General features: G+C 36.0%; 3 protein-coding genes and 1 long non-coding RNA gene across 6 annotated transcripts; 1 reads left to right on the top strand and 3 right to left on the bottom strand.

Annotated features, from left to right (window-relative positions):
* Positions 1–34,597: 34,597 nt before the first annotated feature.
* On the bottom strand, positions 34,598–39,621 carry LOC145087153 (MADS-box protein SVP-like). 3 transcript variants are annotated; one of them, XM_079025061.1, is made up of 8 exons: positions 38,841–39,621; positions 37,764–37,845; positions 37,308–37,372; positions 37,003–37,102; positions 35,751–35,792; positions 35,491–35,532; positions 35,133–35,253; positions 34,598–34,913 (listed from the first exon to the last, which is right to left on the bottom strand). In XM_079025061.1, exons 1-8 carry the CDS (start codon positions 39,023–39,025, stop codon positions 34,882–34,884), a joined length of 669 nt encoding a protein of 222 aa, XP_078881187.1. In that variant the 5' UTR covers positions 39,026–39,621; the 3' UTR covers positions 34,598–34,881. The 3 variants fall into 3 exon arrangements, with proteins under 3 accessions (XP_078881187.1, XP_078881185.1, XP_078881186.1); XM_079025059.1 differs by having other exon boundaries at positions 35,114–35,253; positions 38,841–39,619; XM_079025060.1 differs by having other exon boundaries at positions 35,114–35,253; positions 37,764–37,842; positions 38,841–39,618.
* A 14,865-nt stretch (positions 39,622–54,486) lies between these two features.
* On the top strand, positions 54,487–58,160 carry LOC145087152 (guanosine nucleotide diphosphate dissociation inhibitor At5g09550-like). Its single transcript, XM_079025058.1, has 13 exons — positions 54,487–55,023; positions 55,608–55,670; positions 55,776–55,859; positions 55,941–56,048; positions 56,134–56,306; positions 56,398–56,512; positions 56,661–56,741; positions 56,829–56,891; positions 57,097–57,195; positions 57,273–57,397; positions 57,478–57,688; positions 57,779–57,853; positions 57,930–58,160. The coding sequence occupies exons 1-13, from the start codon at positions 54,937–54,939 to the stop codon at positions 57,981–57,983; spliced, it is 1,338 nt and encodes a 445-aa protein (XP_078881184.1). The 5' UTR covers positions 54,487–54,936; the 3' UTR covers positions 57,984–58,160.
* A 1,269-nt stretch (positions 58,161–59,429) lies between these two features.
* LOC145090535 (uncharacterized) lies at positions 59,430–60,446 on the bottom strand. The gene is made up of 2 exons (XR_013701633.1): positions 59,963–60,446; positions 59,430–59,854 (listed from the first exon to the last, which is right to left on the bottom strand). It is a non-coding gene; the product is annotated as an uncharacterized LOC145090535 (long non-coding RNA).
* A 2,036-nt stretch (positions 60,447–62,482) lies between these two features.
* PAS2 (Protein-tyrosine phosphatase-like, PTPLA) lies at positions 62,483–65,127 on the bottom strand. Its single transcript, XM_079025057.1, has 9 exons — positions 64,934–65,127; positions 64,726–64,837; positions 64,055–64,073; positions 63,848–63,936; positions 63,660–63,713; positions 63,496–63,566; positions 63,303–63,384; positions 62,807–62,903; positions 62,483–62,660 (listed from the first exon to the last, which is right to left on the bottom strand). Exons 1-9 carry the CDS (start codon positions 65,002–65,004, stop codon positions 62,590–62,592), a joined length of 666 nt encoding a protein of 221 aa, XP_078881183.1. The 5' UTR covers positions 65,005–65,127; the 3' UTR covers positions 62,483–62,589.
* Between the last annotated feature and the right edge of the window lie 6,962 nt (positions 65,128–72,089).

Below are 72,089 nucleotides of genomic sequence, written 5' to 3'. Positions count from 1 at the left end.
ACTTTGTGTATTCGATCTCCAAGTCCTTCACTTGACACTTTATCAATGTATTAGTCTAATTTCCAAATATGAAATTTCTCATTCATCGTGCAACCAAGTTGCATGATTCCAAATTTCTGCCCAATTGAAACTTGGGCGATGAGAAACTCTCCCTATTTGGTAAATTCTCGACTTTTCCATAAACACCATAAATAAGAATCATATCCATTTGTTTTAGAAATATGCAAACACTAATTTTCATAACGATTTCATTGCAAGGAAATAAATAAATAAATAAGTAAGTCAAACGAAAATTTATTTTATAAAAGCAGCGGAAAACATTTGTCCTTACAATGCAAAATCCATTGAAAACTATGTATTTCAAAAGAAAATTTTCTAACTACTCTATCATAACTATCTAAGCTCAAAATCTAATCTTCAAGTCCATGCGATCAAGATCCATTCCTTGTGATTAGATTCATCTTGCTCTTTCACCAAGCTTCCTTTCTTTTCACCGATCCTGTAAAACATTCAAATGCAATCTTATTACATTATGTATTAAGAATTAATGAATAGGAACTTAATGGAGTTAGATAGTGGATTTTACCTGAAGCGCAACCATACTCTTTGACTCTCCCAGCTTCTGGACTCTTCAGGCTCTTCGGGCAGACTTGTATCCAACGCCCTCTCTTTTGGCAGAAAACGCAGGTCGGTTCTCCTAGAACGTCCTTGGAAGCATGGTTGGTTGACTTTTCCAACAAATACGCTCCATTGCTTCGCCAAATCATTTCTGATTCAGCAGCAATGAGCATGTAAGTTAGGTCAATGAGGTTGTCGTCATGATTCATCATATAATACTTTCTTTTGAACTCATTATATGATTCAGGAAGTGACTGCAAAACCCAATTCACAGCCAACTCATCTGGGAATGACACACCCAACATTATCAACCTATCAATGTGTAATTTCATTCCTAGAACGTGGGCACACACGGGTTTACCATCTTCATGTTTCATTTCCAATAGAGCTTTAGTGATATTGAACCTTTCAATTCTTCGATATTGTGGGCTAGGGAGAACAATAGGAGGAGGAGGAGGAAGTGAAGCATGATTTCTCGTTCCTCGATTAAATCGTGGAATATCATCTTCACGTGGAATGCTTGTTCCACGAGATTTGGGAAGACCATAGTTGTCGAACTTTGACATCTACAAAACGGGAGAAAAACAAATTCAAGTTAGTTGATAGATTGAGTCCTTAGTAAATCACCCAAATGAGATACTAAGGCTAGGACCCAACACAATATTCTACAACTCGGGAGAGGGAAGCCGTAACCCTAATTGCAGAATATTTGAAGGTAAGTGAATGACGATTCACTAATTTCCACCACGAAAAACGAAAAAGAAATTTAAGTTTTAAATCTATGAAAACTCCTAGATCCTTTGAGATTCATTGAACTTTCAATGGCATGTTTAAATCTCGATATGCCCCTCTTGTTTGTGACTGGGATGCCGAGGATCACAAAGTGGTTGTGAATAACCATGCAAACTTGCATGGTGCCCTCACATGTTACGGTCGCCTATTCGATGTGCCGGTAAACCACACACGCTCCACCAAACTATGACAAACATTGAGTCACCCTTTGCTACCTTTGCTTAGACCCATTTAGTGTGCCGGTTAACCACACACGCTCCACTAACGTCTTCGCAAGGGCACAAAGTGTAATTTCATGGAATTGCATCAATTCACTTTTGCCTAAGTAACTAAGATTGGGAATTATATGAAAACATTTAGTTACTTTTATACTTCATTATACTTATAATGGAAGGTTTCGTCCTATCCTACCCGTTCGGCTAACGACCCTCCACTGGTCAAGAGTGCGGTGGGTAAGAGTGGATACCCATTCAATCGCCATTTTATAGGCAATTTCCTTAAACACCCCTTATAGACCAGCTTCGTGAATGAGGCCTACTAACGGTAAGACTGACTTTTACTCATACATATATATAATGTTAGACTTTTAATGTTATATATAGTATAGGGTGTATTTTACACTTTTAAAATATTAGGTGGTTCAATTTAACAATTATACTTTTAATTCACTTAAATTGTAAACCTAAACTTTTATGGATTTATTAAACCTCCTTTAATCATACACCTTAATTAATTAATAAAACCATAAGGGTGTGATTTGAACCCTTTTTCAAAACAATACTAGGGTTTTAGAATTTAACATTCCTAATTAAACTTTTAATCAACTTTTAAATTCCAAAACTTGAGGGCAAGTTTTGAAACATTTCAACACATTAGGTTTTAGAATTTAAATATACATCAAAATTAAACCATTTAATCAAAATCTAAATTCCAAAACTTGAGGGCAAGTTTTGAAACCTTTTTCAAAACATTAGGGTTTCAACTATTTAAATTTCAAAACAACAAACTTTTGGGGTTCAAATTTAAACTATAAAACTTAAAGGGAAAAATACATGAAACTTTTCATAACAACAAGGATCAAATAACAAATAATTCAAATTAACATTTAATCACATAATTATCCATATTTGATTTATTTAATGATTTCTTGCAAAACAATTTATCAATTTACTCAAAATAATTAATCAATTATCTTATAAGGAAACAATTATCTTATTAATTGATAAATATCTTCAATTAGATCAAAATTATAGTCAAATATATCATATAATCGGATTAATAATGATCTAACATGATAAGGTAACTATCCATAAGCAAAAACAGCAAGAAATCCCAAAGTACCCTCCTTCTGACGAGTTGACTCGTCGAGTCACCTTGGACTCGGCGAGTTCAGCCATGGACTCGGCGAGTCCAGCCTCCAGAATGCAAAAAATCAATTTTTTCAGTTACAACAAGCATCAATACAATAGAAACCAATCAAAGCTCTGATACCACTGATGGGTTTTGGTCAGAAGACATCCTATGTGCTCATACAAACCCTAATGCTCAGATCTAGGTTTCTCTATTGTACATACTTTGAATCCAAGACTATAAACCCTAATTCTAGCATATGGAAATCAATATTAACATATAATTAGGTTTGAGAACATACCTTGATTGTTATATAGCAATAACAATCCAATTCCTCCTTGAATTGACCTTGGAAAGCTGAGAGTCACAAGTGTCACTCCTCTAATAGCTTACAAACACCATAAGCAAGTGGAGAAGGTATAAAGAGAGAGGAGAGGTGTTAGAATTCGTCCCTAGGACTTCTTGGGAAGGGTTGGACGAATTCCTATGCCTTAGGGGGTTTATATAGGTGTAAAGATTAGGGTTTTAGTCCTTATCCTTATCTAGTTGCTTATCCACCAAGCAACCATAAGATAAGTCCTAGAAATCCTTATCCTAGTCAAATTCTAAGGGATTTACACCTCAAATTCGTTCACCATATATATAAGATAATCCTTACCTTATTTTGTAACTATCACATAATTACAATTCAGCCCCTCTAGTTTAATTAATTACACTTGATCACAAAATTAATTCTTAATTAATTATTGACCAATATTAATTAAACAAATATGATTTATGCTTTAATATATTATTCTTATAACATATTAATAAATCATAATAACCTCTCTCTCTATTTATTTCTCCAATCAAGTTGCTTTGGTGAAGGCAACCCAAAAGGACCATGCACCATCGGGTCAAGTACATACCAAAATAGTTATGGACTTAGACACTAATCCAACAATCTCTTCTCAATATGCTCCGGTGTATGGTACCCTAACCATAACATCACTCCCCAATCCGCTCCGATGTATGGTACCCGAACCATAACATCACTCCTCAATCCGCTCCGATGTATGGTACTCGGACCATAACATCACTCCTCAATCCGCTCCGATGTATGGTACCCGGACCATAACATCACTCCTCAATCCGCTCCGATGTAGGGTACTCGAACCATAACATCACTCCTCAATCCGCTCCGATGTAGGGTACTCGAACCATAACATCACTCCTCAATCCGCTCCGATGTAGAGTACTCGAACCATAACATCACTCCTCAATCCGCTCCTTAGAACCTTTAGAATACTCCCTTTATCAAGTATGGGTCCTCTGCTTTCAGTAGTACGGGCCCATACTACCTGCCACATCTACCCATACTTTCCACACGGACCATCCCAAAGCTCCTAAGTAGCTGCTCTACCTGCTCTTTCACCAATCCCATCGCGCGTGCTCGCTCCCCAGCGAAATTCTCTACTCTGCCAGCGCACTCATCTGGCTAGGGTTACTCCCTAGGCTCTTCCGTTGTCCTCCCACTTCTTTGCTATCAACTGCTGAAGAGCTCCTAATGATGCCAGCCATCTACCTCCTGAATATCGTCATATTCACTTGGTAGCTGACTCTCATCATCGAGAGTTCCACAAAGCACAAAGCAAGCAGCATTCGAGCATCGAAGAATACATATGACTCACTCTGGGTGATAACTCCGCTTGCTCTGTTCATCCTCGGAAGTACCACTGAACTCTGCAACTCTTCCCCTCGCGGGCTCTAACTATTCTTTCTCCAAATACCACAGTACTCATCTAGGTATCTCCCCTAGATTACTCCTCTACTCAAATCCCCTAAAGGATTCCAATCAAATATTCTCACTCACCACATACTCAAAAGCACATCGCATATCACAGCAATTCCTTGGCTAAGGCATCACAAATCAGGCCACTCTAGTCCTAATATATGGAATACCTAGCCTGTCTCTAGCATGCAATAATATCTCATAAAGTGCATCATAAATATCTCATAACACAAAAGTAAGGGTATTTTGGGAAATCACCGTTCGGGCTCTGGCTGATTGTACACACTGCTCTTTCTTGCTTTCTCTTTGACTCTTATTCACTTTTAGAAAATTATTTCTTTAAAAACTTTTCTTACTTCCTCAGTTTGAGTCCAGATTTACCCGAAGGCGCATCCGAATCCCTCAAACCAAGGCTCTGATACCAACTTGTAACACCGAAAATTTCAAAACAATTTTTCATTTAAAATAATCATTTTATTCTTAGAAACACTTGTTTAGAATCTCATTCATAATCGGATTACAAAACATAACTCCATTTTCACTTGCATAGAAAACCAGGATCCTCCAAAACATAACTTTTTCTCTAGTGTGTACAATCAAGCCGGTGCCGTCCCGTGATACCGAAAGAAACCTGCAAAACATCACACAAACACTGTAAGCACGAAGCTTAGTGAGTTCCCCAAAATACCACACACATAACACATATAAGCCACTCGAGGCTATAACTCTATGGGTTCGTGCACCCAAACTCTGTGAACCCTCAGGTTCTAACTCTGGGAACCTTCCGGTTCTAACTCTAGGAACCCTTCGGTTCCAACTCTGCAAACATGCACAACATAAATCACATAGAAATAATGCAGTACAACACATAACATACATAACATACAAATACTCTGTCACATAACTCTGGTTACCTACTCAAGGTAAAGTATAGTGAGAAGCAGTGTTGCAAAACTCGGCCTACTCGGCCGAGTACTCGGCCGATTACTCGGAATCAGCCCTCCACCGAGGCGAGTAATGTCAACTCGGCCAAAAAACTCGGATTTAGTCAAAATCGGCCAAAAATCGGTCAAACTCGGTCAAAAATCGGACAAAATCGGTCAAACTCGGGCCTACTCGGTCAAACTCGGCCAACTCGGTCAAAATCGGTCAAACTCGGTCAAAGGGTCAAAATTGTCATAAAATAAGAAAAAAATCAAGAATTTCAAGATTAATATGTATAATGCACTTAATGATTTATTATTTAACACAAACATGTGATTATTACTACATATATATCTTAAATTTTCAGTAATTATCCACGTAGTGAGACAATTATGTGTATTTCAGTTTTTATGTATTCACATGTATCTAATTTTGGTTATATATTTCAATCAAATTATGATTTTGACATATATAATTTTCTAAAAAATATTTCTACATGAATTACCGAATCCGAGTACTCCCCGAGTACTCCCGAGTACTCGCTACTCCCTAGTCGGCCGAGCAGGTACCGAGTAGCGAGTTCTACAACCTTGGTGAGAAGACTCACCTGGCAAGCAGAAAGCAGATATCTCCACACTTGAATCTCGAACTCGCCACCGCCTAACACGTAAGGCAAAAACTCTCATGACTATAACTCTCGAGACTAGAATCAATCCTCTCAATGCACCTTCTTAAGGGTAAAAGACTATTCTACCCCTCTCTTGGCCCAAAGGCCACATCGCTGACCAGACCCTAAAAGTCAACGGTTAATTCTTGGTCAAAGTCAACCCCTGACTAACCCTACTCGCCGAGTCAACCCTATGACTCGCCGAGTTCCCATAATCAGTACTTCACTCAATCCGCGACCTAACTCGCCGAGTCACCCCGAGACTCGCCGAGTCCAACAACTCTGAGTCCACTCGCACACAACTCATCGAGTTATCCCTTGACTCATCGATTCTCGACTCATCCAGGGAATACTGGGACTCTTCGACAAGACTCGCCGAGTCCAAGAACAGACTCGCCGAGTCCAAGACTATCATCAACCTACTCACCGAGTTGTTCATACAACTCGCCGAGTTCCAGGCCATCTTCATCCAACTCGCCGAGTTGTTCTTCCAACTCGCCGAGTCCCAGCTCATCTTTAAGCAACTCGTCGAGTACACTCATGTGACTCGCCGAGTACCACCGGTCTGAATCCATTCAGAAGCATTCCAGGCCATGCAATTGCTCCAAAACATAGATCTAGCCTCCTACCACTCATCCATCACGTAAAGTGGCAAACTTTACGTGAATCCAAAGAGATCTATGCATTTTCACTCTAGGGTTTGGATTTGGGACAAAATAGCTCCATCAATCACTCACAAACAGGGACTTTCATGCTCTCTGATCCTTCTCCCTTCCAGATCTGAGGTAGCAACCTCAGATCTAACCTCTAGACTCCAATACATCCAAGGATATGGTCTCTAACACCCCCAAAATGATGCATTAAAGAAATAGCAGCTCAAAAACGAGATATTACCTCCAAGAGGACGCCCCAACTGCAATGAAACTCAATTCCAAGCAAAGCCCCTTGCTCCAAACCTCTTCTTTTCTAGGATCTCTTCAACAATCACCTCTCCAAGCTCCAATTTGCTCAACCATGGTGTTTCTCCTCGAAATTAGGGTTTCTGGGACTCAAGGGGTGATAGAGAGGCTAAGAAGGAGACATAATGATCTTTAAATAGGGCTCAACCCCGAGAATTAGGGTTTTCTCCACTCAGCGCCTACTCGCCGAGTCCATCTCATTGACTCGCCGAGTCGGCTACTTAACACGCGACCCAGTCGCGACTCTACTCGCCGAGTCCACACATGGACTCGCCGAGTTGCTCTTTCCCCATTTACTCTTTTAGCCCTTTACTCTACTCTTGATATTTCGGGATGTTACACTCGTGCCATGTCATCCCATATCCAGACGGATTGACTGTCAGAATGCGCACAACGCACTACGCGCGAACGTGTGTGACGGTAAAAATCCAACTTTGAAATTTCGTAATTCTCGCTTACGAACTCTATTTTCTACGAATCTTATATATATATATATATATATATATATATATATATATATATATATATATATATATATATATATATATCTGTGTAGGTCTCGTCATTCTCTACAACTTTCCTTTTGGTCGTTTTAGCTAGTTTTGAATTTCGTTTTTCGACTAGTTTTTATTACCGTTATGATTTTATAAAAACCATAATTTTCTTATACGGCTTCCGTTTTAGGTGTCCTTTGTCTCATAATTCCTACTTTAAGTAGTACTACGATTGCCTAGTTTGTGACTTTTTCCAAAAGTCAACTATTATTGTTGTAGTTTTCATCGTTGTAGCTTTGTAAGTACGATAGATATTTATTTACTATACAAGTCATATCTCACCCATATCGAGTCGGATTCTTGTGAAATTTGTATTTTTGGAATCGCAGCGGCTTAAAGAGTCTAAATATGTTAACCTGCTCTTAAAGTGATACAACTTTTTTGTACACTCATTTTTTAGCCTAAAGGTTGACGTAATTAAGGACGAAAAATTCGAGTATATTAAAATATATCGGATGGTTACTAGGTTGCCCTTATTACATTTTCACGCTTTGTCGTTAAATACTAACGGTGGTTAGTGATGTATTCTCTGGGTTGTCACAAGTTGTTTGGTTTATCTCACTGTTACTCACCTGAAATTAGTGTTTGTTATTATCCGATTAATGGTGTTCCTTTTTCTTGGAGATTCTGTTATCTCATGGAAGACTAGGAAACATGATGTTGGTTCTCATTCTTTCACCGAGGCCTAATATCACACAATGGCCGTGATTACTTGTGAGATTGTTTGATTCTATACTTATATTGATTATGTGTGGACATAAGTGTTGATGTTTCCAAGCCACTCCCTTACATTGTGACAACATAAAATGTGATGCATATTGCTCATAAAATGTGATGCATATTGCTCGTAATTTGTGTTCCATGAGTGGAAGAAACATATTAAGATTGACTGTCATCTCACTCAGCATTATCTTCAACTTAGAATCATATAGCTTATCTATCTTCCTTCACTTATAGAGATTCTATGTTGATGATATTTTTATTAAGGTCCAGTCTACTTCATGTTTTTGTTTCTAATTTGACAGTTCCAATGTTTACTATTAACAGTTTAAGAATGTTAGCATATTACATATATTTATGTTGGGCCTTTATTTAGTCTTTAGTTATAGACTTTTTATTTAGTAATTAAGTTTGCCTTAATTATTTTCTAAAAATAGGCTCCCCTTCTTTCATTGTAATCCTATCTTTTCATTAATAATAAAATTCTAGCCGTCTTTGGCTCTTAATCTTCAAAAAACATAAGTTTGGCTAAAACAATTGAAAAATGCATATTTTGGAGTCCCATATTCCTACACATATACATATTGAAGTCTTTCCATTCTTCCTGATGACTCTTGACAAAAGAAAGAAGATAAAACTTCACATATCTACATGGTATCTTTGTTCTATAAAACATAGCTTAAACAACTTTAAGGCTATGAATAAGCCTTGACATGAATCTTAAGGGAAGGATTGTTGAGGAGAAATGCGACTTTCTAATGTATTAGCTATATAAGATTAAGACATCGAAAAAGGTTTGGCTACAGATAATCTCATTGCCAACCATAATACCTTGTTAGTGACTCTTTTGAAAATCGAAAATAACGGAAGATTGGACCCTACACAAAATGCAGAAGTCAAATGGTTAACCGAAAGAGATGAAAACTCAAAATTCTTCCATGGATATATCAATTATCAAAGAATCAAACTTTCCATAAAAGGCATTTCAAGTAACAGGGTTTCATTTACAAATCCTTCATAAATCAAAGATGAGTTTTATCATTATTTTTCCAATAGCTTCAAAGAGGACTTGAATATTCGGTTAAGCTATGATAGCGATAGTTTAAGAATTCAGCTAAGATACTGAGTAGGACAAAAACAATTTTAAAAATATCCTTTGTCTCCTTATAAATGTTTTCATCTCGCGTGAGGGCTACAAATTAATCCTGCAAAAAGCAAGATTTTTGGTGATGTAGTTCCTTTACGAAAAGTTCAAGTGGTTGCAGTCTTTACCCAAAACAAAGCAAAGAAGTTATCGTGATCCTATTTAGGTCTTCTAGTTGGACATAACACAGCTAGAGTCAACGCTTGGAATCCGATTGTTATAAAGGTTATATCAAAATTCTCAAAATGGAAGGTCAATTCTCATTGTCAACCGAACGAAAAAGTACCCTTATAAAATCTATACTTGGTACACTTATTTTTCCATGTTTAAATCCCCTAAAAAGTCCATGAAACCTTGAAAGCTTAAGGAGGGATTTCTTTTGGGGTCAGTATAATGAAAAAAAAACACCTCAACTGGATTAAATGGAATCTAGCTCTTGCAAGAAAAAACAAAGAAGATGATTGGGGTTAGGTAGTCTCTTTGGTGTGAATCATGCTCTTCCTACGAAATGGAGATGGAAATTCCTTTGTGATCGGGATACAAAGTGTGTCCTTTTTGTTTAAGTGATTCATGGTAGCATCAACAGTCTTCTTATGTCGTATAATATGTCGGAACTTTGTTAAATGGAAAACACTCTCTTTGGGACTTGTCCCACATTGGAAGAAAGAGGAAACTTATACTCCCTTAAAAAGCCTTCTACTAGTTGTTTACTAATTAGATCAAAGGCTTGGACTAGAGGGATTGGGCTAGTCAAATTGGTCTTGAAAGCTTAGATTAATATATATATTTAATGGTCAAAGATTGGCCTTGGGCCTTGGGGTCTCATTGACTAGTTACAATATTATATATATATATATATATATATATATATATATATATTAATTCCGATTTTGACTTTTATTATATATTAAAAATCTGTTAAATTCGTTTTAACTGTTTTGACAGTTAATTTCGGTTGGCAGTTTTTGAGGGAAAAACCAGTCAATCTATTATAAATAGATCACCAAAGACCAAATTCCGGGTTCAGAAAAACCACACACATATTTCCTAATATAATTTCGTACTCCACATACAATGAAGGGAACATAGAGAATTTCGTCAGAATCAAGAGAAGTTCTTGGTCGATTGTTGTATCATCTTGACAGATCCCTACCAGGGAAATTTCTGTCTTAGGACACTGCAAAGCAGGCCTCAATCTGTACAATTTCGTAGTAAATTTCCTGTGTAATCATCATACAAGTATGTTTTCTGTAAATTGATGCTTATATATTTCAATTTCGTTTGTTTTATTTCAGTTAGTTTGTTGATTGTATACTTCTTTCATAACAATCTAAGACAAAAATCAAAGAGTGAAGAATGGATCAAAATTCCATCATCAAAACACATGTGGAAAAGCCTGAGAAATTCAAAGGCTCAGATTTCTGGAGATGGCAACAGAAGATGTTGTTCTTGTTGGATTAATGTCTAAGTCCATAACTATATTTGGTATGTACTTGACCCGACCCGGCATGGTCCATTTGGGTTGCACTTCACCGGCACAATTTATATGGATCATCTTTAGAGAATAGTATATTTATGATTAATATTAATATATTATAAGTTCTAATATATTAATATGGAATCATATTATTTAATTAGTATTGATCAAGAATTAATTTAGAATTAATTAAGTGATCAAAATGAACTAATTAAATATGGACTCTTATATATATGGAATGGGCCAAGTTCATTTAGGTTGGGCTAAGCTTTCATGGATAGTCCATGGAGTGTTTAACCCATGGATCATACGAAATGAAAGGTCATGGATTTAACCCTAGTCTCGATACTATATAAAGATGTCATTGGTTGGTGAAACCGGCACTAGTGTGGTACACTAAGAAGGGCTAGCCGATTTCACTAGTGAGAACCAAGTATCCATATTCTCTAAAGTATTCCAAGGTGTTTTTGGTGATTTGTGATTCCACTTGAGGCTTCCACACTATTTGGGCTAAGCTCTTAAAGCTTGAAGACATCAAGCTACATCAAAAAGGTATGTCATCTAACTAGTACTTGTAGTATAAGAACTTCATAATATGCTAGTTAAGATTAAAGCCCTGGAAAGTTCTTATTTGCATGTATAATAGAGAAAACATAGATCCAAGGTTTATAGGGTTGCATGTACACCATAGGAGTGTTAGAATGCTCAAAACCCAACAGTGGTATTAGAGCCTAGGCTTGTTTTCTTGTTATACTTGCAATAGAAGCTGAAAAATCGAGTTTTGATGCTGTCTGCCCAGCAGACTCGCCGAGTCCATGATTGGAATCTATAACGACCCATCCCCGGTATGATGATTCCATAGTATTTAATTAGAAGTTTGCAAGAGGGACTCGGCGAGTTCATAGCCTGACTCGCCGAGTAAGGACGGGATTTCGAGCACGTGTTAGTCGGCGACTCGGCGAGTCCATATTCGGGACTCGGCGAGTCTGCCTGCCTGGGAGAAACCCTAAATCCCAAGGTTGCTCACTATTTAATCCACCTTATAGCCCCCAATCTCGCCTCCTTCACCCTCAGAAAGCTGTGAGAAAACCCTAATCCATCCTTGAGTGATCTAAGTGTTCTTGTGTTAAATTTTGAAGGCTTGAAGAAGGAGAAGAAGAAAGGAGCAAGGAGAAGAGGTGTAGAGCAAAGATCCAAGGGCAAATCAGAGTTCTTTGAGGTATTCTTCGGATTCCCTCCTGTTTTATGCTTTTAACCTCCATTAGAACTCTTCTAGATCTAGTTTGATGCTTCTCTCAAGCCTTATGATTGTATGGATGCCCTATTATGTCGAGATATCCTTAGATCTGTTCATTTAGGAGTTGTAGAGCCCAGATCTATTGCCTTTTTGAAGTTATCTTGCATGAAAACCCTAGATCTAGCATTTATTATGCTTTTTGAGCCATTTTAGCTTCATGGATGCATATGGGCACGTAAAGATAGAATCTTTACGTGCTAATCGAGTTAAGGGAGTCCAGATCTATTAGTTTTATACACTGGATTCAAGCAGAATCGAGTTTTGAGTTGCTGCATGCAAGCGACTCGGCGAGTCGGAAGAACGACTCGGCGAGTCGAGTCGCGAGTCCCCGTTTTTCCCCTTTTGAGTGATGACGAGTGGAAGCCTATGAGTAGTATAGTGGACTCAGTGAGTCGGAGAGTAGACTTAGTAATGGAGGGACTCGGCGAGTTGTTCATACAACTCGGCGAGTCCAAGACAATCTTCTTAAGCTCAAGAACAACTCGTCGAGTTGTTCATATGACTCGGCGAGTCGGATGAAGATTGTCTGAGTTCTGGGATAGAGAGAGTACTCGTCGAGTCGATGCCATACTCGACGAGTAGCCACAAGTGGGGTTGTGAAATGAGATTAGAGACTCGGCGAGTTGGTGGCCCAACTCGGCGAGTCAGGTCAACTGTGGGTTGACTTTGACCGGGAGAGTTGACTTTGACCAAGGGTAAAAGAGTCATTTTACCCCAGTGCAGTGTTTAGTATTTGATTGAGTGTGTTTATGGCCTTGTAGCCGGGGAGATACCGGAGCAGCAGCAATTAACTTCCAGAGCCATTCACACAGCAGCCAGTTCACGAGGTGAGTTTCCTTCCAGTAGTAATGGGTCTAAGGCCACAATGCCGGCCCGTTTAGCTAGCAGTCAGCTTCAGACCACGATCCGATGTAGTAGTTAGTATGTTTGATGCCTTCGTGGTTCAGACAGGATATGTGTTATGCCAGTTGATATGGTTATGCTATGTTCAGTCAGCTTCGGACTTCGGTCCGATGTAAGGGACAGAGGTCCAGTCAGCTTCGGACTCGGTCCGATGTAGGGGACGTAGGTCCCAGTCAGCTTCGGACCTCGGTCCGATGTCTCAATCAGCTTCGGACTTCGGTCCGATGTCCTAGTCAGCTTCGGACTCGGTTCGATGTAGGGGACGAAGATCCCAGTCAGCTTCGGACTTCGGTCCGATGTTCCAGTCAGCTTCGGACTCCGGTCCGATGTAGGGGGCAAGGCCCCGGTTAGCCGGACTTCGGTCCGATGCAGTGGGCAAGGCCCAGTATGTGCTTTATATGTTTGTGTGGTATGTGGTAGTTTAGGGGAGCTCACTAAGCTTCGTGCTTACAGTTTCATTTTTGGTTTCAGGTACTTCCGCAAGCAGAGGGAAGGGCTCGGGATGATGGCATCGCACACACCACAGCCACAGTTTTTATCCTGGGAGTTGATCAGTTATCTTATATATGTTTTGATACAGTCATGACACCGTTTTCTCATTTGTATTTTAGTATGGTTTTGAGATTTGCAACGCATGGTTTTATTATGATATACTCCGTTTTATGATTATGGTTATATTAAAAATGAAATTTTCGGGCCGTATTTTTGGGTCGTTTCAAGTTGGTATCAGAGCCCTGGTTTGAGGGATTCGGATACACCTCCGGGTGCATCTGAACTCAAACTAAGGGAAAGATAAAAAGATTTTCAAAAAGAAAAATGTTTTCGAATGAGATTTTGAAAAGCACTTAGAAAGAAAAGAATTTTTTTAAACAAGATAAGGGTGTGGTGCATGCGATCAGCCGAGCTCAAGTAAGTACTCCCAAATTACCAATACAAGTTTTATTATTATGATTAATTGTTTCAGCTTCAGTAGAACAGCATGCTAGTATAGGACTAAGGATCTAGGAGGATGCCTTATGTGCCTGCTTTATGTGTTACAGCTTTATGAGAATTGCATGCTAGTATTGGGTAAACATCAGTAGGATAGCCTGTTTAGGTTATGCCTGGTAGCGCGAGCTTAGCATTGTATTCTAGAGTAGCTTCTCGTTATGAGAATAGTTTTGCCTGAGTATGTTTCCCTTATCCGAATGCTGCTTGCTTTGTGCTTTGTGGGACTCTGAGTGGTGGGAGTTAGCCATTAGGTGAATACGCCACATCACATGTGATCAGGGTTGAATAATCTCAGAGTGCTGGATTTGGCCCTATTGCGCAGATCTTGTCTGAGTCCAACCGTTGTAGGGACGAGTCTTTTACTCGAAGGATTATCTGAGCCTCATTATATGTGATGGTATTCAGGTGGTGGCTAATCAGCATTACAAGGAGGCCTTCGGCAACTGAGGACTGGTGTGAGTGGAGTCAGCGATTTCCCTAGGGCAAGCCTAGGATGAGAGTAGCAGAGATCAGTAGTAGTAGAAGTGACTTGGTGGAGTCAAGGCGGTTCTTGAGGAAAGTACAGATAGATGTGGAAGGTAGTATGGGCCCGTACTACTGAAAGCAGAGGATCCGTACTCGAATCAAGGAAGGCCGAGACAAGACCAGGAAGCTAGTAGTAGTATCAATGATCCCTTGAGATAATTCAGTTTTCTGATATTGCTATGATGTGTTTCAGTATGGTGGTTTTACGTCCGAGGATAGCAGCCGGCAGTGGAGGTGCCGGGGAGGGATCAGGATCAGGCTTGGGAAACAAGCACATGGATGAGCAGACCAGAGAGTTTCTTTCTTCAGAGATTACTCGTATCATTTTAGAGCAGACTCCTGTGATCTTCGGTTCGATCAAGGAGGGGATCCTAGAGCTGATGGATGAGAGATTGGGCACCTTCCGTGCCGAGGTGGCGGCCATGATGGGGTCGCGCACACTTACTTTCAGGGAGTTCAGGGCATGTGGAGCTCCAGACTATCATGGGGAACGGGACCCTATAGCGAGTACTAGATGGTTGGCGGATGTGGCCAATGCATTCCGCAATAGCAGGTGTCCCGAGGGGGACAAGGTCAGATTGGCATCCTGTCTTCTGAAGGACAGGGCACGTGATTGGTGGGAGGAGGTCGGACATACTATGGGAGATGATGCAGCATTGGATGCCATGACCTGGGCTGATTTCTCTACCAGGTTCAGGGCTGAGTTTGCACCAGTTATTGAGGTGCAACAGTTAGCCAGAGAGTTTCAGGACCTCACCCAGACTACAGAGACCGTGGCGGAGATCACCGCCAAGTTCACGGAGAGGGCTCTTCTTGTTCCTCAGTATGCAGCCGATGAGGAGATGAAGAACGCCCGTTATCATGAGATGTTGCGGAGCGATATCCGCCAGTTTGTGAGCCGGTCCAGCTATAAAACGCTGGACGACATGATTGCTAGGGCTCGAGAGAGGGAGATTGATCTCGAGATGGAGAAGAAGAGGAAATCGGAGGCGGTTTCAGGTTCAGGCAGTTCGGGCAAAAAGCCCAAGGTTTCTGAACACAGGTCCAGGTCCCAGCCGAGCCACAGTCGATGTGGCAGGTGTGGGAAGATGCACGATGGGGTGTGCAAGGCAGGGAGTTCCGGCTGCTTCAAGTGCGGTCGGACTGGGCATTTGAGCAGGGATTGTACGGCCCCTGCTACTGTTGTTGCAGCATCAGATCTGATTTGCTTTCAGTGCAATCAGAGGGGACACAAAAAGTCCCAGTGTCCGAGTTTAGCTGCAGTAGGGAAGGTGGTTGCACCTGCCCCTGCTACTTTGAGGATTACAGATGGCCGGCAGGGCCGAGCTGAGGCGCCAGTGGCGAAGAGTAGAGCGTTTCAGATGACAGCAGAGGAGGCGCGAGCGACTCCTGATGTGGTGACGGGTATGTATCTTCCCTTCATCTCTTTATTTTATTGATTGATTATTGCTTATGATTGTATGTTTTATATAGGTTCGTTCTCTGTGAACGGCATTTATGCTATGGTATTATTCGATTCGGGGGCTACCCGATCATTCGTATCGCTTGCGCTTAGCAAGAGATTTAGCAGAGCTCCAGGGGAGCTGGATTGTCCATTAGAGGTTGAGATAGCAGATGACAGGACCGTGAGGGTCGGCAGAGTGCATAGAGGGTGTTCCCTTAAGTTGTTTGATGAGCAGTTCTCAGTGGACCTAGTTCCTATTCCCCTGCGAGGGAATAAGGTTATTGTGGGCATGGATTGGCTAAGCCCCAATGGGGCGGTGATTGATTGTGAGCTTCAGCTAGTGAGGGTCCGCACTCCCAGTGGGGGAGAGTTAGTGATTCAGGGCGAGAGGCCCCAGCGCGGACCGACCTTTTGTTCCGCCGCAAGGGCGAGGCGCTACTTTCAGCAGGGTTGCGCTGGTTATGTAGCTTATGTCTTGGATGCCCGGGAGAAGGGCAAGACGACAGTTGATGATGTTCCGATAGTGCGAGACTTCTCGGATGTATTTCCCGAGGATTTACCGGGGATACCTCCTGAGAGGCAGGTTGAGTTTGGGATCGACCTGATTCCTGGTGCGGCTCCGATAGCCAAGGCACCGTATCGTCTAGCTCCCCCTGAGATGCAGGAGTTGTCTACGCAGCTACAGGAGCTGCTAGACAAGGGTTTCATCCGGCCGAGCAGTTCGCCTTGGGGAGCGCTTATCCTGTTTGTGAGGAAGAAGGATGGGTCGCATCGTATGTGTATAGATTATCGGGAGTTGAATAAGGTGACGGTGAAGAATCGTTACCCACTTCCGAGGATAGATGATTTGTTTGACCAGCTTCAGGGAGCGTCTTGGTTCTCCAAGATCGATCTACGCTCCGGGTATCATCAGATGCGGGTTAGGGATGAGGATGTGCAGAAGACTGCTTTCAGGACCAGGTATGGTCATTATGAGTTTGTGGTGATGCCATTTGGGCTCACCAATGCCCCATCCGCGTTCATGGATCTCATGAACCGCGTGTGCAGGCTGATGCTGGATCGGTCAGTGATAGTATTCATAGATGATATCTTGGTATATTCCAAGACGCAGGAGCAGCACGAGGAGCACCTGAGGGAGGTGCTGGAAGTTTTGAGGAGGGAGAGACTTTTCACAAAGTTCTCCAAGTGTGAGTTCTGGTTGCGCGAGGTGCAGTTCCTTGGTCACCTCGTCAACCAGAAGGGTATTCTGGTGGATCCGGCCAAGATAGAGGCCGTGATGCAGTGGGAGGTCCCGAAGTCTCCATCTGAGATTCAGAGCTTCCTAGGGTTGGCAGGGTATTACCGGAGATTCATTCAGAATTTCTCCAAGATAGCAGTGCCGCTCACCCGACTGACCAAGAAGTCGGTGGTATTTCGTTGGGGGCCTGAGCAGCAGGCAGCGTTCGAGACCCTCAGACAGAGGTTGTGCGAGGCTCCGATCCTTACCTTGCCAGAGGGAGTAGAGGACTTCGTAGTCTACTGTGATGCCTCAATCACAGGTATGGGAGCAGTGTTGATGCAGCGAGGTCATGTGATAGCTTACGCCTCGAGACAGTTGAAGCCTCACGAAGCTAACTATCCTACCCATGATTTAGAGCTGGGGGCGGTTGTGTTTGACCTCAAAATTTGGAGGCATTATCTTTATGGGGTCCGTTGTACTATCTACACGGATCACAAGAGTTTGAGGTACCTTATGGATCAGCCGAGTCTGAACATGAGGCAGAGGAGGTGGTTAGATGTGCTGAAGGATTATGATTGTGAGATCCTTTACCATCCAGGGAAGGCCAACGTGGTGGCTGATGCCCTAAGCCGCAAAGTGTCGGCAACCCCTATCAGAGATTTGTGTTTGAGGATGACAGTGATTACTCCGTTATTGGAATGGATCAGGGAGGCTCAGGTCTAGGGCCTCAAGAAGGAGAGGCAGAAGTGTGAGAGGATAGTGGGCCGATCATCTTCGTTTGATTATGACAGTCGGGGATTGCTGACACTTCATGGGAGAGTGTGGGTACCATACTGGGGAGGAGTACGACAGGTGTTGATGGATGAGGCTCATAAGTCTCGATTTTCTATCCACCCAGGGGCGACGAAGATGTATAGAGATCTTCGACCCGATTATTGGTGGCCCTGCATGAAGCGGGATGTCGCTTGGTATGTTGAGAGGTGCCTGACCTGCAGGAAGGTCAAGGCGGAGCACCAGAGGCCTCACGGCAAGATGCAGCCGTTAGACATTCCCGTGTGGAAATGGGAGGACATCACCATGGATTTTGTCACCAAGCTTCCCAGGACCGCACGAGGAGTGGATTCGATATGGGTAGTAGTGGATCGGTTGACAAAGAGTGCTCATTTTATCCCGATCTAGGAGAGTATATCGGCAGAAAAGTTAGCCGATATCTATGTGCGCGACATCGTGGCACGTCATGGAGTGCCAGTATCGGTGGTGTCAGACCAAGATGTCCGTTTTACATCCAGATTCTAGAAGCGGTTTCACGACGAGATGGGTACTCGTCTTCATTTCAGCACCGCTTTCCACCCTCAGACGGACGGGCAAAGTGAGAGGACAATTCAGACTCTCGAGGACATGCTCAGGGCATGTGTTCTAGACTTCGGTGGCAGTTGGGATACGTACCTTCCGTTAGCGGAATTTTCGTATAACAACAGTTATCATGCGAGCATTGATCGACCTCCCTTTGAGATGCTTTATGGGAGGAAGTGCAGGACCCCGATTTGTTGGGGCGAGGTAGGTCAGCAAGTCATTGGAAGCACAGAGGTGGTTCTCAAGACGACCGAGTTGATCCAACAGGTCCGTAGTAGACTGCAGACTGCGCAGAGTCGGCAGAAGAGTTACGCCGATAGGAGGCGTTCGGACTTGGAGTTCCGGGTGGGTGATATGGTCCTTCTAAAGGTCTCACCTTGGAAGGGTGTTATCAGGTTCCGGAAGAGGGGCAAGTTGGGTCCCAGGTTTATTGGTCCTTTCAGGGTTTTGGCCCGGGTGGGTTGGGTTGCTTATCGGTTGGATCTTCCTGAGGAGCTTAGTCAGATCCACAACACTTTCCATGTATCTCAGTTGAGGAAGTGTTTGGTGGATGAGTCAGCAGTCGTTCCCCTAGAGGATATTCAGGTTGATAGCAGCCTGAATTATATTGAGAGACCGGTCGCGATTCTGGACCGAAAGACAAAGACCTTGAGGAACAAGGAAATTCAGTTAGTGAAAGTGCAGTGGCAGCACCGGAAGGGGTCTGAGTGGACGTGGGAGGCTGAGGAGGAGATGAGAGAGCACTATTCGGAGATATTTGCAGATTCATCCGTAGCAGACTTCGAGGACGAAGTCTGAGCCAAGTGGGGGAGAATTGTAACGACCCGTCCCCGGTATGATGATTCCATAGTATTTAATTAGAAGTTTGCAAGAGGGACTCGGCGAGTTCATAGCCTGACTCGCCGAGTAAGGACGGGATTTCGAGCACGTGTTAGTCGGCGACTCGGCGAGTCCATATTCGGGACTCGACGAGTCTGCCTGCCTGGGAGAAACCCTAAATCCCCGGGTTGCTCACTATTTAATCCACCTTATAGCCCCCAATCTCGCCTCCTTCACCCTCAGAAAGCTGTGAGAAAACCCTAATCCATCCTTGAGTGATCTAAGTATTCTTGTGTTAAATTTTGAAGGCTTGAAGAAGGAGAAGAAGAAAGGAGCAAGGAGAAGAGGTGTAGAGCAAAGATCCAAGGGCAAATCAGAGTTCTTTGAGGTATTCTTCGGATTCCCTCCTGTTTTATGCTTCTAACCTCCATTAGAACTCTTCTAGATCTAGTTTGATGCTTCTCTCAAGCCTTATGATTGTATGGATGCCCTATTATGTCGAGATATCCTTAGATCTGTTCATTTAGGAGTTGTAGAGCCCATATCTATTGCCTTTTTGAAGTTATCTTGCATGAAAACCCTAGATCTAGCCTTTATTATGCTTTTTGAGCCATTTTAGCTTCATGGATGCATATGGGCACGTAAAGATAGAATCTTTACGTGCTAATAGAGTTAAGGGAGTCCAGATCTATTAGTTTTATACACTGGATTCAAGCAGAATCGAGTTTTGAGTTGCTGCATGCAAGCGACTCGGCGAGTCGAGTCGCGAGTCCCCGTTTTTCCCCTTTTGAGTGATGACGAGTGGAAGCCTATGAGTAGTATAGTGGACTCAGTGAGTCGGAGAGTAGACTCAGTAATGGAGGGACTCGGCGAGTTGTTCATACAACTCGGCGAGTCCAAGACAATCTTCTTAAGCTCAAGAACAACTCGTCGAGTTGTTCATATGACTCGGCGAGTCGGATGAAGATTGTCTGAGTTCTGGGATAGAGAGAGTACTCGTCGAGTCGATGCCATACTCGACGAGTAGCCACGAGTGGGGTTGTGAAATGAGATTAGAGACTCGGCGAGTTGGTGGCCCAACTCGGCGAGTCAGGTCAACTGTGGGTTGACTTTGACCGGGAGAGTTGACTTTGACCAAGGGTAAAAGAGTCATTTTACCCCAGTGCAGTGTTTAGTATTTGATTGAGTGTGTTTATGGCCTTGTAGCCGGGGAGATACCGGAGCAGCAGCAGTTAACTTCCAGAGCCATTCACACAGCAGCCAGTTCACGAGGTGAGTTTCCTTCCAGTAGTAACGGGTCTAAGGCCACAATGCCGGCCCGTTTAGCTAGCAGTCAGCTTCAGACCACGATCCGATGTAGTAGTTAGTATGTTTGATGCCTTCGTGGTTCAGACAGGATATGTGTTATGCCAGTTGATATGGTTATGCTATGTTCAGTCAGCTTCGGACTTCGGTCCGATGTAAGGGACAGAGGTCCAGTCAGCTTCGGACTCGGTCCGATGTAGGGGACGTAGGTCCCAGTCAGCTTCGGACCTCGGTCCGATGTCTCAATCAGCTTCGGACTTCGGTCCGATGTCCTAGTCAGCTTCGGACTCGGTTCGATGTAGGGGACGAAGATCCCAGTCAGCTTCGGACTTCGGTCCGATGTTCCAGTCAGCTTCGGACTCCGGTCCGATGTAGGGGGCAAGGCCCCGGTTAGCCGGACTTCGGTCCGATGCAGTGGGCAAGGCCCAGTATGTGCTTTATATGTTTGTGTGGTATGTGGTAGTTTAGGGGAGCTCACTAAGCTTCGTGCTTACAGTTTCAGTTTTGGTTTCAGGTACTTCCGCAAGCAGAGGGAAGGGCTCGGGATGATGGCATCGCACACACCACAGCCACAGTTTTTATCCTGGGAGTTGATCAGTTATCTTATATATGTTTTGATACAGTCATGACACCGTTTTCTCATTTGTATTTTAGTATGGTTTTGAGATTTGCAACGCATGGTTTTATTATGATATACTCCGTTTTATGATTATGGTTATATTAAAAATGAAATTTTCGGGCCGTATTTTTGGGTCGTTTCAGAATCGCCGAGTCCAAGACAAAATGCATCCAACTCGCCGAGTTGGTTCGTGCACTCGACGAGTTGGAACCCCAGACAACATAAAATAGACTTTTTTGGCTGGAATTGGACTAGGAACATTACCGTAAGATGTTTTTGGACTTATAAACTTGTTTTTGATGTGGTGATGTTCATGCTAATCCAATTTCAAAGATAATTGTCAATAGATTCATGTTTTGTATTAGTTTAAGGTTTAGACTAATTACATGAAAAAGTTTGATTTGAATTATCTTGTTCTTATGAGTTGCTTAGATTAATAGAAAAGTTGAGTGAGATAGTTGTTTTCAATCCAAATTAATCTAAGAGTTGATTCTAAAATGTGTTTTTGTAACTTGTCCTCAAGTTATATGAAAAGTCACATTTAAGTTTCATAAAATTCATAAAAGTTGGCAAAGGTTACAAAATGAAGAGTCTAATTCTAATTAAATGGTTTTATGACTCCATAACTTGTCCTCAAGTTATGGAGAACCAAGAGTCTCTTCATTAAATAATAAATAAATAAAAGTGTAACCTTAATTAATTCCATAAGTTATAAAATAAAGAAAAGTTAATTCTTTAATAATTTAAAGTCTTCCATAACTTGTCCTCAAGTTATGGAACTTGAAGAGTTTTTGGATTAAAACTACTTTAAACACATAAGTTATGGAATTAATTAGTTTTGAATAGTTTCAAAACTTACCCTCAAGTTTTGGAATTTGAAAAGTTTTCTCTTATGAATACTTTAATTCCAAGTTAGCCCTTAGAATTTTAAAAGTTAAAATTCAACCCTTATACTTTATAATATTATAAGTTAATAATATATATATATATATATATATATATATATATATATATATATATATATATATATATGTATAAGAGTAAAGTCATTCTTACCGCTAGTACGCCTCATTCACAAAGCCGGTCTATAAGGTGGGTATAAGGTTGTTGCCTATAAAATGGCAACTTAATGGGTGTCCACTCTCACCCACCGTTTGCTTGACTGGTGGAGGGTCGTTAGCCGAACGAGTTTGACAGGACTAGAATTATCCCTTCATTAAAAGTATTAATGATAAATACTAAGTAACTAAACCTTTTATTAATACCCAATCTTAGTTACTTAGGAAAATGTGAATAAGGTGCTAATCCATGAATATACACTTTGCACTTTGTTTAAGTCGGTTAGTGGAGCGTGTGTGGTTAACCGGCACACTAACTCGTATTTAACAAGGTAGGCAAAGGGTAACTTAATGTTTATCATAGTATCGATGGAGCCTGTGTGGTTAACCGGCACATCGATTGAGGGGTAAACACTTAAGGGTACCCAGTAATTTGCATGGTTACTTCACACCTTGTTTTGTGATCCTCGGCATCCCAGTCACAAAACCTGAAGGGCACAATCAAGATTGAAACATGCCATTGAACAGTTCAATGAATCTCAAAGATCTAGGAGTTTCAAATCCAATTAAAACCTAATAATACATTTCGTTTATCTTGGTGGAAATTGGTGAATCGTCATTCACCTACCTTCAAATATTTTATAGCTTGGATTACGGCATCCCTCTTCTAAGTTATAAAATAGTTTGTTGGGTCCTAGCCTTAATATTTCATATTGGGTGTTATATTAAGGACTTTAGATCAACTATCTTGAATATCTACCAAAAGATGTCTAGTTTAGACATTTATGATCTTCCCAAATCTCTTGAAACAAGCTTTCCTAAATGAAGATGATGTCCCATGGAAATCATACTTCTTTCATCTCCTCCAATTATTCTCCCTAACCCACAAGTTCTTGAAAAGTTTAAGGTCACTCAAGCCCTATTGGCAAGTAAAGGTCTATGTGTGGTCACATCTTGGAGATGTAGTCACATATTGACAAGCCGGGAGAGTTGGGTGTCAAAGTTTTAAGAAAGTTGGTGGTTCAATCACTTTCTAAGTCACATAGTGAGTTCCTTTGGGACACCTATGAAACAGACTATGACAAGACCCTTAATGATCTTATCTATTTGCTATGATCAACTTCCTAAAAACTTGATGGACATTGACAATAGTGACACAGGAAATCCAGAAAAGCATTCTCTTCCCAATGGAAAGGGATCGGCCATATTCAACTCGGTTGACCAAATGGTAAAGAGAAAAGCTAAGTCTGTGATAGTCCCGTGTACCATTACCAAAGGGTTCATATGTTTATATTGCCAAAGAAAGGGGCATTAGTTGCGAAGCTACCAAATTTACCTAAGGATGTTAAAGTCAATAAGTTTGACTCTACTTCAGGTAAAGTCCACTATCTAATTCTGCTAAGTTTCTATTATGAGATTCTTGAAACATGATGTGACTGGGTCACATGGTGATGTTTTAAGAATCAAAGAAAAGTGAAGAAACTTAAAGAAAGAATATGCTGAATCTGATCGCGTAGATGGATTTCTATCGCATAGTTTGAAGATCGGATTCTTGAGCTACTTCTTAGGAGTTATGAGATATTGCTTAGGAATAGATAACAACAAGTTTTCATATGGATTGTAAGGACAAGTTCTTCCGCAAAGTTTTAAAATAAAAGAAAATTTTTGATTTTATTTATTTTAAAATATCCTTACAATGGCATTTGAGGAAAAATTGTTGCTTATATGATTCCATTAATAGCAAGAGTGGAAATATGAAATTGATTCTTTCATTTGTGGTAATGTCTAAATTTACCAAATAAGGAAAGATTCTCATCACCCAAGTTTCAATTGGACCGGAACTTGGAATCATGCAAGTTGTATAGCATGATGAATGAGAACTTTCAAGTATTGGAAAATTAAGACTAATTACTTATTCACATGAATGTGTGAGTCAAGTGAACGACTAAGGGATCGAGTACACATTCTTGTGTACTGGTCAAGTCCACCACAAAAGATTGATAAGACTATTCGTCATAGTTTACTAAAGCTCAGTAAATATGGTTATACTTACAAGCTTAAGTGTAACTCTAAGACATTGGAAAAGGTTCCAATGTAAGGCAGAGCGAATAAGAAGAATCAACTTAGGCCGAAAGATAAAAGTTTCTCAAATCTGAAAAGATGGGAGAGTACTTTAGTATCAGTTTTGTGATCATCTTAATGATTAAGAAACCATAGCACAATTATTTCTCTAAGGGAATCTTAGTGCATTCTTATGACTAAGAAGAGGAATCTTGAATTGTTGAAATGGTTAAATCAAGAAGATGAGTCATACTTCGTTCCAATATAAGTCTTAGATTCATACTCCAAGATTGTAATTTGAGTGACATGTCTTAAAGAAGGTTTAAAACACTTGTCAAATGTAAGAGTAAAAGTTTTCTACTCTTGTACATTTGAAATTGATAAGTTGTGATGTTTTGGATAAAACAAAGACCAACTTAGGCCAATTTTGTGAAAGTGTTTGTCTTGATTAGAACCCACACTATCTCTTGAATATCTGACAAGAAAGTCTTATATGTCAAGAGGACAATGAGAGTCTTAAAGGTCTTGAAAGTCTCAAGAACTAATCAAGAATAAAACCTGAAGTTCTTCACTTGCACACGACTTGAGGTTTATAATCTATCGTGTTGACATATTCTGTGCCCATTCCAGTTAAAGTTGGTTTTGCATATGAGTTCTTAGAGTTCTCAATTGGTTGCACAACAACTTGGAAGCAATGGCTGGCCCTTGAGCTACCAGGTGGCAAGAAATTAAGATTGAGTTCAGTCCATATGAGATTGGATTTGTCATTATCGTTGTCTTGTGACTATGGTTTTGACAATTCACATGGATAAGAACACATACACCATTAAATCTAAGTGTCATAAGGTTTCTCTCCGATTCATGAAAATGATGGTGAGGAAACACTTCCACTAAGTAGATTTTAGCTAGATAGCAATTGTGATATTTGCATTCTCAAAGTCGTTAGTGGAGCGTGTGTGGTTTACCGGCACACTAACCTGGACTTGTGAGAAGTGACAAAAAGGTCTAACCATTATGATTACGGCATCCCTCTTCATAATTGTTTAGACACAAAAGTGTGCTATCTAAGGCAAGGTGTATGATTTTGATAAAGTTTTATCAAAGCAATCTAGTATCATAAATTTGAACTTTGGTAAGAAAGTCAATAAAGTATTGATTTCTAGAAGTCGAGCTTTCTGAGTATATGTCAAAGCTAGTGGGAGCATAAGTGTTATGCTAATAATCATCATGTTAGTGGGAGCATGATAATTATGATGAGTATTGCAAGTTAGCAATGTTAATTATAGAAAACAAAAGTTTCAATTAGGAAAGAGTTGTTTTGATATAATTAAGGGAGAGGAAATTATACTTCATCTCAAATCTATAAGCTTAGATCGTGAGGTTTTAATCTTTTAGTCAAGGATATATATGAATTTCATGTTGGAATGGATCAACATAAGGAAATTCTGTATATGAGTCCATTATTTGCGTTCTAAAATTCGATTATGATTACGGCATCCCTTTTCATAATCTGAATTATGAGAATTTGGCAAATAGAAATGGAAATGTTATAGCAAAAGACTGGTTTAGTCTTTATGTGAGACATCATGAGTCGTGTCCCATATGCTTCGGATATAGGATCGATTACATGTGCTATATTCATCCTTTCTAAAATTTTCCAAATGTATGGGGCATTAAGAAGGGAAAAGGTTTAGAACTGGATATGACTAAAAGGATTAAGCAATTGTCGAGGACAATCTAAGGTTTACCAAAGATTGGTTGCTCAAGGACAGTTGGAAGTATAGTGATAATTCTGGAAGGACCATATTGACATAATCTGTAAGGAGGCAACTCTTGTTCAGAAGTGATAGTCAAAATGGAATCTGGAAATGTTTCAAAGTTAGAAATTATTTAATCTGTGTAAGATTAGGAAACTTAATGCAAGAATGATGTTTCTAAGGAGTTGGTCTCCTTTGGAATGCTCTGTAATGGTTGTTGTCAAGTCTTTCTGACTTCGTGCATAATCATTACAAGAGGATCAATGCATATAAGTTTAGAATCTAACAGATTTCAGTAAATCGCATGAATTTGGAATTCTTGCATTTGCAGTAAGGATTTGGTTATGTGAAAAGAGAATCATTGAAGTTATGTTCAATTGATCTAGTTCACAAAGTAAAGATCATAGACAAACATAGTATGCATACTTGGTGTGTGGCATGACTAGTGTTTAGAAAACATAGTGTACATGCGTGGAGCATGGGATAACTATTGTTTTAAATTCAAGAATAAAGTTGATAGCTGAAACAGTATACAATGAATAATGTGTAATCATATGATGATAAATAAAAGGTGTTTTATTTATATTCATAAGTTCTGAGACCATATTGGATTCAATTATTATTGTGTTTCACTTTGCATGTTTTGACTTCCCGAATAAACTAGGTTATTCTTCCGGAATGACTAAGTTATTCAAACCATCCACAGTCGGTCATATGTTGGAAGTAGATATGAATTAAGACTATCATGGGTTGGCTTGTAGAGGTCTAAGGTGTTGGACAAAGGGCTACAACACCCATGAGTGCTCATAAGTTCTGAGTATTGGATTCAACCCGCGCTCATTGGAATCACTTCATGGATTTTATCATGAGTGATCATGAGACGATAATATCTTATATTCTTCAAACCTAGAGATATGAGTTGTTACTATGAGTTGGTTGTACATTGATTGTACGAAAACGCACTCGGTAACTCGGTGTTATAAAACGTGCCTTTGTGTATGATTCAACAAGTAGTAGAATAAGCCATATGAGTCGAAGTTTATCCATTCCTTTTACCTTCGGGATAAAAGCGATATATGTGGGCCCCTCGATGATTTAGCGATGACACATGTGAGTGTTTGGCCAAGCCAGGACTGATTTGATTTGTTCAATCAGTCAGTCATCATGAATCGGAAATCGGGAAACAACAAATGGACAGAGAGAATGATTATAACCCATGTCTCAGTCCATATGATATCTAGAATGGAGGAATATATGATCCCTTATCTAATGGACAAGTTCGTTGACAAGATCAGAGTTCGACAGCGGCTTTAAGAGTTACGATTGCCAGTTAGGTTTTGAAGTCATACTCAATAATAGTTTTAGACTTATCCAAGTGGGAGACTGTTGGATTAATGTCTAAGTCCATAACTATATTTGGTATGTACTTGACCCGACCCGGCATGGTCCATTTGGGTTGCACTTCACCGGCACAATTTATATGGATAATCTTTGGAGAATAGTATATTTATGATTAATATTAATATATTATAAGTTCTAATATATTAATATGGAATCATATTATTTAATTAGTATTGATCAAAAATTAATTTAGAATTAATTAAGTGATCAAAATGAACTAATTAAATATGGACTCTTATATATATGGAATGGGCCAAGTTCATTTAGGTTGGGCTAAGCTTTCATGGATAGTCCATGGAGTGTTTAACCCATGGATCATACGAAATGAAAGGTCATGGATTTAACCCTAATCTCGATACTATATAAAGATGTCATTGGTTGGTGAAACCGGCACTAGTGTGGTACACTAAGAAGGGCTAGCCGATTTCACTAGTGAGAACCAAGTATCCATATTCTCTAAAGTCTTCCAAGGTGTTTTTGGTGATTTGTGATTCCACTTGAGGCTTCCACACTATTGGGGCTAAGCTCTTAAAGCTTGAAGACATCAAGCTACATCAAAAAGGTATGTCATCTAACTAGTACTTGTAGTATAAGAACTTCATAATATGCTAGTTAGGATTAAAGCCTTGGAAAGTTCTTATTTGCATGTATAATAGAGAAAACATAGATCCAAGGTTTATAGGGTTGCATGTACACCATAGGAGTGTTAGAATGCTCAAAACCCAACAGTTCTATATAACAACTCTTCAAGTTTCCAATGTTCTCACTGATGATTCTCCCTCTCCTCCTACTGGTGTAACCATTGAAGAAGGAACAACACCACCCACTGCAGCCCAATTGGCAGAACATCAAAGGGTTGTGGAAACTTGGAACACAAATGAATATAATTGTAGAAATTATATTCTAAATGCCCTGGATGATTCCCTCTATGATATCTATTATACCATCACTACTGCAAGAGAGATATGGGAATCACTGGAAAATAAATACAAAACAGAAGTGGCATGTTCCAAGAAATTCGTGATTGGAAAGTTCATGAATTTCAAGATGGTGGATACCAAATCTGTCCTCAAACAAATGGAGGAAATTCAAGTCATTGCACATGATCATGAAGTTGAAGGTATGGGTATAAACTCTAACTTTCTTGTTGGTTCAATCATTGAAAAACTTCCTCCTTCTAGAAGAATTTCAAACTATATCTTAAACACTTAACTGATGACATGAGTTTTGAGCAACTTGTGTTGAGAATTCGCGTGGAAGAAGATAACAGATTGAATGAGAAGGCAGATGCAAATTCCTTGGAACCAAGTGCAAACTTTGTTGGAGAAGAAAGTACTTCAAGGACAAAGCACAACAACAAGAAAGGGAAGCAAGGCTCCAAAAACTCCTCAAAAGATGGCAAAAACCATGGCCCAAACAAGAAGAATTATGGTCCATGCTATGTTTGTGGCAAAACTGGACACAAGGCCAAAGATTGCAGATTCAGGAGGGTCAAGGAGGAAATAATGGAGGAAACAATTGAGGAAACAATAGAGGGAACAATGGAAACAATGGTGGCAATTCTGGTGGAGGAAATTCTGGTCAAGCCAACATGGTTGAATCACCAAATCAATTTGTTGCTGTGATTCAAACCAACATGGTTAGCAATTGTGTGGATTGATGGATTGATATTGGATCCACAAGGCACATTTGCAACTCCCGAACCATGTTTTCTACATACCAGAAAGTCTCGAATTCTGAACCAATGTTTATGGGGAATGACTCTACTGCAAAAGTTGAAGGAAAGGGAAAAGTGAAACTACAACTGACTTCTGAAAAAGAACTTGTTTTATGTGATGTCCTGCATGTTCCCGAAATTACTAAGAATTTGATTTCTGGTCCTATTCTTAGTAACAAGGGATTCAAACTTGTATTTGAGTCTGATAAGTTTGTTCTCACCAAAGGTGGGATGTATGTTGGAAAGGGATACCTTAGTGAGGGTCTCTTCAAAGTCAGTGTCTTACCTTTGTACTATGGTGTTGAAACACCAAACAATGATGTAACCAATGTTAATGCTAATGCAATAATGGGCACTACTAGCCCCTCTTCTATGTATATGCATGATCCTTCATTTTTGTGGCATTCTCGTTTGGGACATGTCAATTTTCGCTCTATTCAAAGAATGGCAAAACTTGGCATGTTACCAAAATGTTCATTAGATAAAAACATAAAATGTGAGGTTTGTGTAGAATCAAAATTTTCACAACATCCTCATAAATCGGTTGAAAAATCTAATGAAATACTTAGCTTAATCCACTCTGATTTATGTGATTTTAGAGCAACACCTACGAGAGGAGGAAAGAATTATTATATATCTTTTATTGATGATTGCAGCAAGTATTGTTATATTTATTTGTTAAATAGCAAGGATGAAGCCTTGAATTCTTTTAAGAATTACAAGGCTGAAGTTGAAAATCAACTTGATAAAAAGATCAAAATTCTAAGGTCTGATCGAGGAGGAGAATATGAATCCAAAGACTATGCTGAATTTTGTTCTTTAAATGGTATTATACATCAAACAACTGCTCCATATACTCCTCAACAAAATGGAGTGGCAGAAAGAAAGAATAGAACATTGAAAAACATGATTAATTCAATGTTAATTACTTCTGGAGCACCACATAATCTGTGAGGAGAAGCATGTCTTGCAGCAAATACAATACTTAACAGAATTCCTCATAAAAAGAGTGACAAATCACCCTATTATCTGTGGAAAGGGAGGTTACCCTCTTATAAAAGGATGAAAGTGTGGGGTTGCCTTGCTAAGGTACAAGTACCTCTTCCTAAGAGGACTAAAGTTGGACCAAAAACCATAGATTGCATCTATATATCTTGGCCCTGCCATGAATAGTGCAACATATAGGTTTCTTGTGTATAAATCACATGTTGATGAGATCCATAACCAAACCATCATGGAATCAGCAGAGGCTGAATTCTTTGAAAATGTTTTTCCTTTTAAGGATAAAGGGAAAAAGGTTACCTGCTCTAGGAAAAGACCTATAGATGATGGACTGAATGATACCATTCCAGACAAAATTTTACAATCAAATGAAGAGAAGTCTTCAAAGGTTCAGGAAGAGAACTTAGAACCTAGAAGAAGCAAACGGGGCAAAATAGCCAAAGATTTTGGACCTGATTACATGACCTATGTAGTGAATAAAGAACCACAAACATATAAGGAAGCTATGGACTCCTCTGAAGCTCCTTATTGGAAAGAGGCAATCAAAAGTGAGATTGACTCCATTGTGCAAAATAACACTTGGAAATTGGTAGATTTGCCACCTGGGCAAAAACCAATTGGGCACAAATGGATATTCAAGAAGAAGTTTAGACCTGATGGTACCATTGAGAAGTACAAAGCTCGTTTAGTAGCTAAAGGGTATCGTCAAAAGGGGGGGTCAAGACTTCTTTGACACCTATTCACCCGTTACAAGAATTACATCAATTCGCACATTAGTAGCAATTGCAACCATTCACAATTTGGAAATACACCAAATGGATGTGAAAACTACCTTCTTGTATGGTGAACTAGATGAAGAGAGATATATATGAATCAACCTGAAGGGTTTGTGGTTAAAGGTCAAGAAAACAAAGTCTGTAAGTTAGTTAGATCACTTTATGGACTAAAACAGGCTCCAAAGCAATGGCATGAGAAGGTTGACAACACATTACTCTCTAATGGATTTAGAATAAATGAATGTGATAAATGTGTTTATGTCAAACAATACAAGAATGCTTATGTCATCATACGCTTGTATGTGGATGATATGCTTATAATGGGTATACTAATTTGGATGTGATCAATCAAACCAAGAAAATGCTACACTCCTCCTTTTCCATGAAGGACTTGGGAGTAGTAGATGTGATCCTTGGTGTAAGAGTTCAAAGAAGACCAGATGGTTACACTCTTACTCAGTCCCATTATATTGAAAGTGTACTCAAGAAGTTTGGACACTATGATGACAAGCCGGTTGTCACTCCATTTGATGCTTCTAGTCATCTAAAGAAGAATAAAGGTGATAGTGTAGCTCAGTTAGAATATACTCAAGTTCTAGGTAGCTTAATGTATATTATGAATTGTACAAGACCGGACTTGGCATATAGTGTAAGTAGATTGAGCCGCTACTCCCACAATCCTGGGAAAGATCATTGGTATGCATTAGTGAGAGTGCTTAGATATTTAAAGCATACAATGAATTATGGATTGCATTACACGAGATATCCTCCTGTTCTTGAAGGGTATTGTGATGCAAATTGGATTTCCAATACTTCTGAGGCAAAATCCACAAGTGGGTATGTGTTCACTCTTGGTGGAGCTGCTATCTCATGGAAATCATCAAAGCAAATTGTGAATACTCGTTCTACAATGGAAGCAGAGTTTGTTGCTTTAGACAAAGCTGTTGAAGAAGCTGAATGGCTTAAAAGCTTCCTAAAAGGTATTCCTTTGTGGCCTCAACCTGTTACTGCCATTGCCATACATTGTGATAGTATGGTTGCTCTTACTAGAGCACAAAGACATATATACAATGGCAAGTCGAGACACATTAGACGCAGACATATTACAATAAGAGACTTGCTGAAGAATGGAATCATTTCCATTAGCTACATAAAGTCAAAGGAAAATATAGCTGATCCCTTGACAAAAGGCCTTAGTAGAGAGCAAGTTCTCTTCACATCGAGGGGAATGGGCTTAAAGCCAACACAATGAGTCACCACCTGGCGAAAACCTAACCTAGCAACATTGGAGATCCCATGGTCTAGGTTCAATAGGATAACTAGTTGGGGAAGACTCAAAGAAGCACCAACACAAAGGTATGCTCGCTCTTATGATATTAATTTTGTGTTTTTCCGTTGGTGATATAGGGATGAATTCTTTATTCTTAATAATGTTGATAGCTTTTATAGTGGAATAGTACAGATTGTTCCAGATTAGCATTACCTATGTGAGATGGATGTGAGGTCGCATCTTTGGGAGCTTATATGGCTAAGCTCTCTAAAAGTCTCATGAAGAAAGGATTATTCACGACCGAAATGAACGCACCGGTAAGAAATGATCTATGCTTAGATATGATATGTGTGATACTTCTTGTTTTTGATTCTACTATAAAAAGTGGTTAGTTCAAGACTCTAGTTCACTACCCACAAAGTAGATCCAAGTAGTACTCACTATGAAAGGTTCAAGTTTCCAACACCTCTTCAGATGCATGTCATATCTTATTTCCCTTATTTGAATATCAAAGTTCACTTATTTTCTATTCAAATGTGGGGTATTCTTGGAGTTTGAATAGAAAATGTGGTGTATTGTTGGAACTTTGTTAAATGGAAAACACTCTCTTTGGGATTTGTCCCACATTGGAAGAAAGAGGAAACTTATACTCTCTTAAAAAGCCTTCTACTAGTTGTTTACTAATTAGATCAAAGGCTTGGAGTAGAGGGATTGGGTTGGATTTGGTGATTGGGCTAGTCAAATTGGTCTCGAAAGCTTAGATTAATATATATATATATATATATAATGATCAAAGATTGGCCTTGGGCCTTGGGGCTCTTGGGGTCTCATTGACTAGTTACAATATTATATATATATATATATATATATATATATATATATATATATATATATATTAATTCCGATTTTGACTTTTATTATATATTAAAAATCTGTTAAATTCGTTTTAACTGTTTTGACAGTTAATTTCGGTTAGCAGTTTTGGAGGGAAAAACCAGTCAATCTATATCTATAAATAGATCACCAAAGACCAAATTTCGGGTTCAGAAAAACCACATATAGATTCCTCATATAATTTCGTATTCCACATACAATGAAGGGAACATAGAGAATTTCGTCAGAATCAAGAGAAGTTCTTGGTTGATTGTTGTATCCTCTTGACAGATCCCAACCAGAGAAATTTCTGTCTTAGGACACTGCAAAGCAGGCCTCAATCTGTACAATTTCGTAGTAAATTTCTTGTGTAATCATCATACAAGTATGTTTTCTGTAAATTGATTCATATATATATATATATATATATATATATATATATATATATATATATATATATATATATATATATATATATTTCAATTTCGTTTGTTTTATTTCAATTAGTTTGTTGATTGTATACTTCTATCATAACATAATAATCAGGTTATCTCCCCTTGGAAAAGCATCGTTTCTTCTTATCAAGACCTTACTCTTTGTGGTATCAACTTCGATTATTTCATTGCAAGGAAGGTAAGAAAGGATAGCGATAAAAAAATTCAGGCCAGTAAATGGATCCAAACACATCAATCTCAAGGATGGTTTCCTAAGACTTTTGTGTTAGAATCAATTAAAAGTTGCAATATTAGCGATCGTGTAATTTATGCTGATGCAAGTTATTCTTGTATGTGGCGTAGGAATGTGAGAATGGGGCCAAAAACTACTTAGTTACGACAACTGCTACACTTTTCGGAGTTCTTGGTTACTAGTAAAAATAACATCTTTAGATGGAGAGTGAACCTAAATGGATTGTCAAGTATGGAAGAATTAGATAAAATGGGGATTGAAATCCCCTGAATTATGTGTCCAATATGTAACATTGCCCAAAAAACTCAACTGTTTACCTCTTGCCTTACAATCTTGGGTCAGATTTTGTGTTGCTTAGAGAATATCTCCATCGAAATTTGGGTCTAAGAAGGCGCTGGTATCTCTTACAGTTTGGCGATTCATAAATTCAATCACTTTTCAGGCGATGAATTCTCTCCCTCCAGCTCCTTATCAGAGTGGTAGCTTTTATGAATTGAATTGTTGTTCAAAAAATATTCAAGGTCGTCTAATTCACAAACTGTATATTTTGGAGAAAAGAAAAACTAAAAATGCAAATATCTAACATATCAATCATACAAAATACACATTACGGACTCTCACAACAGTGTTAGTGAACCATCCATAATATGGCTATATATGGTTATAGTTGAATTTTATACATTTGCAACCACATTTTCTAGTTTTGTAGTAAGGATTAATGGAGATGGTGAGTGTGTTCATCCAAGAAGCATAACCCAAAGCTTATGTGAGAGGCAAAGAGACCATTGTTATAAATGCCATTTACATATAGTTTATATAACTAGAAATCCTATGAGCTTTCGTCAGCCAGAGTAAGGCAACCTGCATCACAACACAGATGATTATTTATTTTTTGGAAAACCCAACACACACCCCTTAATCCTACTCCTACTTCTACACCTTTCCAATAAACCTGATAGCATTTGGCTAAAGGTCCTTTTAGTAGATTGAGTTTTGTAAATAATAAGTACATAAAAAAAAAAAGTATGATTTAACAAATTTTATGGAAATATTATACTAACCCCAACTTGAGGGAAGTACCAGAGCTCTCATAATCTTGTGGAGGACCAGTAGAGTTGCTGATATTAGTCGATTCTGATGAGTCACCATCATCACCAGAATAACCACCAGTTAGCTTCCAAGCATTAGATATCTTCAAAAGCTTCGTTTCCACCATTCAAATGTAAGTTAGAAAAAAAAAATATGTGCACCACGAAGCAATAAATTCAAAGAAAACCAACCAACTTTAGCAACCATACAAAAAAGATCAAACTTAGTATGTTAAGAATGTGATTAATCACTTCGTTTTTGAAAGGGGCATGGGTTGCTAAATTAAAGTTTGATGGTGTTCTTTGATATGTTTACTCAAAAAGAAATGTTTGGAGAGCTTGATTCATACTTCTTGTCTTAGTTTGTTGTTCTCCTCCATGAGTTTCACTTCCTGCATGCAAGTTTTAATGACTTTAAGCAGGATTTTATATTACTACAAAAACTATCTTTGTAATGCCAAAAGGCATCACTAGATGTCCTTTCGTTATGTACACTTTTTTGTCACTAAATGGTAATGACTTGTTTGATATGAACAAGCTTAGATCGTTTATTGTTAAGCAACGTGAAATTGTAATCATAAAGTTTGAGTTTTGAGTTCTGAGTTCTGACCTTCTCTTGAAGATGATTAATCTCATTCATAATCACCTCGCCCTGGAACAATAAAACTAGAAATAAGCGTACACCCAAAGGCTCATTCCTATGTAAGTTGCAATGGTAAATCTTTTGTAAATTTCTTGGGTTAATCTAGTTAAAGAAAAAATTATCTACCTTTCTTTAGATAAAAGATGTCTTTTTCATACATTAGAAACTAGGTGTGAGACCCGTATGTTATACGGGTTCGATAAAACAAAAAATTAAATATGAAAGTTTAAACAAAAATTTATTTAAATTTAAAATTTTAGATTTGAAATTTAAAATTAAAAATTTGAATTTAAAAGGAAACATATTAAATATTATATGAGTAGTAATATTATAATTTATTGGTTATTTTCAATTAAGGTAATTATTAATTGAGGTGCAAATATAATGTGTTAATTAAGAAAAAATAAAAAATAAGAAAATGACAAATGGAAAAAACATTTAATCAAAAATACCAAAAAATGACATGTGTCCAAGTTAATGAGAGAGTGACATGTGGCAAAATTATTTTCATTTATTAAGTAGGATTTATGAGACTAATGTGGTGTTTTTTTTTTTTCTGGAAAGGATTTTTTTCACCACTCGCGAGCAAACATATGTGAAAAGATTGTGTTTCAGAAGACAAAAAACATAAAAACATATGTTGGTCTGTTTTTTCCGGAAGATGTAAAAAATAACTTCTAAAGTTGAAAGACGTTTCTAACCTTTAGCTTTTACAGTCCGTCCTCTTTTTCAATTTGTTTCTTTTTTCTTGTTTTATTTTCAATTTTTTTGTTTGTTTTTTTTTCCGATTTGTTTTGTTTTGGATTGTTTCTTGTTCTTTGTTGATTTTATTTCCAATTTGAGCATGGTTCTTATTAATTTTTGGAACATGATGGTTTTTGAAGATGATAATGGTAGTGGTGGTAATGACTTCGGTATAGTTGATGGCAGGTGATGATTTAATTTTATTTTATTTAGATAATAAAGAATAAATTTTAGCCTGCAGACTTTAAAAAAACAAACAGACATGGTAAAATAATGCAGACATTTTACCTCTTAAAAAACAAACACCTATTTGATCAAATACATTGCTTGCTAGATTATCGGTCAAATGTAATATATTGTTTAAAAGACAATGAGAAAATAGATATAATTGTAACTTGGAAAATTTTTAAAAGCCCAAAAATGTTGCAATTTTATGATATAAAGGAGAGCAATAACTAAAACAAAGCAAATGCACCTTTTTGGCTACAACACGGCTCAATCCAACTTCAAGCGATTTCTCAAGCTGGTGCAGCTCTTCAATACTTAAACCCTGAAGCTCCTCCCCTCTCAACTGCCTGTTTCACACAAAAAGAATCACCCGAGATCCAGAAGTTACATGCATGCATGCATATGCATAAATACATATATATACACATTCTACATATGTACATACAAAAATATATGCTCTTATACATACACATTGCGTACACACATGTATATACATATAGCTATATGCCTATATCAACATACGCGTATGCATGTATGTCTATTGTAATGTACCTTAACTGAAGGGTTCTCTCGGCAACTTCTTTGCTTAAGTTGGCATAGTTGGTGTCTTCAACCAGCTGCAAAGAAAGATATTAAAATCCAAGCCACAATTATGATAATTAATGTGAAGCAAAATCAAGTTATAGATTCTAGAATTAGGACTTGCTAAACATGATAAAATGAGAAGCGATGTGAATTAATTATAGCAAAATGAAGTTGGGTGACACAAGCTAGAGATCTTAGTATAGCAAGACTCCTCATCTTAGGGTTTTTGAAGGAAAGTCTATGTATATATATACCCTTTCACTTATATTTTTGAAAGGGTCCTTAATTTCCATGGTTCAACTCGGCTAAACCCTGGTCACAACCTTCCTCCAAAGACTTGAAAAGAAACACACGAATGGTGATATAACTGTTGAGGACAGAGAGAAATTAAATATAATGGAGTAAAAGACTAGGCTTAATTACCTGCAACTCAAGGGATGGTTGGTTTAACTTCTCAAGATTTTTTGAGTGCAAGCTACGCCTTTCGATTACTTCATCCATGCTGCTAGAGAGACGAGAAAGACAAAATGTATTAAATAAAAAACAAGGTATCAAAGACATCGTCTGGATGTAGTTAACCTAGCTATGGTGGTTTCATTTAATTTCAATAGTAAAGCTTCTGTTTGTTAATATTGTATACCCTAGAGATGTTTTGTTAGGTCCAGTATGCAAGTGTTTCTGTTGCTGGAGTAGTTATATATGAAGATTGAAATTCTAGTCTTGTGGGTGTTTCTAATTTCTATGGTTATAAGTTGCAGTATTCTTTAGCGTCTTATTTGCATCCTCTTTTAATTTCCATGAAAACTACATCATCGCTATTTTCATTGTATTTAAGTTTTCTAGATTAAAATTACTTACTTACCTATGGTTTGAAACCACAAGATTCTTCTAGTGTTAATTTCTTTATCCAAGGATGCTCAAGTACTTGACAAATAGCACACACTTTCTTAAACCATGTGTAAAGTACATATTGTTATTTTTAAGAACTTTGTACTCGTGTGGTTAATATATTAAAATAAATATATGCAAAAAATTTGATGATCCAAACAAGACCCATAAACGCTTGAGTGAAACACTAATAAACTACCTACAAAATTCCCTTATATACACAAAGAACTACATTAAATAAGAATTCTTAGGGTACACATATGTCATAACAAAATAATACGTTTTAGAAACTTGATATTACTGCAACCTAACAAAAAAGGTGAGTATACGCAACATGTGATGACCATGTGACTGGAGTTTATTTCTTCTGTGTCTTTGCCTAAACTCTAACTATATTAGACCTCTAATTAGAATTCCAATAAAGAAATACTAAAAACACATATACAAATCAAACAATCAAATATAGAACACTAATTGCAGGAACTCGTGACAAACCCTACGATCCAAAATTAAAGAAGCGAATATGAGAAGAATCATGAAACATTCACATACATATATCCATAAAACCACACTCTGACACACGTAAAAATACACACACATAACCCTAGGTACCTTGAGCTTGAATATTGAAAGAGCTTATCATTAGAGGAGAAGAGGATGACAGCAACATCAGCATCACAAAGTACAGAAAGCTCTTCAGCTTTCTTGAATAACCCTCTTCTCCTCTTGGAGAAAGTCACCCTTCTTGCTGTAGCATTGTCAATTTTTTTGATCTGTACTTTTTCCCTAGCCATCATTATATATATATATATATATACTTCCAGTCCAGGAAATACTACTTTTGGGAATATTTCATCCAAATCCCAGTGGAAGTTGTCAAAAAAACAGGAATAACCCAGGGTTCAAATCAAGGGTTTTCTATGAATGGAAACAATTAATTTTGTGAGATGCAAAAGAAGAAAAGAACCAAAAAGACAGCATTTTTCTTTGCCAAAATTGGGTGTACAGATCAGATGTCAAACTGGCTAGTAACCCTAGAGAGAATCAATACCAGACACGAACACCCGTTTACCCGATTCCCTCTTTTATCCAGATCCAGATGCTGGTAGTGATGATCGGTAATTAAAGTGCTTGATGTTTTTCAAGAAACTTAAGAAATTAGAAAGCAAATGAAAACTCCATGAAGAACATATAGAGCTTTTTCATATCGAGCATGAGATTTGAAGGAGATTTAATTGATGTCATTGATGAAGGGTGAATTGGGGGAAGTGGTCTGGTTCTTGGGGGCTTGAGGAGAGGACTGTTGTGTAAAAGGAAACCGACGAGACAGAAAGAGTGTCGTTTCTACGATTTTCCGTTGTGTAATTTTTTTATGATTGAATAATTAAGAAGCGCAAGGGTTGAGAAGAAAGTCATATATTATTTGTTTTTTCTTATTTGATATTGTTTTATTATGTTTTTAAAGGGATGTTTGGGATTTTTTTTAACCAATCAAATATTATTTTTATAACTTTTCTTTTTCAAGTCGGAAACAATTTTATCAAAAGAATTTCAATGTTGCCATTTTCTGAAACCTTTTGATTATTATTTTAATTGACTCGTTTATCCTTTCGAATGAATTTTTTTTATCATTTGTATTTTTTCAAATATTTTGTCACATGTCATTATATAAGATTTTATAATTATTTAAATTTCGCATGTCATTATATGATATCTTTATTTTTCTTATTAATCAATAATCAATTTCACTAATTAATGAGTCTATTATTATATATCTACGGTATTCATTCTATTTAAATGTTTATTAATTTATAAATATATTTGAATTTAAATGGATGCTTTAATGACACAATTAATGTCGTATATTTGATGATATATTTGAATTCAAAACATATCTTTAATTTTTTGGACTTTTAGTTTGAATTCTAACAAATTTATTATTTATTCAAATTTTGTAAAGAAATATGTGTGTATAATACATTTCTATTTTTATCTTAATAAATGAAAAAAGAAAAAACAGAATCTTCAAAGAAGTATTTAAAAATTTTGATTCATAACAACTATTTACAATATGTCAATATTTTGTTTATTATTATAATTCAATAACTACTTATTCATCATTTCGTTTGTATTTATTTCGAAAGTTAATTTTAAAAATATTTAATGTTTAAACCTTAATTTTCAATATCATTATTTAAAATATGGCAATAGGTTTTATCGGTATAGATTAAATTACTTATTTATTCATTATATCGTTAGCATTTATGTAAAAGTATTTTTTTAAATATTTAATATTTATACATGGATATTAAATTTTTATGTTTAATAAACTCGTATAGTACACGGGTCTCACACCTAGTATAACCAAGAAAATAATCAACATATTCTTATTATGTACTTGCCAATCATTCACCGAACTCCTACATTTATCGTTTATTGTATGTGGTTCATTGTTTTAATTGCATACTACAAAATGCAATATCGAAATTTAAAGAATCAAATATGAAATTCAAAGGCCCAAGCTAAAACATAAGATTGTACCTATTTACCAGTGAAAAGATATAGTTCCTGAAGATGGGCATGAATTAATCCTTGAAAAGATTGTTATTTTTGTATTAGTTTTTTTGTTTAATGTATAGGGGTAGTGGTAAATTAGTTCCATGTTAGCAAATGTATTTATTATATCTTGTGTTGTATTGTTTTATATAACCGGATCATTGGTCCTTATCTTGATGTAATTTTGTATATATACATCTTATGAATAGAAGATCATTTTTATGGAAAAATACAAACAATTGCATGGTATAAGAGCTTATCCATCTCCCTATTATATTGCATCGACTAAAACCCTAGTTGATGGCTTCCTTCCCGCCGGCCACTCTCTCGTTTCTCTTTCTTCATTACTCATATGATCTTCCATTCTTTTTTCGATCTCTCTGGAAACAATATCTCAGATAAAATCTCTCCCATTATCAACATCAAACACGCAGTACCTTTAGTTCTTGATTTAGATTAGATGAACTATGATACTTGGCGAGAACTTTTCGAAATCCCTTGTATAGGATATATATATAGTAGATGATCACCTTCGTCCACCAATAAAACCCGTTACACTACCGGTGACAAGGAGAAGAACAAGGTAACAATAAAATCGATTGTTTTCAAAGATGCTTGGATTCGCAAGGACTCAATTGTAAGACGTTTGATGTATGGAACACTCTCCGTTCCCCTTCTCAACATGATATTTAAGAAACAAGCTTCTGCTTTCGATGTTTAGGAAAGTCTAGAGACAGTGTTTCATGATAACAAAACGTCCAACATCATTCAAATTGATAGAGAGCTTCTCAGTATCACGATTAGTAACTCATCTATCTCCGAATACTGCAACAAAATTAAGTCTCTTACTGACCGACTTAAACACATGGATGCTAAAGTCCCAGAAATTAATCTAGTTGCATATATGATTAATGGGTTGTCTTCAAATATCGTCATGCTGCCACTAATATACGACATCGAGATCATCCCCTACCATTTTGGGATGTTCGATCCATCTTGATTCTTGAAGAACTTGAAATGCTCCAAGAAGAGCGAAGGGAGGCGTCCCTCACTCCCATAGATCACCCTTTGTCACAATCTGCTCGCACAGTTGAGTCTTCAAATAACACCTCCAACCTCGTGGTGGTCGTATGTAACGCCCGCAGATCCGGGCTAGTCAATTTAGAGGCAATAGGGGTCGAAAACGACTTTTCGACAAAAAGATTATTTAGAATAAATAATATTAACCAAGTTGTAGAAGATGTCACAGGGTATCCGTACATATAAAGAACGCCGAAATCCGAGTTATAACGAAGAAGTTATGACCCGTCGAAGTTTCGCGTCGGAACCGGCACGGCGCCGAGAAGCGTAAATAGTAAATTTATGATAGAGCGAGATTTAGATTTAGCGCTCTAAACGAAAGTCGTAGAATATGTTAAACTAAGAACTTCGATAAAAAGAACGCCCAAATCTGACTTCGTATGAAGAAGTTACGATTTTTCGAAGTTTCGGATTAGCAGTGTACAGTCCGAAATTCGAATATTAGATCGAGCGATTTTTAGCCGACACAACCTAAACGAGAATTGAAGATCTCATTATTAGTAGCGTAACAATAAAAAGACAGACGAAAATGGACATCGGATGAAGAAGTTATGAGATTATAACGGACCAATCTTGTCCCGGCCTGTTAAAAATATAACTTTAAAAACAAATTCAAAATTAGCCGAAGGAGTCTAAACGAAAGTTGTAGAGTGCGTCTCCACCTACGCATGGATATAAAGAACGTCAAAAACGGAGTTCGTATGAACGAGTTACAAATTATAATAGCATATTTACGTATTAAAATAAAGTATAAATCATATATACGTACACATATATATACATATGTATATATCATTAGAAAGGTATCGACGATGCGGTCATTATAAGACTAATGTTGAGTTCTTTCGACATTAGTTTAGTACAAATATCTTTAAATCTATTTAAAATAGTATTATAAAGGGGTGTTTAGTTGTTTATATAACTATAAGGTCATTAAGTAATTATGGGGGGTAGTTTTTGTAAATTCAATTACTATAAATAAGAGGCTTGGGCTCTCATATTTCTTGCACCATTCTCTTGATTCAAGAGTCTTTCTCTCCTTATCCCCCGAGCATTTCGGTCCCTCGTGATTCGACTTCTCTTTCTGTAGTTTTAGTATAGTAAGGTGAGCGCTGAAGCGCTGCACGAATCTTTCTTAGAAAGATTCAGCGACAAAGTTCTGCCCCTACAGAGTCCGACTCCTAGCTAAAATCCCCTTGTAAGTAAGTTGTGCTTAGCCTATTTTAAATATAGTTTATATTTAAAATTAGTATTGTTATTATTAATTTATAATAAATATTTGAGCTATTATTATGACTTATATAAGTGTCGTTATAATATCTTTTTAACTACTCGCGGTACGGGGAATCTGGTTTAAAGGACCGCATAGGGTTGTTGGATTTCAGAAGTGCTATATGCCAAAATGGTCCTGCCCTCCGGTGTTTTATGTCTGGCCCTTGTCTGTACATAGTGGTTGGAAAGTATTGTTTAAACGCTTATATAATAATAATAATAAGACTAATAATTAGTCACGGTAAATATTATACTAAAATCTAGTGGTAATAATACTAGGTTTCGTCGAAGGAAATTATTTTAAAGTAAACGAAGCGCTGTCCGAGTACCGAGTCACCACCTTCTCAAGTGAGTGCATAGTTACTTTCATCTTACACATAGATATGAAGTATTTTATATAAACTACGTGCTATGTGTGCATATTATCTGAATACTTGTTGTCTATGCTGGTTGAACGTTTTATACATGTTTTAAAGGACTTAAACTGTATACGTATCTTATATATACGAAAATGTTGGGTATGAGATGGGTAGATGAATGATGAGAGATAAAAGATGACGTGAGTATACATTGGCAGCTATAGACTTAGTGCCTATGGGACAAACACCGGTAGCTATGGACTTAGTACCTTTTAGACGTTGGTAGCTATGGATTTAGTACCTGTTGGGAATTGGTAGCTATGGACTTAGTACCTATTAGTTAGACGCTGGTAGCTAAGGATTTAGTACCTGTAGGAATTGGTAGCTATGGACTTAGTACCTGTTGAACATTGGTAGCTATGGACTTAGTACCTATTAGATAAAGACTGGTAGCTATGGATTTAGTACCCAATGAATAGACTATAGCAGCTATGGAATTAGTGCTTTATGAACGAACATTGGCAGCTATGGATTTAGTGCCAGTCCCATAACCCTGGAAGTAAGGGACTTCGGAATAAACGAATGCAGGATAGATGACTCTTAGGTTAAATCCTTAAAGAGTAAAGAAGATAATGGGGATGGGTAATTGGGTTGATTGTTTGATTGAACATAATAATTATATTATTGTGGGTTGAAAACCCTATGTACTCACCAGGTTTCCCAACCTGACCCACTCAGTTTATGTATATCACAGGTGACGAAGTGAAGTGACATTACACTGAGAGATTTAAAAGAGATGTAGATCATTAGTGTAAATCATTGTAAGTTTTGTTTATGCTTATGTTTCGGTATTAACGATGACATCCCAAACATTTTAAAATGAAATAAATACGTTTCTTCGAAAATGTTTTAATAACGTATTTACCATGTTTTTCTGGGAACAAATTCCGCAACCTTTTTATAAAATGAAGTACTCTGATTTTTATAAAGCATAAACAAAATCAGTCTTTTCTGGCCGTGATTTTGGGGATGTCACATCGTAATTCTCGAGGTGGTCGTGGTGGTGGTCGTAACAACTATTATGGTGGAAACAATTACCATGGTGGTACTAATTACAACGGTGGTGGCAATTTTTCCATTCAACAAAAACAATGACATCAATGTGGTGGAGGAGGAGCATGGGCATATGGGTGGTTTCTAGTTCATCAGCCTAATAGTGGAGCTCATCAAGCGGGTATATTGCCTAGTCCATCTGCATCACCACTTCAACCCAACAACAATGGGCCCAAACACCAACCTCCGACCCATCATCATCAATTTTTACCACTCCTCAGCCAAATAGCCCATTTATGAATCAATAGGCCTTTCACACTTCATATCCGACCCAACAACAGATCTAAGAGCCTACCACTCTTCCCCAGATGTTCAACACAATGTCTCTAAACAACCTGCGTAAAGTTAATTGGTATATGGATACTAGAGCCACATCGCATCCTCACTCAAATGCAGGTATTATGAAGTCGGTTTCGGATAAAAATAGTAATTTTTCTTCATACGTTTTAGTTGGGGACAGATCACCTTTGCCTATTACTAAAATGGGACACACCACTCTTCCAAATCCATATCGCACTCACATTCTTAAAAATGTCTTAATTACCCCTTCTATTATTAAAAATCTTATTTATGTTCGTCGTTTTGTTCGTGAAAATACTTGTGCTATTGAATTTGACTCGTTTGGATTTTCTGTGAAGGATTACCGCACCAAACAAATTCTCATGCGATGTGATTGAACCGATGATCTATATCTTATCAAATCTCCAACACGTTAAGTTCTCATCTCCATTGCCCTATCTCTTTAGCATCAACGTCTTGGGCACCTAGGGCATCATATTTTTAAGCATTTAGTCAATAATGGTTTTATTTCATGTTCGTCCAATAAAGACTTTAGTCTATGTCATGCGTGTCAAAAAGGCAAACATATAAGGTTGCCTTTTAGTGCTTCAAATTTTGTTTCTTCTTTTCCTTTTGAACTTGTGCATTCTGATGTTTGGACATCTCCTATTGAGTGTACAAGTGGTATTAAATATTATTTTCTATTTCTTGATGGTTTTTTTCATTATGTTTGGGTATATTCGTTACATGCCAAACCTAAGGTATTTGATAAATTCATGCTTTTTCATGCTTTTGTTAAAAATCAATTTCAACGGATATAAAATCTCTTCAATGTGACTACGCGGGGTGAATAGAATAACAAAAAGTTTCAACAATTGTTTGATCGTAATGGAATCCTTATATGTTTTTTTACCCGTACACATCTCAACAGAATGGAAAATCCAAATGTATGATTTGCATTCTCAATAATGACATTTGTGCTCTTTCTTTTCATGCCCGTCTTTGTGATATCCCCAAATTCACGGTCATTTTAAAAATTTTATTTAGAAAAGACTGATTTATTTATGATTTATTTGAAAATTAGAGTATCCATTTAAAAGAAATATGTTGCGGAATTTGTTCCCAAAAAACATGATAAATATATTATCAAAGCATTTCCAAAGAAATGTATTTTGTTTATATTAAAACTTTGGGATGTCAATGTCAATACAGAAACATAAGCATAAACAGACCTTACATTCATTTACACTAATTATTTACATCTCCATTAATCTCTCGGTGTAATGTGTCTTCGTATCAATACCTATGATACAAATAAACTCAGTGGAATAGGTTGGGAAACCTGATGAGTACATAGGGTTTTCAACCCACAATAATATAGTTAATTTGTTTTTTCACATACTTCATGCCAAACAATTAACCCGATTACCCATCCCCATTATCTTTATTTATTCTTCCCTATAGATTCATCCTGAGGGTCATCTCCTACATCGTATTTACCTCTCATCTTTTTACATCATATTTCCTTATGTCTTTGTTCCTAAGGATCATCGCCTACATTGCATAGACAGTAATGATTCGGGGATTACTCCCCCAATACGTGTCCAATAAGGGTTATAGTATCATCACATGAATACGTAGTTACTACATCGCCTAAACTCGTAATTCATCACCTACAAGTTATGAGCCTGTCGGTATTTCCACATGACTTGTTTAGATTAGTCAGTGGTCGCCATCTATACTCTGGTAGATGACTATATCGCAACATCACAACATCGTAGGTTAAGGTTATGACATCACCTACTCATATCTTATCTTGCATCACCTATTCATCATCGCATATTTATCATCACCTATCTCTCATCGCCCGTCGCTACCCAATACATATTTATAAGTATAAAAATACATATACAATTTAAATCAAGTAAAATGTGTATATTTTGTTCATCCAACATAGATATCAAGAACACAAATAATATGCACACATAGCACGTAATTAACTTATATTAAATACTTCATATCTATGTGTAAGATGAAAGTAACTATGCACTCACCTGTTAAAGTGATGATTCGAAATTCGGACAACACTTCGCTTCTAACAATCGTTTTTTTTTTCGACGAAACCTAGCATTATTATTGCTAAGTTTTAGTCTAATATTTATTGCGACTAATTAACTCGAGGTCTACAGGTGATATTGTTTTACAAGTGTTAAACAATACTTTTCAACTACCGGATTCCTCGTACAAACAGGGGACATACATGAAACACCGGAGGCCATGACCATTTTGGCATATAAGTTGTTTTGAAATCCAACAACCCTATGCGGGCCTTCAAACCAGATTTCCCGTACCGCGAGCAGTTAAAAGGTATTATAATAACTCTTTATATTTTATAATACTTAACACATATATCTTTTATAGGTTCATAATAACGATAATGAACCTAAACATAAGTTATACTTAAAGTAGGGTAAACATAACTCACTTACAATGGAGTTTAGCGAAGAACCGGGCTCTACGCGGGCATAACTTTTGAGCTGAAAGCTCTTCTTCTCGAAGCCTTCTGGCGTTTTGGGACTCGCTACTAACTCCTAAGAAGGGCTAGAGAAAAGCCTTGAGGCTTTGAGAGTGTTTGGGAGAAGAGAAGTGGAAAGGTATGAAGAAATGGGATGATTTGCGCCTCTATTTACAGGCTGGAAATGGCTCAACACTTTATGCTTATGAGACCTACACAACGTGTTGGTGTGCCAATTGTCACCATCTAATTGCAAGGTGTGGGGAAGAAGCAGTGGTCAGGATTGTGCCACGTGTCACTCGTTGATCACTCCAAAAACTAATTATCTAAAATTCGTAACTTTCGCATACAAGCTCCGTTTTTGACGTTCTTTATATCCACACGTAGGTATCAACGGGATTTAGAACTTTCGTTTAGACTCTGTCGGTTAATTCTGACTTTATTTTTAGTGTTATATTTTAACAGGCCTAGACAGGTAAAGTCCATTAAAAACTCATAACTTTGTCGTCCGACGTCTGTTTTCGACTGACTTTATATCGTTGAGCTCCTATTAATGATATCTCTAATTCTCATTTAGGTTGTGTCGGCCAAAAATCGATTTCCGGGTTGTGTATTGCTATGCGAAATCTTAGAAAAATCGTAACTTCCTCATACGAAGTCAGATTTGGACATTGTTTTTGTGTATATTTTAGGTTTAACATATAATACAACTTTATTTTAGATTTTTAAGGCTAAAAAGTATTTTATCACAACTCACTTTTTACGATACACAACGTCGTGCTGGTTTTGTCGCAAAACTTCGACGGGTCATAACTTCTTCATTATAACTCGGATTTCAACGTTATATATATGTACGGAACCCATGTGACATATACTATAACTTAGTTAAGATTATTTATTTTACATAATCTTTTATGAAAAAGTCATTTTTGACGCTTATTGTCTCTAAATTGACCAGCCCAAATTTGCGGGCGTTACAATTATCTCCCCCTTAGGATGATTACATCCCGAAATCATCAACGAGACAGGGTTTGTATAATGACTCCATACGTTATCTTTTCATCTTAGGTAATAACCGTAACTCTTATCTTCCTTCAAATGAGTATCTAACTCTTGGACTTCTTAACTGCAGGTGGTGCTCAATCTTGCACCCACTCTCTATCTCGCGTTGGACTTTCAATCGTAACCTACGAGTTACAAAATCAATACTTGTTGGAGACTCCTTCTTCTTCTTAACAGACTTCATATAAGTTCTTTCCTTCGATTATCGTAACATACCGATGGGTCATGTTCTAACGACCTCTCATCATATGATGTAATGCTTAGACTCAGGTCTTTTTGAGTCAGATTCTAGAATGGAAGTTTCCTTCCTTCATGTTCTAATGTGACATAATCACTTTCTAACATGTAGCACTTCTATCTACAAGCTCTTAATTTAACAACGATCGTGATACTTCTATTGATCACTTCGATTATCTTTCGCTTCAATCGCCTGGCTTAAGTCAGATGCTACATTGATCTTGGTTCTCTGAACAACGTAACATAATCATCTTAGTCGGACTCGATATGGTATGACCACTAGGGTCGAAATAATAATCATTTTTTAGTCAATATCGAAACGATTATAACGACAAATATGAACAAAACAGAATCAATTACTAGTGCCTTGGTGACCTTGTGACTTTCATTGATCCAAGTGCGAGTCATGTGCTTCTAGTAGTATAGGCCTCTATTACCTTTCACACCCACTCATACTCGTCTAGGGATGAGCATAGGCGAGTACCCGCCTCATTTGGCAAGAACCGGAACTAGAACCGGAACCGACGGTTCCTAGAAAGTTAGAACCGGAACTGGAACCGCTCTAGACAGTTCTTAAATGTTTGGAACCAGTATCGGAACCAGCGGTTGCGATTCCGAGAGCGAGTAACCCGGTTACATTAATTTTGTTAAGTTTTGTCGATAAAACCGCAATTTAGTTCAATCCAAATCAAATTAGTTCGTACCAAAGACGGACAAAATCGGACTAATATATTCTAAACCGGTCTAAGTAACACACATATTTATATGATATATATATATATATATATATATATATATATATATATAGGGTTAGGTTATTTTGTTTTCACTATCTATTGTGTGCATGTATAATTGATTCTGGACAAATCATTTTAGTTATTTTAAGAAAGTAATTAATGCATATTACATGTTGAAGATATAATGGATATTAAATACATATTCAGCATTTAATATGCATTAATTACTTTCTTAAAATAACTAAAATGATTGGTCCAGAATCAATCATACATGCACACAATAGATACTGAAAACATTTGAACCTAACTTTCTCTCTCTTTCTCTCTCTCTCTCTCTCTATATATATATATATATATATATATATATATATATATGAAATAGGGGAACGAGATCACAATGAGATTTTTATCTCAAAAAGGGGGATATGGCGAAATCGGTAGACGCTATAGACTTAATTGGATTGAGCCTTGGTATGGAAACTTACTAAGTGATAACTTTCAAATTCAGAGAAACCCTGGAATTAATAAAAATGGGCAATCCTGAGCCAAATCACGTTTTCCAAAAACAAACAAAGGTTTAGAAAGTGAAAATCAAAAAAGGATAGGTGCAGAGACTCGATGGAAGTTGTTCTAACGAATGAAATTGATTGTCTTATGTTAGTAGAGGAATCCTTATATATATATATATATATATATATATATATATATATATATATATATATAAACCGGTTCCGGCGGGTAACCAGCGGGTAGTGGTTCCGAAAAAACGAGAACCATGACCAGAACTGGTTAAGGCAGTTCCATAACTTTAGGAACCGGAACCGGAACCGATTAAGGCACAATCTTCTATCATGGTCTTCCAAGCGAATACGACATCGAGGTCTAGTGTAGAGGAGGAATATCGGGGTGTTGCTAATACTGTTGTCGAGACGTGTTGGATCTGTAATCTCTTACTTGAATTACATTATTCACCTCATCGGAATACTATTGTTTATTATGACAATGTTAGTGTTGTATACATGTTATCCAATCCAGTTCAACATCAACAGACTAAGCATATAATGATTGATCTTCACTTTGTTAGAGACAAGGTTGCTATCAACCATGTGCGTGTTCTTCATGTTCATTCTCCGTCTCAATATGCTAACATCTTTACTAAGAGTCTACCTTCTCTGTTATTTCTTGATTTCATATCCAACTTGAACGTTCGAGATCCTCCTCCCTTTCTCACCATAGGGGGGATGTTAGCTGATATATTTATTATATCTTATGTTTTATTGTTTTATATAATCGGTTCATTGGCCCTTATCTTGATGCAATTTTGTATATATACATTTAATGAATAGAATATCATTTTTATGGGAAAATATAAACAATTGCAAGTTCCATGTTTTTATTACTTTTCTAGTATAATTTTCTTATATTATGCATCTTAATTCAGTAGTTTACCTTGAAATGTGATCCAATGTTTTGGACATTTTTATATATAGCGGGCTTTACATTTTAATTCATCATACCATAACATCAAATCATACCAAAACAAATATTTTCATTCATTATACCAAAATAGTACAAGGATATCACATATTTATTATGGACTTGAAATTACATTTACATTCAACTAATTGGTAGGTTAAACAACATCAAATTAACCAAAACACTAAAAATGATGAAAACCATACAAAATTATCATAACCATTATCATAACACTATGTTTTTAGACTATATTTGTTTACTTTAATTGCTTTTTTATACGTTGGGGTCATTAGGATATTGCTAATTAAGTTATAACTACTAATGAATTTCAAAAAAAAAAAAGAAAAAAGAAAAAACATGCATCAATTGTTTGGTAGTCTTTCATCAAACCAATTAAAATACCCGCAATCTTCATATGCATCGAAAAACGGGAGCAACAAAAATAATGTCTACATGGGATTTTATCAGTTGAAGAAGTTGTAAACCTAACTTGAATACCATTGTAACATATATGAAAGGGTTGTTTGTCTCCACATGTACATTTCGAGCTCGAGTCACTATCCTTAGAGTGCATTGTCATTCTTTTTTTGATAACATGCCTAAATGTTAAATATCTCTATCATGTTGGCTACTGATAACATGCCTAAATGTTAAATATCTCTATCATGTTGGCTACTAGGCCATGTAACCTTTTCTCACCTCTATATATTCATACCAAATTTCCCCTTCAATTGAAAATGTCTTTTTAAGGTGAAATATTTAGTACGAAATTCAAAGACTTTTTAGTTTAATGGTTAGTTTTAAATAATATTCAGATACATGATTCATAAAACTAAAATGCCTACTTAATATACAAATATAATTGTTGCACACTAACTAACTATTCATTCGTCTTTTTGAGTTGGTACTTAGAAAAATCATGGTCTATTTAGATTTCTTTTTATCGGTCAATGTCTAATTTTCATTCGTTACATTCTAAACACGAAGGAAAATGAAGTAAAAATAGTAACATGAGTTTTGGCATGTGCGTCCATAATTATGCATCATAGTGATCTATCCATTTTTTTAAGTTCATTTTCGACAAGCTTTTCAAGCTCTTATTCACACCACATAAACACTTTGTTCGTGGTATCAGGCATCTTCAAGTACCTAACTTCGTCGGAGGAGCTTGAATATCATTTAAGTTTAGCGATAATTTCGAAGTAGCCTAGAGACAATCTAGAGTAAAAATTTCGGATTATGTGGGAATGGGATTAGAAAGAATCATTAATAAATTATGATTGAATAAATATATCATCCACTTATTTATGAGCTCATTTAACTTCATCGGGGTAACTCTCACTTAACAGAATCATAAATCCAACATAAGTTAACCTTTATGATTTCAATCAACCGTCCTCACAATGGAAACATGGTGGTTGAGGAGGGAAATTCTACATAAGAGGTCAATGGTTCAAACTCTGACACACATCCAAAATATTGCTAGTGCTTTACAATTGACCATCCCTATGGACCTTAGAGCGGATTGACGTGGACCTTGAGACGAATTGACATGGACCATTCAGAAGGTGCGGTTTACCATATGATTTTAATTAACTCCCACCTAACACCTCACTTAACTTGACCCTTTATGATTTCACCAAACTACCACTTAACATTTGCTCTCACCCAACATAATATCTCATCACTATATAATGAAACTCCCACCTAACATTTTCTCTCACAAACACCCTATCTCATCATTAATACAAACATCTTAAAATCATAACCAAATTTATATCAATGCTATAATGACTCATTCATTCTTCTAATTCATTGAAAAGCTCAACTCTCGCTCTCTAAATGTCCTCCATGGTCGAAAATCTCCACTAAATTTAGAAGACCTTCAAGTTCCTCAAACTCTTGCAATGAACCCGGGTACTAGAAGATGTATGTTGTCATGAACTAAATATGGTAAACAATTCTTACTTTCCTAGAACTGCGACACATACACTTTCTAATGTACTTCTAAATAACACTATTATTGTAAACGAAACTTGAACCCCAAAGTACTTAGAATTGAAACATTGCATCTTGATACGAGACCATTGGACTATAAAGCTTCGATAAAATTGTTACTTGTGTCCTAATTAAAAAACAAACTTTACCTCATATAACCCGTTTTTCCGATTGTTTGGCCACGTTGCAGAACGGCTTGGTTTTGAGTTTTGATGACACGGCGAATAAAAAAATATTTTATTTTATGTTTATGAAATGACAAAATTGCAAGAATGGTCCCTATGGTTAGGTGGAAATTGCCACTTTGTGCCAAAAAGATTTGTGCTAGCACTCGTGGTCCACAGGTTTTCATTTTGTTGCGAGTTTGGTCCATTTGTCTTGATTTTTTTATAAAATGTCGATTTTACCCTTTGTTTTTTCTTTTTTCAGTTTTTTTATTATAAAAATTAAAAAAGGAAAAAGAAAAAAGAAAGTAGCCCTCCTCTCTCTCTCTCTCTCTCTCTCTCTTCGTTGTTTTTCATCAAAACCCACCTACCTTCATTTTCTTATTCAAAATCTTTCACCTGCAACTTCTTCATCATCCCCAAAAAGAAATCGAAAAATACAGTTAGATTTAGGGTTCTTCAATTAATAGAACACCCTTTTGATTTCTTTCTTCAATCAGTATAAGAAAACAATATAACAGATCCAATTAGATTTACTGTTCCTAATTTCTTTCTTCAATCAGAAACAAAATTTGCAGACCAACCTTTCCCCTATAAAAAACCACGACGCCGACCTCTGTGTTCTCTTTCTGTAACCATTGAGCTGCCGATGGAGGAAGAGAAGTCTGGTGGTAAAGGCAGTGGTGGTCATGGCAATCTGCCGGAGTTTGACAGCCTCCCGAAGATGGGATTATTTCTCAGCTTGGTTTTAAGATCTGATTCGTCACCACCACCTCTAGCAAATTGAATAGGTTAAGAGTTTCAGGATAGCTTCGATTGGTCGATTTCTATGTCCGATTTTTGTTCTTGAATCTTGATGTGATAAAAGGAATTTTTTGTGTGTGTGTATGTGTTTGGAGGGTTGAACACATATACACACAAATGGTTTACAATGATAATCGTTTTTTTAGAGTTTTTTCCTCTTTCTGCTTCTGGTTCTCAAGTTGTAGGTGGATCTACGATGGCAAGATTAAGACTAAGGATTCAGATGGTGGTCGATTTGGAGGTTGAGTCGGTTCTAGTGGAGGAATATTAGTTCTGATTTTTTTTTTAATCTCAAAATCTTGATTTTTTTCTTGATTTTCCAAAACTTAGTGGTCTTGAATGGTAGAGTGGTGATGCAGGTGAAGAACAAGTTCAAGAAGAAGATGATGGGAGTGTTTCACGACTGAAAATCGAGGGGGAGACAACTGGGGTCGATTTGTTGGAGATAGGAGGGTGAAGGGATGGGTGTTTGGTGGTCTTGCACAACCGGAGGGAGGCAGGGAAGGGCTGCGAAGGTGGTGGTCGGCAACCTCCTTTCTTCGTCGGAGATCAAAATCAAGAACGAGAGAGAGAGAGAGAGGGGGGGGGGAGGGGGGCTACTTTCTTTTTTCTTTTTCTTTTTTAATTTTTATAATAAAAAAACTGAAAAAAGAAAAAACAAAGGGTAAAATCGTCATTTTATAAAAAAATCAAGACAAATGGACCAAACTCGCAACAAAATGAAAACCTGTGGACCACGAGTGCTAGCACAAATCTTTTTGGCCCAAAGTGGCAATTTCTACCTAACCATAGGGACCATTCTTGCAATTTTGTCTAAAGAAATCCCTTTTTGCAGTTGCGAAAAAGGCTGGATCAGCGGGGGCCCACCACGTAAAAAGAAATCCTTGAAATTTGGCGGGGGGTTTCATAACCGAATGTTTCTGCTTAAGACCTGTTCCCCAAAACGATGTCCGATCATATCTCAATTTCTTCTTCTTCTGATAGTTTTAGTTGATTAAAATCAAATCACTCAATTTCTTCATTTCATTTGATGTTCGTTAACCTAATTGCACAACCATGGATGAAGAATACGATGTGATAGTACTCGGCACTGGTCTCAAGGAATGCATCCTCAGTGGTCTCCTCTCCGTCGATGGCCTCAAAGTACGTCTTTCTCCAAATCATTTGTTGTGCGTATATATCTTTGAATGTATGTATGTATGTATGTATGTATATGTGTTCAATTTCTCATACTGAGATGCATTTTGTGATTGAAATGATCAAATCAATTTCATTAATCTCGATCCTGCTATTCGTTGTTTGAAATTTTGATTCCGATTATTTAGATCGTACTTTTTTACTGCTGCAAATTGATGCTGTGTTCTGGTGCTCCAGTTCGTGGTATGAATTCATTTTCTGCTCCGATAAATTTTATTCTGTAATTGCTTTCAGCTGCAATTAGTATGTATATCGAGATTCAGCCTATTTTGATTACGTTCCTGTTCATGAACACGCTTTTTCTGGAAGTTCGTCTTAACATAATAACGATGGTAACAAAATTAGACACAACGAAATCTAATGGCAAAACTAAAAGCTCATAATATACGAGCCTACTTGTTCCTCAATCTCTTCATGTTGAAATTCGTGCTAACCAGTAATTAGACTCCCATTGGATCCTGTTTTGAGGTGTGACCTAACAAATAGCTAAATGCTGGTCTTGTATGATCATTGCTTGTCTATTTTTACAGGTACTTCACATGGATAGAAATGATTACTATGGAGGCGAATCAACTTCACTTAACCTAAACCAGGTATTATTAATATTATAAGTTTATAACTAAATAATTCATTCAAAACTTTTACTATTGTTTTTGTTATTCGTTTGACATTAATAGATTAATATGTATACTCTATAGCTCTGGAAGCGATTCAAGGGTGGTGATTCACCTCCTGCAGAATTAGGCCAAAGCAAAGATTACAATGTTGATATGGTCCCCAAGGCATGTGTAATTTTTTGAAAAATAATGAATACTTATTATGAACAACCATCTTAAACTTATGTCAAAGTGGTTTTTTTGCAGTTTATGATGGCTAATGGTGCCTTAGTTCGTGTTCTAATTCACACTAATGTCACAAAATACCTTAATTTCAAGGCTGTTGATGGAAGCTATGTGTACAACAAAGGAAAGGTATATGAAAACCCCTTTAGCTTCTACAAATTGTAAATCATTCTAACTTGTAAACTTTTCAAAACTGGGAATTCTTTTCTTTCAGGTTCACAAAGTTCCAGCAACTGATGTTGAAGCACTTAAATCCCCTCTCATGGGATTATTTGAAAAACGTCGTGCTAGAAAGTTCTTCATTTATGTTCAAGACTACGATGATAATGATCCAAAATCAAAAGAAGGGTTGGATCTCAATAAAGTTCCAGCAAAAGATGTTATTTCGTATGATCTTAACCTCACCTTTTTTTCATTTATTCAATTATTTAACTTCATTGCTACTGTTTTATGATGTTTGACTTATTGTTTTATGTAGGAAAAAATATGGACTAGATGATAATACAGTTGATTTTATTGGACATGCATTGGCACTTTATAGGGATGACTCTTATTTGGATCAACCAGCTATAGATTTTATCAAGAGAGTTAAGGTGAAATTTTATTTTTTTTTGTTTTTTCACAGAACAAAAAGATTACTTTAATATCTTTCATAACTAAAGTTATGTTGTTTAAGTGTGCTATGAATAAGATTGTTTTTATTTTCTCATTGTGTAATAGTATTTTATATTTCCTGAATAGCTATATGCAGAGTCATTAGCTAGGTTTGCAGGAGGTTCTCCATATATCTACCCCATGTATGGACTAGGAGAATTACCTCAGGTATAATCAATAACAAAAGATCCGTTTATTTCATTATTTAATTTTGCTATTTGTATCTATTTAAATTTATCTGATAAATATTTTCAGGCATTTGCTCGTTTGAGTGCAGTCTATGGTGGCACCTACATGCTCAACAAACCAGAATGCAAGGTAATCCACAGAACTGGAATTCCAGATTCCATTCCATTCCATGGATGGAATTCAATTTTGTTACATTCCTTCAAATCCCATGTTTCATGAGTGAAGGGAATGCAATTCAATTCAATTCAATTCAATTCCTTTCCATTCTTCCTTTTTTCTACAAAAAGACCAAAATACCCTTTGTCATATTCCAATTCCATTACTTTGAAAACAGGTAGAGTTTGAAGATGGGAAAGCAATTGGTGTGACATCAGAAGGAGAAACTGCAAAATGCAAAAAAATAGTATGTGATCCCTCATATTTACCCGATAAGGTATAAACAATATCACAAAATTTAATCTAATTTTTTTCACTATAAATTCAAAAAAAAAATCTCATTTCTTGAAACAGGTAAAAGCAGTTGGCAAAGTAGCACGTGCTATTTGCATCATGAGTCACCCCATCCCACACACTAATGATGCCCATTCAACTCAAGTCATCCTACCCCAAAAACAACTAGGCCGCAAATCAGACATGTAATAATTACTTTTTTACCCCTCAATAATAACATATATATTTACAAATTTTCAAATGACTCTTTAAGTTTTTTCTTTAGGTATTTGTTTTGCTGTTCATATTCTCACAATGTAGCACCGAAGGGAAAGTTCATTGCCTTTGTGACAACAGAAGCGGAAACAGATAATCCGAAAACGGAATTGAAGCCCGGAATTGACTTACTTGGACCTGTGGATCAAATCTTTTTCGATACTTATGACAGATACGAACCCACCAACGATGGTGCTGACGATCACTGTTTCATTTCCACCGTGAGTATAATTACCATTTTACCCTTCGGAATCACGTATTCCGATTCCATTCTTGTTTGAATTACATTATTTTTTTTTGTTTTGTCTCAGAGTTATGATGCAACAACACACTTTGAGTCCACGGTACAAGATGTGATTGCCATGTACAGCAAGATTACTGGAAAGGTAAACTTTATTTATACTGACATGATATGATTTGATATACTGATACTGACTACTGTGTGGGTGGGTGATTGTACAGAGTCTTGACTTGAGCGTGGATTTAAGTGCTGCAAGTGCTTCCAATGACGAGTAGCAATAACGGGAGTGGGAGATTTTAATAAAAAAAATTTAAAGGCTTTTTGAATCAATAAATAAAATTAGGTAATTTCTTTTGAGTGTTTGAACTTTATGCATAGGAACACATTCAAGAATGTTTACTGTATTTGTGCAAATTTTGGTACTATTCTTAGATTTTTTTTAATGGGAGAAAAATGAGTATTACACTTCAATATCAAGGGTTTAATGTCATAAATGAGTAACAAACTATTTGTTTTTTTTTTCACAAAACATCATTAATTTAAAAAAAATGTTATTAGGAGGTAAGCAACTAAGCTTTTTGTTCACAAATAATATTATTTGAATGGTATTTTATGAGTAAAAACATATACTATGTTACTCATTTATGTTTTTTTTTAACAAATAATTTGTTACCTGTTTATGTTTTTTTTTTTTTTTATCAAACTATGAGTAGTTTGTGAGTTTATTGCAATGAAAAGAATAAAAAATGATGAATTGTTGTACAACAACCATTGAAAGTATTGCATGAAAAAATATTGGGATAATCATAAAAATGACCACATAATTTTGTAGAAAAAATGTAAATGATCCAACTTTTATCCATTTCCCAAAATGACCATCAATTTTGAAATTGGGACATTTCATATTGTGCATGGTATTTTTTTTTTTGCTTTAGCATCAAATTTTTATTCTTTAGCATCAAATAATTATTAAAAAAATATCTCTACCTCTTGAATCTGAAATGTTTTATATCGTTGATTTTTCAACTAATCAACAACTTTTTATACCTTGGTATTGTAATCTATTTCACTTTTAGTATGTTTGTTTACAATTTTCTTGAATTTTAACAATAAAAAAATCAATCATTTTCTTGAAATTTCAAAATTGTTATCGAATTTCAGACATGTATTTGAAAATTTGGAACAAACTATTTTTTACTTTCTACATGATGTTGCTTCCGAAATCCGACAAAATTGTACTTTTCATCCAATAAAAAGCTAGCTAGAAACAAAATTAATTTAACCGGAGATACAATTTTTAAAAGGGTTGGCTAAAAAGACCTCTCATTTTGCAATATGGACACCTTAATTATTTTTTTAAATATGGTGATTATTTGGTTAAGTCCAAAAAGGTTAAATCATTTCTTTATATTTTCCATAGTGACGTGGTTATTTATTTTATCATCCTAAAATTATTCCATGTGTAGAAGAAAGTTTTATAATGATCATATTTAGGTGACATTCCATGAAGGTTATGTAATTTATTAACCATCACATCTAATAATTATTATTAGGATACTAAGATTATGTAATGATTATTATCCATCTCATCTAATAATTATTATTAGGATACTAAGTACCAATAAAACAAGATCATATACTATTAAATGATGTTTTTTAATCATGTTTCATTGATGAGAATATCTTATGATTTCACAAATTCAATCCAACCAAAATAAAACTCTTGGAACACTATTGAATAGATCTTCATACAGATTTTGGTGAAATAACAAGTTCATATACAATATTCTTGAAGCATGAACTTTGAAGGAGAAGAAATTCTTAACTCTGTAAAAAAAAAAAAAAAAAATTCACGAACACTAACTGAATACATCACTTTCATTTCACACACCCAAACTAATTGTCAAATGGACAACATTTCTTTCACACATTTCATCGAACAGCTTGTGTGCCTCCAACAAGAGTTCCCTACCCCATACACAAAGACTAAAATGTGAAAAATTAAACAAATAAACAAGATCTTGGATCACTACACCTTCGATTCTTCGTGTAACCACTGAACTATGAATTAGAAGTAGAAGCAGGTCTAGTGCTTCTTTCTTCGTCCAGGGAGCTTTTCCGTAGCTAATCTGTATATCCAATAGACCTTTTTTCCCCAAATCATGAACACAAACAAAAGGAAACGTATTATTATGATTATTATTGTGAAATGGGAATGATTGATCTTGTAAAATAAGAGAGAAAAGTGGCGTACCAAAGCGATGACATGAGCGGCTATGAGAACAAGGACTATGAAGGGAACAACTTCAAGGATCCATGGCTTAATTGAGATTTGTTGCTGATTCAGATTCGCCATTGGAAATAGGGATTCGGATCAAATCAAATCAAGTCGTGAGATTTGAGAATTGAGAGCGACCCTCTTCCCGAGGATTTCTGAGTAGGTTATTCTGATTTCTGAGGGTACAAGTACAACGCTCGTTCTACCACTTTTCCCAAACATAGCATGTTTTCATCAGCACCCCCTACACTTACGCTTTTACAACATACTCACCTTCCACATCAAAGTGGGTGGAATGAACTTTGATTTTGATTTTGATTTTGATTTTGATTTTGATTTAAATTTGGTCTAGGATTATTATTTGAACCAAACAGATTTTAGAGAATTCTTTGGACTGTGAACCGGATCTAGTGACATATACTAGTTTCGGTTTTCAGGTACTCATACATGTTGGATCAGTACAACGTTCGTTACGTATCGTACATGTCGTCGAAATAGAAGCGAAAACTTTCAACTTTGATATCCTGATTTCGAAGAACTGTAACCCCCATTCAATATGGAACCAAAGATGATGAAATTATAGCATAAATGAAAGTGCAAACTATAAACTACATGTTTGGAAAAAAAATCTCATGTTATTACAACATCAAATGAATGAGTTATTTATTTTTAAAGGTTTCATAGATTACAAATAAAAACCGATCCAATACTCGGGAACCACATAACTGACACGGCTAAAAAACTGGAACAAAACACAGTCAATCAAAGAACCAAAAACCAGATTCATCACACGGCCACACCTAATTTGGTCTAAATTTTAAATCTTGTAATGAATATGGTTCACATATTTTATAAATCATTTCAAAATTATTTTTTACAATTTTATTTATTTTTTCAAATTTTCTAAATTCTTTTTTACAACGTTCACATTTTTTGTACAACCTTTTTTTAAATATAACGTACAATATTTTTTACAATATTATATAAATTATATAAAGTTTTTAATACAATGCTTTAAACTTGTTTTGCAAATTTTTAAAAACATTTTTCACATATAAAACTTGTTTTTATATATTCATGCAACTTTTTTAAACGAAAGTATTTCTACATGTTGTAAAAAAGTATAAAAAAAGTTGTAAAAAAAGTTTAGAAATTATTGTAAAAAAATATTCTAATTTTTTAGAAGAGTTTTTAAACATTTATAAAAAAGTTTGGTATTAAAGTTGATTATAAGCTTTATGGAAACTTTATGTAAAAAAGAAATAAAAAATGGCTTCTATACAGCATCTTTTACAAGTTTTTACTCAAGTTTTTAAAAAATATATAAACTTATAAAAATTTGGTTCTAAAGTTGATTTATAAGTTCTAGAACCAATTTCTTCTACTAGTTTTTCTACAACGTATAATAAACTTTAAAATTTTTATAACTTCTGTATAAACACTAGTAAACAAAGTTGTAAAAAGAAATTGTATGAAAACTTTTATACATAGAGTTTCCATAAGGCTTATAATCATCTTTAGAACCAATTTTTTTTTTACATCTTTTAAATGAAAATTCTGAATATGTTACAACCCTCTCTATATATTTTTATATTTTTTTATAACATTTAGAAATACTTTTGTTTAAAATAATTGTATCGATATGTAAAAAAGAATTTTTATTTGTAAAAACAATTTCAAAGAAATTATAAAACATGTTTAAAACATTGTATTAAAAATTATAAAAACAAGTTTATTACCTTTTTGTAAATGTGTATGGAAAACCGATAAAAGAGATTATAAAGATTATAAAAAACTTTACAAAAGCTTGTAAAAACACCTATAAAAAAAAGTCTTTAAAAGGTTATATAAAAAGTCTTAAAAAGGTAAATTTGTAAATAAAAAAGCACACACTAATTTTGGGGCAAAGTTATAAAAAAAAGGACAATATTCATTAAAAAAACTTGGGCCAATAGTGTAAGATTAAAATATGACATGCTTTAGTATAACAGGTGGAAAAATAAAAACTCAAAGAGTTTGTTATTTTTATAATATTTTTTGGTTTTTTGACAACTTGAATACATTTCATTTCCAATCATCTCTCTATTATTGTTTTCCTCATTTTTGTTAGACGAATATACTAATTTAGGGGTTTCTAATCCAAATAATGTTATTGTTGTTTTTGTACAAATGTCGACCCAAAATGATGATCAACTTTGAACTTGACTTTCATGAACTGTTTGCCTATTATCCCTTCTTTTATTTTGATGACAAACTTCTAATCTACTCATATAGCTTTGTTTGTATGAGTTTTTATGAGTGTGTAACATTCCTTGAACATCTCACGCAAGAGTATCTATTAATGATCTTAATGATATGTGATTTTTTTTGGGTTCAACACATTTGTATAATAAAGAGGTGGTTTTATTTCAATGAAGATCCATGGATTCTTTTGATTAACAAAGCAAAATCTTGAATAAATTATCGAAATAGATGAACGATTTCCACAGATTGAGATACTCGAAATGGAAGGACTTATTATGATTTATGTTGTAAACATAAATATATTCATGTGACAATGGTTATAAATTATAATCTAGTACAAATAGTTAAAATCAATGAGTTCATGCCTTTTTCGACTTGGACAAAGTTTTCTTTCTTTGTGCAAGCATGTATCCATACAAATGAGGAATTCCTGCAACCAAAATATGTTCATTTTAGTTTTACAACAAATTAAATGGAAAAAAAAAAAAAAAAAAAAAAAGTCTTTTCTATGCAAAGATGATGTTTTTATAAGTCAAACGGTCAAACCTATGATGAGAGATTCTTGAGTGGACTTACCTGGTAAGTAGATTGCAAACACCACAAAAGCAAAATAGAAGTAATCAAATGAAAAGTTCCATTTGTTGGGCATCCTTATGGAATACTTTTCAGATTCCTGAAAATACAAGGATAAAATCGTCATTTACTAAATAGTAGGGTCAAATGGTCTTTTTACTGTCTAAATAGAAGGGTAAAATGGTCATTTACTCAAACAAAAGCAATATACTGTTTCTTTGTTAGTAAGTATTGTTTCTAAATAAAAGGGTAAAATGGTCATTTACTAAATAGAAGGGTAAAACAGCCATTTACTCTAACAAAAGTAAGATACTATTTCTTTGTTAATAAGCATCGTTTCTAAATAGAAGGGTAAAATGGTCATTTTTACTCGAATTCAGATAGTTTATTCAGTCTACAAAAGGAAAAGAAAAGAAAGAACAACTTAATACAAAAAGTCAAGGAAAAGAAAAGGGTAAAATGGTCATTTTACAAGGTAGTAGGAATGTAGGGTTGTTACCTTCATATAAGGTAGGGCATTATAGATCATAGCAATTTCACTTGAGATGCCAGTTGGATATAACACAAGAAAGGTGCTATACCTACATTCACACAAACCAAAAGTTACAATTTTTATAAAAAAAAAAAAAGTAGAAAAATAATAATGGGAAATAAAATCTTCAACTTAGTTGACCAAAGAATCAAGGTCAAACCTGAGCCATAAAAGCCAGTATGGAGTAGAACCAAATGCCTCCTTTGTCCCAAAGAAAGAGTATCTAATAATCTAATTATCAACACCATAAATATATTGTTACAAAATAATAAAATCATTTATTTTCTTTCTTCCATTTCTTCAAGCTCAAATATTGTTTTTTACCTCAGTGATACTCCAACTAATGACCAAAGAGCTAACAATAGGATGTGTTTGAACCTGTCACAATCAAGTTTTTTTTATCTCAGTAAAACTTAAAAAAAAAAAAAAAAAAAAAAAAAAAAAAAAAAAAAAAAAAAAAAAAAAAAAACTGAGAATTATTAACAAAAAGGAAGAAAGTAAGTGACTCTAACCTCAGGGAAACTATAAAGGATTCCCCATACTACATACAATCTTGAACTTATTTGAGGCAATGTTGCTGAAATTGGGGATCTTACCAAGCCTTTTTCATGCCAAAAACAACATAAAAAAAATAAGAAATTATACTTTTGTTGAAATTTAAATTGTGGAAATGATGAAATCACAGCTTATCAATGAGAAGTGAGAAGTATAGAACTTACCTACGACACCATGTAGTATCTGTTTCAAAAAAGTAAGCAAACAAGAAAAGAAAGAAAGATTAGTAAAATACACTCACAATGAATTCATAATCTAGAAACTATTTTGTCAAGATTAGGGTTTTAATTATTCAGAGTTTAAGGGTGATGCTGATGATGATGATGATGTAACTATGCAATGTACATCCATGGGCCATGATTCAAGTACTTTTGATGTCATTTTACATGAAAGAAACTCTAACCCTAAATCAGACCATGTAACATAAGTATCTTGAGAAATTAGATTGATCCATATGAAATAAAGGGGAAAAGAACTAAATACCAAATCTTTTTGAAAGAAACAGGTTGATCTACGTAAACCGAAGGGGAAAAAAGATGTATCGAACCCTAATTGTTAAAGCAGATTGTCTTAATTGAGAAAAGAAAGGGAGAGATTTCCGATCCATTTTTACAGAGATCATGTTCGAATTCAATGACGAAGTTAATAAATAGATTTCAGTCGTGACCTACTTTTTTCCAAAGATGTATATTATGGGAAAGCTCAAACTTAGACTGTAACAAAGTTTTACCATCTTTAGAAGTTCAAATTTTCCCACTCCAATTTCAAACCCATTTCGTAGGAATCGAAGTATATGTATCATATAAACGCTAGATCATTGAGGGTTTTAGAATACCTCTAAAAAGGCAGCAGATTGAGCTAATAAGAGCGGCTTTTCGATGTTACTGTAAACCTGTTCATGCCCTGATTCCTTTAGAGTTTTCAAAGCCAAGAACAATACTTGAAACCTAAAATTCGAGAAAACAGAGAGATGAATAAGATATGAACTGAACAACGATTAAGATCGGAAAAGGGATAAAATTAGATTGTAAATCTGAACTTGCCATCCGGCGAAGACAATCCAGTTATAAGCGATGAGATAGAATCGCCTGAGAAGGGACAAAACCCCTGCCATTGTTGAAGTCGCTTGCGTGCAGTGAGATGAGAAATGGAGAGTGAAAGAGAGATTATAATAGGCGGTTGGATTAATTGGAGCAAATTGAAATTGAATGGCAAAAAAGTAGTTTGTTGAACGAACAGATGGAAGTTGTAAATGACATTAAATCTAATTTAATTAGGTAGGCAGATGGATCGAACTTCTAGGTGTAAGTAACCCTCCCATATTTTATGTTTTTCTACTAGCAACTTGAATTACTTAAAAAATTTATATTATATTTTAGGCTAATTTACTATAAACTCTTGGTTTTACCTTTTTGATAAAAAAAAATAATAATAATAACAATAACCGGCAGTCCGGCCTCGAGGAGGAGGGAGGAGAAATAAAATGTAGACAATCTTTCTGACTGTCACATAGATGACCATTGACATGTTCGTCAACAAAGACATGTAGACGAGGCAAAGAGGGAAACAAAATGTCAAAGTTAGCAAGCAAAAGATGAAAAGAACATGGAACATAGAACAAGTGTATAAAAAACCTACAAATGAGGCAAACAAGAAAACGGCAAAGTCAATGTGAACGGTAAAACAAGGACATGAAAAAAGGGGATCATAAAATGAGTATGATCATTAACTAGTTCTCATCAATATAGAGATCAAACAACAAAACACACGTGTGGGCTAAGCTACTCATCTACATTAATATTAACTATTAAGTATTCGCACCCTCCTATCTAATGTTATGTCCTCTGAAATAGCAAGTTCATACATGCCTAGCCTCATACTATCCTCTTACTTTTTTTTACGACGTCCTCATCTCCTATTACCACCGTTCTTCATTGACTCTATCATCCTTACTATTGTTTATATTTGGACATGTACATACCGTCTCAATCATCTACTCCTCAATTTTTCGATGATCCGCTTTACTCTTAACAAATTTCTTATAGTTATATTATGTATCATATCCAAAAGATTCATATCACAATTCCACCTCAACATCTTCCTTTCAGCTACTTTCATCTTCCTTTCAAGGTATTTCTTATTCGGTTAACATTCAGATCCATACAACATGGCAAGTCTAATGGATGCCCTCTAAAACATCCCTTTTAATTTTAATGGGACCTTCCTATCACACAAGACTCATAAAGTTGCCTTTAATTTTACCAAAAATGCATTTATGCAATGGGTGACATCTACCTCCACACCCCCTTCCTCACGGGTGGGGAGCTTATTTAGGCCAGAAGGGATTATTCACCATGTTTTCTAATTTTTATATATATATTATACTTTCGGCCCCAAAATCAAAAGCTCATGCTCCGTCACTGATATTATAAATTTAAGAAGGACAAAAAAAAAAAAAAAAAAAAAAAAAAAAAAAAAAAAAAAAACTAAGAAGCAATCAATGGCTTTATGCAAGTGACATATACAAATTCACCTTTTAAAGAGATAGTCGTCACGTGATTTTCTTTTTCTTTGATTACATAAAGGGAGAATATAAATGCAATGCTTTTAACAGAAAAAGCAAGTTACACGTTCAAAATGAAAGACAAGAATGTGTAACAAACTTTATTCAAATGAGATGACTAGGTACAAAATGTAAAATAACTTTTTGTATTTCGTAAAGTCTTTTTTTTTTTTTTAACAATTTTATGTTTGTAAAGAAATAGTTTCTAGTTGATAGAATGATGTGAAATACTTGACGTTGAATATGGAAGGAGATTAAATTTGAGTTTCAGGTAATGGATACTTTGGATCAATAACTTTCGTTCTCTTAATTAAATTTCAATTAAACTCGGCCCAATCTTTTATTAAAAGGATTGAGCCGAATCCAACATGCATATATTTTAGATAGATACATACTTATCTAGATATAGAAAATTTCAACTAAAAACTCGAAGACTAAAACAACTCAAATCTTTCTATTTTTGTGTTGGTTGGATCCACAATTAATCTATAGATCCTTAGGATTGAGATATTATTTTAGATCTTGTATTTTCCCTGGAGACAGGTATCACAACTCTTTCTACCCATCCTGTATATTGTCCTTTTTTGTCCCGTATTGTAATAGAAACTTAACTGATTATTAGTTATTAGACGAGATTTTACGAAAAAATTGTTCGTAGGAGAGAACAAATCCTTTTTTCAATACTTACACTCCTTATTATATTAGTTAATAATCCTAGTGATTGTATGGATATGCTTATTTTGATAGGAAATAAGATATTCAAATAAATTAAATGATTTTTCGTCGAATGACTATTCATCTATTGTATTTTCATGAAAATATGGAGCAAGAAAACTCTATGAAAAGATGGTGGTTCAATTCGATGTTATTTAAGAAGGAGTTCGAACACAAATGTAGGCTAAGTAAATCAATGAGCAGTCGTGGTCCTATGGTCCTATTGAAAATGCCAGTGAAAGTAAAGATCCGAATAGAAATGATACGGATAAAAACATTCAGGGTTCGGGTGGTCATGACAATTACAATAATGTTGATCTTTTTTTTTGGCGTCAAGGACATTCGGAATTTTTTCTCTGATGATACTTTTTTAGTGAAAGATAGTAATGGGGACAGTTATTCTATATATTTTGATATTGAAAATCATATTTTTGAGATTGCCAATGATCATCCTTTTTGTAGTGAACTAGAAAGTTCTTTTTATCGGAATTCTAATGATCTGAATAATGGATCTAAGAGTAAGAATCCCCACCACGATCGTTACATGGATGATACTCAGTATACTTGGAATAATCACATTAATAGTTGCATTGACAGTTATCTTCAGTCCCAAAGCTGTATTGATAATTACATTGTAAGTGGTAACGATAATTCCAGTAATGATTACATTTCTAGTTCCATTTGTAGTAAAAGTGAAAATAGTAGTCAAAACGAGGATATCACAATGAGTGAGCAAACTATACCGGGATTTATGGGTTCAATGCGAAAATTGTTATGGATTAAATTATAAGAATTTTTTTAAATCAAAGATGCATCTTTGTGAACAATGTGGATATCATTTGAAATTGAGTAGTTCAGATAGAATCCAGAGTTATCTTGGTAGAAATTTGATATCTTTATTTCCGGTTTCAAAATAGATAATTTTGTATCTAACTATATAAAGGCAGACGCAGATCTATGAATAGGAAATGTTGTACTAGTATCTACAGGACCTAAATTATCAACAGGCTCGCCAAGCACGTTGAAAATTCGTTCGAGAGCCGCTCCACCGACCGGAACACTTAGTGGAGCTCCCGTATCAATTACGTCCATCCCTCTCGTTAGACCATTTGTAGCACTCATAGCTACAGCCCTAACTCGATTGTTTCGTAATAATTGTTGTACCTCACAAGTCACGTTAAATTGGTTGACCACTAGTATCTCGACCCTTAACTACCAAAGTGTTATAAATATTAGACATTTTGTCTGGCGGAAAGGCTACATCTAGTACTGGACCAATGATTTGGGCGATACACCCCAATATCTTTTTGTCAAACGTGGTAACCCCAGAACCAGAAGGATTCATTCTCATATTCATAATATAACAATAAAGTAAAAAATCTCGAAATTTTTTGCGAACAGGATCGCATTCAAAATAAATCTCTGATGTCAAGTTGAACGTTAATTCAAAAGAAAGGAGAGTTAGCACACGATTTTGTTTGTACCATCCAACCGAATCCAATTTAATTGTTTACTTATTCAAATCTTTCATTTGTCTATCATTATAGACAATCCCATCTATATTATCTATGGAATTTGAACCTGAACTCTATTTACGATTCAGTATTTCTATATTATCGGCTCTTCTTATTTCTATTCATTTAGGTATATCCTGTTGTTCTTTTTTTTTTACCTTCTCATAAAAAAATTCCACGTATTTTCACATCTAGGATTTACATATACAACATCACTTACAACATATATCACTGTCAAGAGGGAATTTCTTAGTATTTGGGTGATTTTTAGTTATTTTGATTCAAAAAATAAATAAATAAGAATTGGGTTGCGCCATATATATGAAAGAGTATACAATAATGATGTATTTGCCGAATCAAATACCGTGGTCTAATAATCAAGCATTCTGATTAGTTGATAATTTTACTATTAGTTAGGAATTTTGTGAAAGGTTCCTGTAAAAAGTTTCATTAACACCTAATTCATGTCGAGTAGACCTTGTTGTTGTGAGAATTCTTAATTCATGAATTGTAGGGACGAATTTATGTCACCACAAATAGAGACTAAAGCAAGTGTTGGATTCAAAGCTGGTGTTAAAGATTATAAATTGACTTATTATACTCCTGAGTATGAAACCAAGGATACTGATATTTTGGCAGCATTTCGAGTAACTCCTCAACCTCGAGTTCCGCCTGAAGAAGCAGGGGCCGCAGTAGCTGCCGAATCTTCTACTGGTACATGGACAACTGTGTGGACCGATGGACTTACGAGCCTTGATCGTTACAAAGGGCGATGCTATGGAATCGAGCCTATTCCTGGAGAAGAAAATCAATATATTGCTTATGTAGCTTACCCATTAGACCTTTTTGAAGAAGGTTTTGTTACTAACATGTTTACTTCCATTGTAGGTAATGTATTTGGGTTCAAAGCCTTGCGTGCTCTACGTCTGGAAGATTTGCGAATCCCTACTACATATGCTAAAACTTTCCAAGGCCCGCCTCACGGCATCCAAGTTGAGAGAAATAAATTGAACAAGTATGGTCGTCCCCTGTTAGGATGTACTATTAAACCTAAATTGGGGTTATCCGCTAAAAACTACGGTAGAGCTATTTATAAATGTCTTTGTGGTGGCCTTGATTTTACTAAAGATGATGAGAACATGAACTCCCAACCATTTATGCATTGGAGAGACCGTTTCTTATTTTGTGCTGAAGTTATTTTTAAATCACAAGCTGAAACATGTGAAATCAAAGGGCATTACTTGAATGCTACTGCGGGTACATGCGAAGAAATGATGAAAAAGGCTATATTTTCCAGAGAATTGGGAGTTCCTATCGTAATGCATGACTACCTAACAGGGGGATTCACTGCAAATACTAGCTTGGCTCATTATTGCCGAGATAATGGTCTACTTCTTCACATCCACCGCGCAATGCATGCAGTTATTGATAGACAGAAGAATCACGGTATACACTTCCGTGTACTAGCTAAAGTGTTACGTATGTCTGGTGGAGATCATATTCATTCTGGTACCGTAGTAGGTAAACTTGAAGGGGAAAGAGAAATCACTTTGGGCTTTGTTGATTTACTGCGTGATGATTTTATTGAAAAAGATAGAAGTCGCGGTATCTATTTCACCCAAGATTGGGTCTCTCTACCAGGTGTTCTACCTGTAGCTTCGGGCGGTATTCACGTTTGGCATATGCCTGATCTAACCGAGATCATTGGATATGATTCCGTACTACAGTTCGGTGGAGGAACTTTAGGGCACCCTTGGGGAAATGCACCCGGTGCCGTAGCTAATCGAGTAGCTCTAGAAGCATGTGTACAGGCTCGTAATTATATGACAAATATAGTAAGCAGTGTAAGGGGCTAATATTGTTTTAAGATAACCAAATATATAAAAATTTTATGTTGTTAAGAGAATCTATAATGTGTAGTTTAATAAAATAGTTAAAGGAGATGTGATTGTTGGTATAATAGATTAAATTAAACCATAGTGAGATGTTAATGATGCCTTCAATGCAAATTAAGTTCAATAGCCATTGAATTCAGAAACAAAAAATAAGTTTTAAATAAATGTTTCATTGAATTTCTATAAAATTCAATGCAATGTAAGGAAAAAAATAGAATTTTATAAAAATATACGACAATCTATTAAAATTTATAGAATTCAATGAATTATTGATGTCATAAGAGGAGACAATTACAGTTTCCATTGCAAGTGTTGAATGATTTTTTGCGACAAAAATGAACGAAAAAGCAAAAAATAAAGACTTCCATTCTCAAGAATATTGAAGTCAATCAATGTTCTTCCAAAAAATTTCACAATTCTTATAATTTTTTATCAAAACAATTAACACAAGAATACTTACTTATGATACTGGAAACTCTACCATGATTCTTAGGCATTAAGGAAGAAAAATAACAAATAAAAGGAACTAAAGTCTAAAATCACAAAAATAAGGGTTATTCGTCGAAATGATAATTTTTAAATTATTAAATATTAAAGATAACGATTTTTTAAACATTAAAATGACCATGGAGTTCAAAAATTGTAATTTTCAAACTCCATTATGATTCTTAAATTATATATATATATATATATATATATATATATATATATATATATATATATATTAAAATTGTATATCCTTAGCTACAGTAAAGTGGCTAAGGGATTGACATTAATGGTCCCTCAATTATTAATATATATTCACTAAAAATGTCCGGCAGAAATGGTCCTTTCATTATGAATGTGGTTGCAATTGTGTCTCCTTTCTTTTAGGAGTAGTTTATGTCATTTTTTTTATTATTTATATACACGTGTTGTTATGATCTAACTTTACCGCACCCACCGCTTTCTCATCCAATGAGGTTCAGATTTGTGTACATGGTCACCGCCCCTACCTTCTTTCATCCAACAGCACAAACCGACCGCGATCCTCTCGATCTTTTGTTAACCCTCTCTTAGTAGATGATAATCGATAACCACTCTTCCAAGAAAACCTTACTCCTCCACCTTCTCTCTTCACCGCCTCATCTCAACACCGTCACCACCACTAACGCCACCCTCTTTCAAAGCTTTCTTCTACCGATTAAGAATTGAGGTTAAATAGATGACTCGGTCGTTCAATTTTGGGGTTTTATTGAAGCATCTGGGATGAAGATAACACATCGATACTGGTGAGAAAAAGATCGAGAAATCAGCCCTACTCTACCCCCCTGTAGAAATCGATCTTTGACCAAAATTGCAGGTTAATTTATTTAATTTATTTTATTTTTCTTGCGATGAAACCCTACTCTACCTTCATTTTGTTCGATTCTTGCTAACGAAGAAGGTTCTCCAAAACCCTCTGTTATTGCTCAAATATGCGTTCCACCACCTCCTTCTATGATGCAACTAACCACCACCATCAATTTATATG

This window comes from Lactuca serriola, chromosome 2 (assembly GCF_051521515.1).
Source record: "Lactuca serriola cultivar US96UC23 chromosome 2, Lser_US96UC23_V15, whole genome shotgun sequence".
In the NCBI taxonomy this organism is placed as follows: Eukaryota; Viridiplantae; Streptophyta; class Magnoliopsida; order Asterales; family Asteraceae; genus Lactuca; species Lactuca serriola.
This window is presented reverse-complemented; position numbering and strand designations above follow the sequence as displayed.

Excerpts from the sequence above, each read along its gene's own strand:
- LOC145087152 (XM_079025058.1), top strand. The coding sequence starts at position 54,937 with ATGGATGAAGAATACGATGTGATAGTACTCGGCACTGGTCTCAAGGAA. Across the intron at positions 55,860-55,940 it reads ATGTTGATATGGTCCCCAAG|TTTATGATGGCTAATGGTGC; the intron begins GCATGTGTAATT and ends GTTTTTTTGCAG. Across the intron at positions 57,398-57,477 it reads CTAGGCCGCAAATCAGACAT|GTATTTGTTTTGCTGTTCAT; the intron begins GTAATAATTACT and ends TTTTTTCTTTAG.
- LOC145087153 (XM_079025059.1), bottom strand. The coding sequence starts at position 39,025 with ATGATGGCTAGGGAAAAAGTACAGATCAAAAAAATTGACAATGCTACA. Across the intron at positions 37,846-38,840 it reads TTTCAATATTCAAGCTCAAG|CAGCATGGATGAAGTAATCG; the intron begins GTACCTAGGGTT and ends TCGTCTCTCTAG. Across the intron at positions 37,373-37,763 it reads AACCATCCCTTGAGTTGCAG|CTGGTTGAAGACACCAACTA; the intron begins GTAATTAAGCCT and ends CTTTCTTTGCAG.
- PAS2 (XM_079025057.1), bottom strand. The coding sequence starts at position 65,004 with ATGGCAGGGGTTTTGTCCCTTCTCAGGCGATTCTATCTCATCGCTTAT. Across the intron at positions 63,714-63,847 it reads TCCTTTATAGTTTCCCTGAG|GTTCAAACACATCCTATTGT; the intron begins GTTAGAGTCACT and ends TGATTGTGACAG. Across the intron at positions 62,904-63,302 it reads ATGCCCTACCTTATATGAAG|GAATCTGAAAAGTATTCCAT; the intron begins GTAACAACCCTA and ends TTGTATTTTCAG.